The following is a 72,089-nucleotide window of genomic DNA, read 5'->3' as shown; positions in this document are numbered from 1 at the left end:
ATGGCATCATTGACTCAATGGACATAAGTTTGAGCAAACTCCGGGAGATGGTGAAAGACGTGGAGCCTGGCATGGTGCAGTCCATGGTGTTGCAAAGAGTCGGACATGACTGAGAGTCTGAACAACAACAATAATCACTAGGATACTAAGAACATATACACACATAATTATGTGTATGGATGGATTATCTGTGAATTTCATTTCAGGACAGTCAGGGAGTATTTGACATGAAGAGGAGGACACTGGATATATTAGGTTTATAAACCATTTCTCTTGCCCACCATAGCCTTTTGGAATCTTGATCCTGTTTTCAATGTAATTGCCAACTCATATAGTATCTGAAAGTAAGTGAAAGTGTTAGTTGCTCAGTCATGTCTAACTGTTTGTGACCCCATGGACTGTAACCCACCAGTCTCCTCTGTCCATGCAATTCTCCAAGCAAGAATACTGGAGTGGGTAGACATTTCCTTCGCCAGGGGATCTTCCTGACCCAGGGATCAAACCCAGGTTTCCTGCATTGCAGGCAGATTACTGTTTGAGCCACCAGGGATCTCTATATGGCATCTAGCTTTCTGCAAATTTAGTTAAGATGTCATTGCTATTTTCACCCAAACTATTGACAAAGATGCTTCCTACAGAACCAGTAACTAATATTAGATAATGGAATTCATTTTACTGCATTTTGCTATGGAATTTCCTGTCTACCTTTTAAATTACCTTTATATGACTAAGTACAAAAAATGGCGCTGGAAAATTATCACAAAATGGGGCAAATTACTCATCCCAAGGAAACCACCCTTTGCTGACCCATCTTCCCACTACTGGGAGGATATTTCCAGTAAAGTTTCTATAAAATGAAATGGCCATTTGAGTTATTCCTGATATCTCTTTCAGGAAAGAGAAAATAAACTTTCTAAAAAAAAAAAAAATCAGGTGGCAGATGTACAAGGAGCAAGCAAAACAAAGGAATATACAATTTTAAGGGGAACAGATACATCTATCTGGATAGCATGAGTGTTTGACAGATTTTTTCTTTCCAAAAAATCTCAATGACTCTATGCTGAACAAAACATTATTAAATATTCTATATCATCAAGAAGCTCAAAACCATTCCTAGAAACCTGAATCCTTTGAGCATCTTGGATAAGGAGTGTTTAAGAATTAAATATATTCAAATAGAAATACACCCATACTATTAAAGATTTTAAAATATAATTTCAAATGGTAAGTGTACTTCCTTTATTACACAAATTATTTTATATAAAACCAAGTCACCAATAAGACTATTTAATTCATACTGTTTTCCCAAAACTTCTTAAGTATTTAAGGCAAAGTTTAAATTCTTAGTGGTAGGAATACAATTTCTATTGTAGGATACTTTAACAAAAACCCTCTAGTTAGGTTACAAAGTATGTGTGTATGTACCTTAGCTTGGGGTAGAAGTGAGAGAACTACTTAAATTCTACTTTAAAAAATCTAAAATAATTTCAACCTAAAGATAGTCTATACATAAATATAATGCTGCTGTTTTATTTTTTTGTATTTTAACTTTTTAAAATTTATTTTTAATTGGACAAAATTGTTTTACAATGTTGTGTTGGTTTCTGTAGTACAACAACATGAATCAGACATATACCATCTCTTGAATGTTATTTGTAAGTGATTTCACAATATTTTGCTATTTACATTGCATACTTTATTTAAAGATTTATTTCTTTGTTGCTCATCTCTAGAAATACAGTCTGTTTTTACATAGTTTGTCTCATTTTTAAACATTAATTCTGATACTTTATATATTATTTAATAGTTTTAGCACATGTAAAGAAATATATCACTGTAACTAGTTTTTTCTCCTTTTACAATATTTTTGTTTGTTTGTTTGTTTGTTTGACTTTCTGTGAGGACTAGGAACTCCAAGACAATAGGTAATTCATATACAATTTATAATTTATATACAATTAACATTATATGCAGAGTACATCATGAGAAACGCTGGGCTGGAAGAAGCACAAGAAGGAATCAAGATTGCCGGGAGAAATATCAATAACCTCAGATACGCAGATGACACCACCCTTATGGCAGAAAGTGAAGAGGAATTAAAAAGCCTCTTGATGAAAGTGAAAGAAGAGAGTGAAAAAGCTGGCTTAAAGCTCAACATTCAGAAAATGAAGATCATGGCATCTGGTTCCATCACTTCATGGCAAATAGATGGGGAAACAGGGGAAACAGTGTCAGACTTTATTTTTTGGGGGGGCTCCAAAATCACTGCAGATGGTGACTTCAGCCATGAAATTAAAAGATGCTTACTCCTTGGAAGGAAAGTTATGACTGACCTAGATAGCATATTCCAAAGCAGAGACATTACTTTGCCAACAAAGATCCATCTAGTCAAGGCTATGGTTTTTCCAGTAGTCATGTATGGATGTGAGAGTTGGACTGTGAAGAAAGCCAAGCACTGAAGAATTGATGCTTTTGAACTGTGATGTTGGAGAAGACTCTTGAGAGTCCCTTGGACTGCAAGGAGATCCAACCAGTCCATTCTGAAGGAGATCAGCCCTGGGATTTCTTTGGAATGATGTTAAAGCTGAAACTCCAGTACTTTGGCCACCTCATGCGAAGAGTTGACTCATTGGAAAAGATTCTGATGCTGGGAGGGATTGGGGGCAAGAGGAGAAGGGGATGACAGAGGATGAGATGGCTGGATGGCATCACCGACTCAATGGACATGAGTTTGAGTGAACTCTGGGAGTTGGTGATGGACAGGGAGGCCTGGCGTGCTGCGATTCATGGGGTCACAAAGAGTCAGACACGATTGACCGACTGAACTGAACTGAACTGAAGGCTTTCCAGGTGGAACTAATGGTTAAGAACCTGCCTGCCAATGCAGAAGACATACGGCATATGAATTCCATTCCTGGGTCGGGAAAATCCTCTGCGGGAGGAAATGACAACCCATTCCAGTATTCTTACCTGGAGAATCCGATGGACAGAGGAGCCTGGTGGGTTACAGTCCACAGGGGCATGAGGAGTTGCCCTCAATTGAAATGACAGGATGCACAACATATATACATTATTTGGGTATTTACATAATAAGCAGAGACTTGGATTACTGTGATGTTGAATGGTTTGCCTTGGAAACAAATGGAAATTATTTGAGTCCCTTGGACTGCAAGGAGATCCAACCAGTCCATCCTAAAGGAGATCAGTCCTGGGTGTTCATTGGAAGGACTGATGTTGAAGCTGAAACTCTAATACTTTGGCCACCTAATAAGAAGAGCTGAATCATTGGAAAAGACTCTGAAGCTGGGAAAGATTGAGGGCAGGAGGAGAAGGGGCTGACAGAGGATGAGACGGTTGGATGGCATCACCAACTCAATGGACATGGGTTTGGGTGGACTCCAGGAGTTGGTGATGGACAGGGAGGCTTGGCGTGCTGCAATTCATGGGGTTGCAAAGAGTCGGGCATGAGTGAGCAACTGAACTGAACTGTTTTTTTTGAGACTGCACCCAAGTACTGCATTTTGGATTCTTTTGTTGACCATGAGGGCTACTCCATTTCTTCTAAGGGATTCTTGCCCACACTAGTAGATATAATAGTCATCTGAATTAAATTTGCCCATTTCTGTCCATTTTAGTTCACTGATTTCCTAAATTGTCAATGTTCGCTCTTGCTATCTCTTTTTTGACCAGTTACAATTTACCTTTATTCATGGACCTAACATTCCAGGTTCCTATGCAATATTTTTCTTTATAGCATTGGACTTACTTTCACCACTAGACACATTCACAACTGGATGTCTTTTCCACTTTGGCTCAGCCTCTTCATTCCTTCTGGAGCTCTTTCTCCATTCTTTTCCAGTAGCATATTGGATACCTACTGACTTGGGGGGTTTCATCTTTCAGTGTCATATCTTTTTACCTTTTCATACTGTTCATGGGGTTCTCAAGATAAGAATGCTGGAGTGGTATGCTATTCCCTTCTCCAGTGAACCACATTTTGTCAGAACTCTCCACTATAACCCATCCATCTTGGGTGGCCCTACGCAGTATGGCTCATAGCTTCATTACATTACACAAAGCTGTGATCATTTTGGTTAGTTTTCTGTAATTGTGGTTTTCATTCTATCCACCCTGTGATGGATGAAGGTAAGAGACTTGTGCAAAATTTCTGATGGAGGGAATGGCTGTGGGGAAAACTGGACCTTGCTCTGGTTGGTAAGGCCATGCTCAGCACATATTTAATCCAATTTTCTGCTGATGCGTGGGGCTTTGTTCCCTCCCTGTAGTTTGACCCAAAGCCACATTGTGGGACTCCAAAAGGACTTATGCCAGCAGGCTGCACCTCCCAGGACTGCTGCTGTCAGTGACCCTGACACCGGGGCACGTCCTCATTAACCCATACCTCTGCCACACACTCCCAAACACTCACAGAGAAGTCTGGCTCAGCCTCTTGTGGAGTCACTTTCCTTTCTCCTGGCTCCTGGTGCATACAAGGTTTTGTTTGTCCCCTCCAAGAGTCTCTGCTTCCCCGGTCCTGTGGACATTCTGTAATCAAACAATGCTGAGTTTCAACGTCAGATTCCTGGGCGTTCTCAGTCCCTTTGATGTATCCCCAGCTTGGGAAGTCTGTTATGGGGCCTAAAACTTTGGCAACAGTATAAGAACTTCTCTGGTAGATATGTTCTCCAGTTTGCAGATCACCACCCAGTAGCACTATAGCAGGGCTAACGGCAGCCTCCTCCAAGAGGACGTATGGCACCCACCACGCCTCCCAGGACTGCTGCTGCCAGAGTCCCTGTCCCCGTTCTAAGCCACTTCTGACCCATATCTCCACAAGAGACCCTCAAACAGTCAAAGGCAGGTCTGTCTCATTCTCTTCTGGGGGTCACTGCTCCTTTTCCTGGTCCTGGGGCACACAAGGTTTTGTTTGTGCCCTCCCAGAGCCTCTGGCAGGTATGAGGTTTGATTTTAAACGCGATTGCTCCCTTCCTGCCATCTTGTTGTGGCTTCTCATTCACCCTTGGGCTTGGGGTATCTTTTTTGGTGAGTTCCAACATTCTTCTTTCGATGGTTGTTCAGCAGCTGGTTGTGATTTTGGTGTTCTCACAGAAGATGAGCGCATGTCCTTCTACTCTGCCATCTTGATAATAATTGTTAAAGTGCTATGCTCAATATGACAGCAAATTTGGAATACTCAGCAGTGGCTACAGGATTGGAAAAGGTCAGTTTTCATTCCAATCCCAAAGAAGGGAAATGCAAAATAATGGTCAAACTACAACACAACTGCACTCATTTCATATGTTAGCAAGGTAATGCTCAAAATCCTTCAAGCTAGGCTTCAACAGTGTGTGAACCTTGAACTTCCAGATAGACAAGCTGGATTTAGAAAAGGCAGAGGAACAAGAGATCAAATTCCAAACATCCATTGGATCATAGAAACAGAAAGGCAATTCCAGACAAACATCTACTTCTTTTTTTTTTTATTAAATTTATTTATTTTAATTAGAGGCTAATTACTTTACAACATTGTATTGGTTTTGCAATACATCAACATGAATCTGCCACATCTACTTCTGTTTCATTGACCATGTTAAAGCCTTTGACCATGTGGATCACAACAAACTGGAAAATTCTTAAAGAGATGGGAGTACCAGATCACCTTACCAACCTCCTGAGAAACGTGTATACAGATCAAGAAGCAACAGTTAGAACCAGATGTGGAACAAGAAACTGGTTCAAAATTGGGAAATGAATTTTTCAAGGCTGTATATTGTCACCCTGCTTATTTAACTTATATGCAGAGTACATCATAGGAAATGCCTGGTTAGATGAAGCTCAAGCTATAATTAAGATTCCCAGGAGAAATGTCAATAGCCTCAGAAATGCAGATGACACCATCCTTATGGCAGAAAGTGAAGAGGAACTAAAGAGTTTGTTGATGAAGGTGAAAAAAGACAGTGGAAAAGTTGGCTTAAAACTCAACATTCAATAAACTAAGATCATAACATCTTGTCCCATTACTTCTTGGGAAACAGATGGGGGAAAATGGAAAGAGTGACAGACAATTTCTTGGGCTCCAAAATCACTGCAGATGGTGACTGCAGCCATGAAATTAAAAGGCACTTGCTCCTTGGAAGAAAAGCTAAGACAAACCCAGATGGCATATTAAAATGGAGAGACATCCCTTTGTTGATGCAGTCTGTATAGTTAAAGCTGTGGTTTTTCCAGTAGTCATGTATGGATGTGAGAGTTGGACCATGATGAAGGCTGGGCATCGAAGAATCGATGCTTTTGAATTGTGGTGTTGGTGAATACTCTTGAGAGTCCCTTGGACAGCAGGAGATCAAGCCAGTCAATATTCACTGGAAGGACTGGTGCTGAAGCTAAAGCTTCAATACTTTGGCTGCCTGATGTGAAGTACATTGCAAAATATCCCAATGCTGGGAAAGATTTAGAGCAGCAGGAGAAGGGGGTGACAGAAGATGAGATGATTGGATGGCATCATTGACTCAAAGGACATTAGTTTGGGCAAACTCTGGGAGATAGTAAAGGACAGGGGAGCCTGGCATGCTGCAGTCTATTGGGTCACAAAGAGCCAGACATGACTGAGTGATTGAACCATGACATTCATAATAAGCATTCTTTTCTCATTCCTGATGTTAAATGTAATATTTCTAACATTTTACCATTATTTCATTAATTTCTATTGCTTTTGGTAGGCTCTCCTAATTGGGGTAATAATGTTACCTTTTATTCTTATTTTCTTAATCATTAATACGCATTGAATTTTATTGTTAGCTTTTACAGAACAATTACTGGTGGTGGCTCATTTAAATTTTCACGTTTAAGTTGTTAATGATATCATTACGAAATCAATCAAGATATGTTAGATTAAGCTGCAATAACAAATCACGTCCAAGACTCAGTACCTTAAAACAATGTAAACCTATTCTTTTTCATGCTAATTGCTCATCAGCAGATTGGCTGCACTCCTAGCACACACTGACTTCAATCCAAGATCTATGCTGGTTGAGCAGCTTTTGTCTTAAACATCATTGGTTTTATGAAGGAAAGAAAAATAATCACGAGGAACCCCAATGGTCATCTTGAAGTTTCTGCCTGTCAGTGAACTTATATTTCATTATATAGGGCAAACCATATGACTAAGGATGGAACAAGAAGGAATAATTATCTTCCAAGTTGAGGAGATGAATAGACAGGAAAAACAAAACTGTCTAGCACACTCTATTAAGATGTTCTGTATTGCTGATCCAACCTTTCAGCCTTGTAATAATTTCTTTAATTAACAGTATATTTTAATAAATTTTAAATTTTATTAATATATTTTTAATACATTTCTAGATACACTATATTAATATTTGCTTGACAATTTTTTACCTATATCCCTAAGCTAAACTGTACTGTATTTTTAATTTTTTGTTTTATCTTTCTCTTTTGAAGATCAAGGTAAAACTAACCTAATAAAATGGACGGAAAATTTTCTGGTATCTGGGAAGTTTTCTACGAAATTACAAAGATGGTTTACTTGAAAAGATGCCAGTGCTAACTTCTATAAAAATTTTAATTTATTGTTCACCTTTTGCATGATTAAATGATTTTTATGTATTATAGGTTTTTCTTGGAGTCATTTAAAAATTATATTTGCCTAGTTATTTGCATACATTTTAAAATTTATTGTGACAAAGTATTTTCTAGCATCCCCTTATTGCTTTTGTATTTTTTCATTATTTTATTGCCTTGTTGTTCAGTACTTAGTCAAGTCTGACTCTGTGACCCCATGAACTGCAGCACACCAGGCTTCCCTCTCCTTCACTATCTCCCACAATTTCATGAGGAATTCTCCCACAATTTCTCTCTCAAATTCATGTCCATTGAATCAGTAATGCTATCTGTCCATCTCATCCTCCACCACACACTTCTCCATTTGCCTTCAATTTCCCCAGGATCAGGGTCTTTTCCAATGAGTTGGCTCATCCCATCAGATGGCCAAATCATTGGAGCTTCAGCTTTAACATTAGTCCCTCCAATGAATATTCAGGGTTGATTTCCTTTAGGATTGACTGGTTTGATCTCCTGGTTGTCCAAGGGACTCTCAAGAGTCTTCTCCAGCACCATAGTTCAAAAGCATCAATTCTGTGGGGCTCAGCTTTCTTTATGGTCCAACTCTCACATCCATAGATGACTATTGGAAAAGCTACAGTTTTGAGTACACAGACCTTTGTTAGCAAAGTAATGTCTTTGTTTTTTACTATGTTGTCTAGGTGTGTCATGGGGTTTGCAAAGAATTGGGCACAACTGAGCGACTAACACTTACTTATTTACTAGGTTTGTCATAGCTTTCCTTCCAAGGAACAAGTGTCATTTAATTTCATGGCTGCAGTCACCATCCTCAGTGATTTTGGAGCCCAAGAAATTAAGTGTCCCTGTTTCCACTTTTTCCCCTTCTATTTTCATGAAGTGATGGGACAAGATGCCATGATTTTAGTTTTTTTAATTTAATGGTATTCCACTCTTAATCCACATTTTGTTCATATTGAGAAAGTCAGTTCCTAGGCAGGTTGATAAGAAGTCTGGGGGTCCCCAAGGAGAGAGGCGTCTGGAATTCTCAAGGAGGAGGAAAGGACAAAGGTGTTTCCCGCCCCCCCCCCCCTTTACATTCCTTAGGATTATATAACAATAATGTATCCTGCTTGAGGACAGTTTCTGGAAAAAACCTTCTGGCTAATCCTGTTATCTTAAAATGTAAATTATGGGAGTGGGTCTAGTAAGGTATTTACAACCTCCAGACATTCTTTTGATTCACTGTACTAAGTAATTAAAAAGTATATAACTCCATTGCTAATACTAGCCAGGGGGCACTCTTTCTGCCCTCTTCTGATGTCTATGGCAGAAGCTTTCTCTATCTCTTTTATACTTTAATAAAACTCTATTACACAAAAGCTCTGAGCAATCAAGCCTCGTCTCTGGCCCCAGATTGAATTCTTCTCCTCCAGAGCCCTAGAATCCCGGCATCTTTCATAGTTCAACAACAACCTTTCAGTATGTTCATTCTGCATCTTTGCTTGATTATTCTTGATAGAATTTTTAAAATTTACTAGAACTAAAAAAATCTTAATGGCTCTGGTTAATGATTTCTGCTTATTCTTTGTCTTCTATTTTTATTAGTGTCTACTATTATAATCATTTCTATATTCCAGTTTTCTTGGATTCATATTCAACTATGTGCTTGGCTTCGTTGAGTTTTAGCCTTTATTGTCTTCTGACATTTAAAGTTACATATTGTTTTCAACTGGTTCAAATTGGGAAAGGATTATATTCAAGTTGTATATTGTCACCCTGTTTATTTAACTTATACACAGAGTACATCATGCCAAACGTTGGTTGAATGAATCTCAAGCTGGAATCAAGATTGCCAGGAGAAACATGAACAACTTCAGATATGCAGATGATACCTCTAATGGCAGAAAACAAAGAGGAACTAAAGAGACTCTTGATGAAAGTGAAAGTGGAGAGTGAAAAAGCTGGCTTAAAACTCAACATTCAAAAAACTAAGATCTTGGCATCTGGTCCCATCACTTCATGGCAAACAGAAGGGGAGAAAGTGGTTACCTGTATCTGAAGAAAAGTAAAATCTACTTGCGGATGATATGATATTCATGACATCACTAGGAAAACTCTAAACAACCAATGATCTCTTCATAAAAAGAAACAATGAAAACTTAATAACAGAGCAAGATATAAAAGTAATGCACAGAAATAAATAGCCTTTGGATAATAACTGATTAGTAGATACAGAAAATAAAAGTTATAAAAGTAATACATTTATCTTTTCCTCAGCCTTTCCCCATGTTAATATGTAGCCTATGATACAATGATCAGAACTAGGAAATTCACATTGGTACATTATCATCAGCTGAAGATCTTATTCAAATCTCACCAGATTCTCCAGTGATGTCCTTCTATATTTCCAAGTTCTCATTCAGACAACTACATTGAGTTTGGTCTTTATTTCCCCTTGTCTCCTGCAGTTCCATACATTATGGTTCCGAAGTCTTTCTTGGCTTTCACAATTTTGATAACTTTGAAGAGTACTGATCAGCTATTTTGCTAAACATGCCTCAGTTTGGGTTTGTCTCATGCTTTCTCATCAATGGAAGTTACACATTTTTGACAAGAGTAGATAAAATTAGTATAGTGTTCTCACTGTATCGTATTTTCATGTTCACTATGTGCACGCTAAGTTGCTTCAGTTGAACTCTTTTTGATGCCATGGACTGTGGCCCACCAAGCTCCTCTGTCTGTGGGATTCTCCAAGCAAGAATACTGAAGTGAGTTGCTATGCCCTCCTCCAGGGGAACTTTCAGACCCAGGGATTGAACCTGCATGTATTATGTCTCCTTCATTAGTAGGTGAGTTCTCTATTACTAGAGCCACATGGGAAACCCCAAGTTCACTATATCAATGTCTTATTTTTGTTGATGTTGACCTGATTTATCTGGCTCTCCCCACTGCCAATTTTCTGCCAGCTGTAGGAAAAGTCTGTTTTTAACTGTAAAGTGTTTTTGATCACTTCCATTGAACTTAGTGGATATGTTGGAGGAGATTCTGGTTCTTTTCAAATGTTTTCTCACTGGTTCTAGCCTTGTAAATGGTGTTAGGAAACTCTATAACCATGCAGAATTGAGAAAAATACTAAAAATCCTTTGAAAAATTGCACCAATTATGAATGAACAATTCATATAAAAGTATTAAGTTGTCCCAACTTCAAGCAAAATAAGAGAAATGCAAATTAAACCTTCTCTGACATATTGTTTATTGGCCTCCTATTGACAACAAAATTAAAAGCTTAATAATTCACTCTGTTGATGAGGCCTGGGGAAATAGTGACTTTCAATCACTGATGGTGAAAAATTTAAAGTGTTACCACACTTGAGTCACAGTACATCACAGAATAGAATACTTCACAGCCATAAAATAGATTGAGGCAATTATTTGCAGAAATCGTAAGTATAAAGATAAGGATAATTAAATGCAAAAGGTATATAGTAGGCTACATATCATGTGAAGAAAAAGAAGAAATAAAAACAAGCTTAAATGTATCTATCTGTATCTAAGCTTCCCTGGTGACTCAGCTGATAAAAAATCTGCCTGCTACACAGGAGGCCTGGGTTCAGTCCCTGGGTTGGGAAGATCCCCTAGAGAAGGGAAAGGCTACCCACTCTGGTATTCTGGCCTGGAGAATTTCATGGACTGTATAATCCATGGGGTTGCAAAGAGTCGTACATGACTGAGCGATTTTCACTTTCACTTTCAATATGGTAGTATTAGAAGGTGGACCTCAGGGAGATAATTAGATTTCATGCTCTTACAGGAAAAGAGGAAGGAGTTTGTTCTCTGTCTGCTTTGTGTGGTTGTATCTGTGCTGCTGCTGCTGCTGTTGCTCCTAAGTCGCTTCAGTCGTTTCCAACTTTGTGCGACCCCATAGACGGCAGCCCACCAGGCTCCCCCTTCCCTGGGATTCTCCAGGCAAGAACATTGGAGTGGGTTGCCATTTTCTTCTCCAATGCATGGAAGTGAAAAGTGAAAGTGAAGTCGCTCAGTCATGTCTGAATCTTCACAACCCCGTGGCCTGCAGCCTACCAGGCTCCTCCGTCCATGGGATTTTCCAGGCAAGAGTACTGGAGTGGGTTGCCATTGCTTTCTCCGATATCTGTGCTAGAGAAATTAAATTGGAGGATGTCTTATTCAGGTTTCAGAAACAGGAGAGAAGACCTCTAATTTTTGACCTTCCTGGACTATGTGCCTGCCTGCAAGCACACCAATTGTTACCAGCAAGTCAAGACACACTTCAGATAAGAAAGGGAGTGGGTCTTGGAATCTCTTAAGCCCCTGAAGGCCTGGCCAGATCCCCTGCCCCAGAGATCTAAGAAGACTTATAAAAGGTGAAACAAACATCATTGTAAAAGTTAAACCAGAGCTGCATTTTTGCCTGCAAACTGATGATGATAGCAGTATGCAACCTGGGTTTATAAGCAGGAACCCCCAAAGCTGCAATTTTAAGTCTCACCTGTGGGATTGATGCACTGTCCGGGATCCTTTCCCAATTCTTGTCAGGACTCCGAATTCTTGTGAGGACTTCCAAGAGCTGTTCAAGTCTGGATGTAAGTTTTCAGCCCAATTTGCTGATGTGTATGCTGTTGCTTTTCTCTGTTGTTTCTTTTCTTTTAACGACTGTATATTGAATTAAGTCAAATAATCCTCTACTAAATATTGAAATTTTTATTGTGTGTGTAATGAGTGGTTTCTATTCTTAACAAATCCTTCAAACCTAAAATTAAAATAAAACTTTGGGCAAAACAATCTGCAAGCCAAGTAGAGAACAATCAACAAACTCAACCGTACTAGCATCTGGACCTCAACTTCCCAGCCTGCAGAACAGTAAGAAAATTCTGTTGTGTAAGCCTCCTGTGTGTGTGGGTGTGTGTGTGAGAGACAGAGAGAGAGAGAGAGCACTAAGTCATGTCCAACTCTGTGTGACCTCATAGACTCTAGCACAACAGGCTCCCCTGTTCATGGAATTTTTCAGGCAAGAACCCATTAGAGTGGGTTGCCATTTCCTACTACAAGGTATCTTCCTAACCCAAGGATCCTAGTCTATTGTATTTTTTGTAGCAGCCTGAGCTAACTAACACACCTACTAAAGAATTCATATATAGTTTCCTGTACCTGCACTTTTCATAAACTTGAAATAATGTCTTAAACATATCAATTACTTATAATTTATAAAATTGTGTCTGAATAGCTTTTTTGAAACAATAAGCCATATAAAAATAACTATAATTTTAAACCAATAATTTCTTTTTAAATAATACTTATTTTGTGTTCCCAAAGGCAGAATTGAATGTTAAATCAAATATTAAATTGAATATTGAATTAAATAAAATTTCTTCCATTATATAAGTAAAAAATAATGAGACCTCTTGACAGTTTAATGGCACTCAGGAAATTTTACAATCTATTCAGTCAAAAGATTTTGTATGTAAATGAAATTGATTCTTTGAAATCTTGATGTCTATTGGAGCCTACACTTATAAAATGCTGATATATTCCTTTCTCCACAAAAGGAACTTTATTAATATTCCAGATACCAACCATATGCTACTGGTCTGGATCTCCTGTGGCTTTTGAGACATGAATTTTTGCCCAGTGTTTTAGCACTCTGCCTTTTCAGCACTGTGTCAAATCACTCTTTGAGAAATATTGTGATAACTGTGACAGTCACCATATAACCTTCCAGTGTAGAAACTGCAATGCTATTTTATTATCACAAACCTTATAATACTGAAGTGTAAAGTATTTTTTAACTTCTACTGAAGATTCCAACTACATTTAATATTGAGGCCAGAGTTTTGGGGTTTTTTAGTAGAATTAAAGAGGAGTGTATGTGTGTGTTTCTTAGAGTAGATGCATTACATTTACAAGAAACAGTAATTTCAAAACCTTAAGAGTAACATTAATAATATAATTGTTAAATATATATTAAAACATCAATATTAATTGTTAATATCTTGACAATATCAATATTAGCTATTAAATACATATAAATATGGGCTTTGCAGGTGGTATAATAGTAAAGAATCTCCCTGCCAATGCAGGAGATGAAGATTTAATCCCTAGGTCAGGATGATCCCCTGGAGGAGGAAATGGCAACCCACTCCAGTAGCCTTGCTTGGAAAATTTCATGGACAAAGGAACCTGGTAGGCTATAGTCCATGGGGTTGCAAAGAGTTGGACAAAACTTAGTGACTGAGCACACACACACATATAGAATAATAGCATAAATTCTGTATTTTTTTAAGGATAAAAACTTGCCAGATGAAAGAAATGGAGCAAGCAAACATTTATTTCATCATATCCAACAGCAGTGGGCTAAAAATATTTGTGAATATGTGTGATTGCTATTATATTGTGAAGGAACTTCATTCTATTAAATAGGAATGTCTCTTAAAGTATTTGTCTTTGACCATGCAGTGATTTATAGAATTTCTCTGACATCTAATAATCTATTTTTCACTTTGAAGTTTAGAGAGAAGTTCCCTGTTTCACCATATACGTATGGCCAGGTGAATGATGTAGTCATGCAGGAGAAAAAAGCCCTATCCTCTGGAAAGTAAGCATCATAAGACAGAAGGAAGCATGAGGCTGAAAAAGGGTAATAAGAGAAAAACCAGACTCTAATGCACAGGATCACAAGGTGCTTCCCTGCCTTGATGGCTGAAGCTAGGTAAAATCTTGGACACTTTTTCAGGCATGGCCTGTATTCAATAGCTAACTAGTATTCAATACCACTCTATTTAATAGCTAACTTAGCGGTACAAAGCCTAGACTGCTTATGCCAGAGGAAGATGAATCTGAAGGACACCTTAGCCTCAGTTTAGATTATGAATTACTAGCTCAGGGGACTCTCTGAAAGATAGAGGGTTCATATAGATAGTTTTTAAAATATTCTTCTCTACTGCAGACACAGGGCAATGTGAGCTGAAAATTAGTTCCAGAATCTCTTATCCTATGTCCTTTTTTTTACAAAGAAAATGTTAATCCAATGTCATGAAAGAAAGAAAGGGAAGTCTCTCAGTCATGTCTGACTCTTTGTGACCCCAAGGACTGTAGCTTACCAGGCTCCTCTATCCATGGAATTTTCCAGGCAAGAGTACTGGAGTGGGTTGCCATTTCCTTCTCCAAGGGATCTTCCTGACACGGGGATCGAACCTGGGTTTCCTGCATTGCAGGCAGACACTTTACCATCAGAGCCACCAGGGAAGCCCAATGTCATAAGGATATCTTTTTGTATTTATTTTCTCTGGAAGTCTTATTGTTTCACCTATCACATTTAGATCTCTGACTCATTTAACACTAATGAGGGAAGAGTAAGTGCATGCTTCATTTTTATTTATATGGATTTCCTCTTTGACTTGTGCCATTTATTGTTGACTTTGCCAACAAAGGTCCACCTAATCAAAGCTATGGTTTTTCCAGTAGTCATATATGGATGTGAGAGTTGGACTGTAAAGAAAGCTGAGAGCCAAAAAATAGATGCTTTTGAACTGTGGTGTTGGAGAAGACTCTTGAGAGTCCCTTGAACTGCAAGGAGATCCAACCAATCAATTCTAAAGGAAATCAGTCCTGAATATTCACTGGGAGGACTGATGCTGAAGCTGAAACTCCAATACTTTGGCCACCTGATTCGAAGAACTGACTTACTAGAAAAGACCCTGATGCTGGGAAAGATTGAAGGTGGGAGAAGAAAGGGATGACAGAGGATGAGATGATTGGATGGCATCATTGACTCGATGGACATGACTTTGAGTAAACTCCAGGAGTTGGTGATGGACAGGGAAGACTGGCATGCTGCAGTCCATGGGGTCGCAAAGAGTCAGACACAACTAAGCGACTGAACTGATTTATTGAAGAAATCATTACATCTCCAGTGCACTGTACTGTCGTATTTATGCTTATTAGTACTATTACTAATACTATTATTTATGGTATTATCACTTTTTTCTAAGTGAGCAATGGGCAGGAAAGTGAAGAACACAACCAGTGAGGAAAAGTAAAACCACCGCAAGTTCTTGCCACAATGAAATCGATATTTGCCTACCTTGACTGATTTCTGGGATATTTTATTATCTCAAAAGCAGAAATGTGTTTGTTAAACAAATAAGTGTCAATGAGTGTACCATAGATACTAGGAACTTTGTGAATAAAATAAAGAGAAATAGTGTGACAACTTGTTTCTGCCACAGAATGGGAGCGTGTCTTAAAATGGTGTACGTCAGAAGTGTGTGTGTGTGTGCTCACATGTTTCAGATAACACTGGGAATAAGCATTTCAAGATAGCCTAGGGAGGTTCTTTTGTGACTAAAGTGTTATTTCATAGTAAATGTTTTCTCGAAGTGGGAGCATTGCCCTAGATGACAAGAAAGTATGGGAATGTATATCTTATGGTGAATTGTCCTTAGTGGGTAAGGAAAAGTTAATAGTCTTTCAGTCTCAGCACAAACATGCCGAAAAGTAAAATCTAGTTAATACATCATTCTGTAACATAACCATGCTGTAGAAAAACTAGATGGAATCTTTAATACAGAACTTCATGGAGATTATAAAACTATGTGTTAAAAATGCTTAAACATATATTGAGAACCAAAATTCACTGTACATATTTTATTCACCAATAAAGTTTTAATAACGGCAAGATTTTTCACAAAGCCTTATCATTTCAATTCTTTGTGTTCTCATGCCAGCTGTATATTGATGAGACTCTATTCCCAGAGCAGCTAAGGAAACATCTACTCTGGATTCCTCAGGAGTTGCTAATCTTCATCCCTGGATCCCATTGTTCTTGTTTCACACACTATAGCAAACTTCTTCTGGCATCTCTTAGCGCTTGGAAACTTTTCATGTTATGCACTGAAATAATTTTTCAAAATTCACAACCAAACCAAGTCTTTAATCTTTTGCTTTTTCTATTTTTTATCCTCTATACTCTTCACCGAATGTGGCTTCCTGGTTGATGTGTTAACCCCAAGAACCACATTAGCTCTTTGTGTGACCACTGTAGCATCTTTCTCTCTGAGAATCTGACACTACATGCAGGATCTTTGGCTGTACAGGCATCATTCTCTACTGCAATCATCAGAGGTCATTTTTACTTTCTTTCAGAAACAGTTTCCTCTTCTTCGATTCTAAACTGAAAGTGTATTCCCTGTCATACAACTCAACAGTACTTTCTGTGTAATACTTCATTTGTTATGAGACTCGGATATATATTTGATGTTAATTAATGTTTATTTTCCAGTAGAAAGATTTCTAAATGTACAAGTTGCACACATCATTTGTTTTTGCAGTTCCAAGTCCAGCATCTCAATAATACTAATAGCAGCAACAATAATTAAAAAAAAAATTGTGTTCTTAGTAATATCGCCAAGTCCAATGAGATATAGTATTTCTGAAGTCTTATGTTATTAAACCAATGCCCAGGGACAGTGATGATTATGTTATAAGCTCACTTCAATGCTCTATTTTTTTATTGTCATCTTCTCTGAAGAACCCTAAGCACTAAAGTAGAAATGATCAGATAGCTGAGGGTGTGCTGAAGAAAAGTAGCTCAGGCTGTTGGCATTGTATCTGCTCAGCGGGCTTGTAAAGCACACACTCAGGTAATAATGTTAGCAGTAAAGGAAATGAAAGTGACAGAAAGAATATGAAGGCAAGAGGATGTCAACTGATGTGTAATACTAATGGGAACAATTAAAGGAGAAAAGATCAGTTCAAATGAGAATAAACCTAAGTATTTCAAATAAAAATCCAATTAAAGAAGTGCTTACTAGAGAGAAAATGCATTCAGGAGAAAGATAACCATACTTCCTGTTCGTTCTGGAAAAAGGATGCTAATTGCTAATGCTTACAGCTTGGAGCCAGTGACTAAACAGACTCCCTGAATAACCACACAGAGAGAAAAATAAAATGCTACATTATATTAAGAAAGTTACCAAAGCAAGATTTACCTTTCAAAGTACCTGCAACCATGGTTTGCCTCCTAATAATTCCAGACAATAGTTGAAATTAACACAGACGTAAGGGAAGAACATAAAGTCATTCTTTGCATATTGGGACACTCAAAATTAGGTCCAAAGGCCAGATAGCTCTTCTTTCTTTCTTTCTTTCTTTCTTTCTTTCTTCCTGCCTGCCTCTCTGCCTGTCTGCCTTTCTTCCTTCATTCCTTTCTGTCATTCTCTTTCTTTCTTTTTCAGATAAAATATACTTGATGTCTATCTGTAATTGCAACTTGAAAATTCAGATTTGACTTCAGTTCAAATTGTCTAAAAACACGTATCTAGATCTTTCTATATCTATACATCTTTTGGGCCAAAATTAAAGATAACTTGAATGGAAATGAGGGAGATGAAAGAGAAAGGAAAGTTGTTTAGATTGAGATCACCTGAGAAACTGTGATGAAGTATCTCTATTGATGTGTAGAAATTTCTCTTCCTAGGAAGGGAAAAGAGCCAGGAGAAAGGAATTTTCTAGGCAATAATGTGGTTCAAAAATAACAAATAACCTAGAAGAATGTTTTCTGGGAATAAAAAGCCTGCCAATGAAAGTGTATTTGTTATTTGGTGAGACAGAAACAGGCATCATCTTAGAGGCGATCACAGTTGCCAGAAACCAGGCTTTCACGTATTTGCTTCCAGAAGTAGACATTTTCTTCTTGTGTCACTTTGTACAGCCCCCATCCCATCTGAAAGTAGAGCATTTCTAGGAAACCTTTTTATAAACCAAAATGGTATAAAGCAAAGCAAAGCAGAGATTACCTTAGGAGAAGGGTTGGTCCATGTCCATGGGGTCACAAAGAGTTGGGCATGACTGAGCGACTGAACTGAACTGAACTGTTGGTAACAGAGCAACAAAATAAATGGAGAGAAAGCTCAGGTGCTCACACACACAGAGTTTGAGGCTAAGGTGGCTAGATGTTGAGATGCTGAATGTAGTCCTTAGGAAAGGTACTTGGGATTGCGACTGTCACAGCCGGGAATGTGCTGCCTCTGTAACAGCTCAGCTGGCCACAAAACAAATGCTGTAGTTTTGCTTTCCACCATTTTTTTTTTTTTTTTTTAATCAAAAATCCTCTTTGGAACTCTTTCAGTTAGAAAAACAGGAACTAACACAGGATTTTCATAAAAGTGCAATGGTGTGAAGAAACTTTTGAAAAGTGGAAGGTAACCGTATTTAGAATATCAGGTGGCTTGCTATTAGAGGTCATATCAAATGACAAGGTGGAGAGGAAGGAACAGGGAGAAATCCAACAATCCTGTTTTGAAACGGAGCAAGATCCTATGGGGCCTTCCCAGTACAGATACTTTCATGTCTTCCACATGCCTCTTCCCCATAGAAAAGCATTAGTCAAAGGATGAGTTTAATCAGAGAACTGAGAAAATGCAGGAACAAAGGGAAATAGTCAAGCAAAACAAAATAATAATAGTTTAATCACTAAACAAAGTTGGAGATCTTTAGTTCCTCCTCAAGATAATATTATGAGCTCATATCCTGTGAGCTGTCTTGACAATACTGAAATCCCCACCATATGGAAGAAGCTAACTACATGATAATCAGACTGTAGCTCTGACATTTGTTGTGGTTCATTTGCTAAATCATGTCCAACTCATTCCGACCTCATGAACTGCAGCACACCAGGCTTCTCTGTCCTTCACTATCTCCTGCAGTTTGCTCAAATTCAGGTCCATTGAGTTAGTAATGCCATCCAACCATCTCATCCTCTGTCTTCCTCTTCTCCTCCTGCCTTCAGTCTTTCCCAGCATCAGGATATTTTCCAATGAGTCAGCTTTTCACATCAGGTGGCCAAAGTATAGGAGCTTCAGCTTCAGCACCAGTACTTCCAATGAATATTCAGGGTTGATTTCCTTTAGGATTGACAGGTTTGATTTCTTTGCTCTCCAAGGGACTCTCAAGAGTCTTCTCCAACACCACGATTAGAAAACATCAATTCTTTGTCACTCAGCCTTCTTTATGGTCCAGCTCTTACATCTCTACCCGACTACCTGAAAAACCGTAGCTTTGACTATATTGTCCTTTGTCAGTAAAATGATGTCTCTGCTTTTTAATACACTGCCTAGGTTTGTCATAGCCTTTCTTCCAATGAGCAAGCATCTTTTAATTTCATTGCTTCTAATTTTAAATTCTGAGAACTGGCTCTAGGAGAGTGACTACACCATCATGTTTATACAAATCATTAAGACCTTTTTTCTATTTAAGACCGTGACATGAGCCACCACAGTTCTGAGAACTGGCTCCAAAACCGATGCTGGAACTGAAGATTAACTGTACTTAAGACAAACAAGATGGTGTTGATCAGCCCCACAATGACCAGTTTCAAGGTGACTGTCTTAACTGACTTTGCTGTTTCTGCATGGAGTCCCTTGCCTCTGCTTGCAGACTCCTGAAACTCCTCTTTAAAGCTCTTTCTTCTTGATCAGCACTGTGGAAACTGGCCTTTGAACATGAATCCACTCTCTATCTCAGTTGCTGGCCTCTGGAATAAAGCAATTTTCCCCTCTACCAAGAGTTGCCTCTTGAGTATTGGTTTTCAAGCAGTGAATAGCCGTACTTGAGTTTCCAGTAATGCATGTACTCTGCTAGCTCAGTTACCAGCTCCATGAGGTCTGGATAGAATACTTACACCTGGCCAAACTGGGGTTCATATAGCTATACACCCAAAACTATTTTAAAATTCTGAGAAAGAAAATACATAAGGAGAAAGGCAATACAACGAATGAGTGAAATCTACTGTTCACTCTCCCACTGTACTTGTAAAACGGATGACTTAAGGATGAAGCTACCCCTGCATTTGTAGTGTAACTTGCTCTCCTCCCAAGACACCTACAAGACTCTTATTTTGTGCAAGCAGGTTGGTCTCAGGATTGTTATTCCAGAAAGTCACTGAAATCTATTAAGGACATTATATGCTAATCCTTCTTTGTTACAAATGAGGACATTTGAGTTTCATATAGTATACTTCATCCATAGGAAGCTACACAGCTTGTTAATGGCCAAATGTATACTAGAATATTGAATTTTTGCAAATATGTTGCCTTTTGCATCAGATACCTTAGCTTTTAAAATGTATATAAATGATTTTCAACTCCTTGTTGTTATTGTTTATCCATTTTAGCAACACTTATTTATTTATTCATGATATGCCCTTTCACGGTGGAAAAATAAAACCAGGTCTCTCATTAATCAGATTTTCTCTTTACTTATTGAAAAATATAAACTTTAATTGTACATAGTTGTTCTACTAAAGAAACTGTTCAGTGGGTTCTTTACCAGCAGTGCCAGCTGGAAAGCCCCATATATAAAGCCACTGTTTGAAATTGAAACAGGAAGGTTTGTAAAGGTAAAATGCTGTTTGTAAAGCACTTTTAATTTCTTTATGCATATTTTCATATATTTGCATATTTATGTTAATTGGTTCTTGAGAGCTTTTATTTATGTAAGGAATCATAACCTGGATATATAGAATAACAAGCTATCTATATTGAATTGTGAAATGTGGTTCCAGTTCAGTCGCTCAGTCGTGTCTGACTCTTTGCCTCTCCATGGACTGCAGCATGCCAGACTTCCCTGTCCATCACCAATTCCCAGAGCTTGCTCAAACTCAAGTCCATTGAGTTGGTACTGCCATCCAACCATCTCTCCCTTTGTGATTTAGAGATTTAATGTATCTAAGATCTTGGATGTGTTGATTTTACCTCTTAGATTTTATGTTTGAAAGGTGGGAAAATGGTACCTCCCTTAGATTTTGTAAGTATTAAGAATCTGACTCATGTTGATGTATGGCAAAACCAATACAATATTGTAAAGTAATTAACCTCCAATTAAAATAAATAAATTTATATTTTAAAAAAATCTTGATTTATATATATAAAGCACTTAGAATAGAACAGGTACAGTAAGCTCTGAAAAGATGTTTGCTATTGATATTAGTATTACCGTTAATAAGTTGTTAACATTCATCAGTGATATTCCAGATCTATTTCAAGTTGTAGGTTCCATTCTTACATTTATTTGTTTCTCTCTCACTATTAACTTTTTTTATTTTGCTATATAATATTCATTTTAGAAGTAATCTTATACCCCAGTGTAATAGATAGTACACATAAAAATAAAATAAATTTCTTAAGAATAAAAATACAGAAAATAATGGGTTAGAGATTAACACAACAGTACACACAAAAGTGACAAAAATCAGTGGGTGAGATGGGCTGTGGTCTAAAACATATCAAGGCATAGCATGTAAAATCTACAATAACAGTATTATCTAAAATAGTGTAAGAAAGCATTGAAGCACAGGAATCTTTTTTTGCAAATCTGAATTCTTCTCTGGAAATTCAGTAATTTATATTGAGAACCTAACATTCCATATCCCAGTGCAATATTGTTCTTCACAGCATTGGACTTTCACCACCAGACATATCCACAACTAACTCATTTCTGCTTCAACCCAGCCTTCATTCTTGCTGGGGCTATTTGTAATTGACCTTCAATACTCTCCAGTAGCATACTGGACACCCTCCAACTGGAGAGCTTATATTTAGGTGTCATCTTTTTGCTTTTTCATATTGCTCATGGGGTTTTACAGGCAATAATATTGGAGTAGATTGTCATTTCCTCCTCCAGTGGATCACACTTTGCCAGAACTCTTCACTATGACCTGTCCATCTTGAGTCATCTTCACATGAGTTATGCAAGCCCCTTTGCCAAGACAAGGCTGTGATTCAGGAAAAGTCTTAATGACCCAGATAACCACAATGGTGTGGTCACTCATCTAGAGCCAGACATCCCAGAGTGTGTAGTCAAGTGGGCCCTAGAAAGCATTCATATGAATAAAGCAAGTGGAAGTGATGAAATTTCAGCTGAGTTACTTAAAATCCTAAGTGATGATCCTGATAAAGTGCTACACTCAATATACCAGCAAATTTGTAAAAATCATCAGTGACCACAGAACTGGAAAAGATCAGGTTCATTCTAATGCCAAAGAAAGACAATGTCAAAGAATGTTCAAAGTACCACACAACTGTACTCATTTCACATGCTAACAAGGTAAGGCTCAAAATCCTTCAAGGTAGGCTTCAGGAGTACTTGAATCAAGAACTTCTGGATGTAGAAGGTGGGTTTAGAAAAGGCAGAGGAACAAGAGATCAAATTGCCAACATCTGTTGGATCATAGAGAAAGCAAGAAAATTCCAGAAAAGCATCTACTTCTTCTTCCTTGACTATGCTAAAGCTTTTGACTATGTGGATCACAACAAACTGGAAAATTCTTAAATAAATGGGAATACCAGATCACTTCATGAGAAACCTGTTTGCAGGACAAGAAGTAACAGTTAGAACCTTACATGGAACAACTGACTGGTTCCAAAATTGGGAAAGGAGTATGACCAGGTTGTATATTGTCACTCTGCTTATTTAACTTATATGCAGAAAACATCATGCGAAAAGCTGGGCTGGATGAATCACAAGCTGGAATCAAGACTGTTTTGAGAAATATCCACAATCTCAGATATGCAGATAACACCACCTTTGTGGCAGAAAGCAAAGAGGAACTAAAGAGCCTCCTGATGAGGATGAAACAAGAGAGTGAAAAAAGCTGGCTTAAAACTCAGCATTCAAAAACTAAAATCATAGCATCTTGTCCAAGCACTTCACAGCCAATAGAAGGGGAAAAAATGAAAACAGTAGCAGACTTTATTTTCTTGGACTCCAAAACCACTGTGGATGGTGACCAAAGCCATGAAATTGAAAGATACTTACTCTTCAGAAGGATAGCTATGACAAACCTAGACAGTGTATTAAAAAGCACACGTCACTTTGCTGACAAAGGTCCATATAGTCAAAGCTATGGTTTTTCCAGTAGTCATGTACTGATATGAGAGTTGGACCATAAAGCAAGCTGAGTGTGGAAGAATAGGTGCTTTCGAATGTGGTGTTGGAGAAGACTTGGGGGCTTCCCAGGTGGCTCAGTAATAAAGAATTTGTCTGCCAATGCAGAAGACGCAGGAGACGTGGGTTCAATCTCTGGGTTGGGAAGACCCTCTGGGAGAGGAAATGGCAACCCACTCCAGTATTCATGTTTGGAAAAATCCAATGGAGAGAGGAGCCTGACAGACTCAAGTCCATAGGATTCAAGAAGAATCGGACACGACTGAGTGACTGAGCATAACTAGAAGACTCTTGAGATTTCTGAGGAGATCAAAACAGTTAATCCTAAAGGAAAGCAACCCTGAACATTCATTGGAAGGACTGATGTTGAAGTTAAAGCTCCAATACTTTGGCCACATGATGCAAAGAGCAGATTCATTGAAAAAGACCTTGATGCTAGGAAAGTTTGAAAGCAAAAGTACAAGGGAGTGGCAGAGGATGAGACAGCTAGATAACACTACCAACTCAATATACACGAAATTGAGCAAACTCAGGGAGATAGTGGAGGACAGAGGAGCCTGTCCATGGGGTCACAAAGAGTTGGACATAATGGTGATTGAGCAGCAACAACAGCAACATATTAAGGAGAAACAAAATGTCTTATATCTTTGCATATAAATATCCATATTGAAATGAGAAATTTGTTTCGGGCTGAGGGATGAAAGTGAAATTCTTAAATTTTACCATTGTCTCAATTTTATTATATATTTTAGTTTACTTCATTGGCTTTAGTATATACTTAGATCAGATCAGATCAGTCGCTCAGTGGTGTCCAACTCTTTGCGACCCCGTGGATTGCAGCACGCCAGGCTTCTCTGTCCATCACCAACTCCCAGAGTTCACTGAGACTCACGTCCATTGAGTCAGTGATGCCATCCAGCCATCTCATTCTCTGTTGTCCCATTCTCCTCTTGCCCCCAATCCCTCCCAGCATCAGAATCTTTTCCAATGAGTCAACACTTCGCATGAGGTGGCCAAAGTACTGGAGTTTCAGCTTTAGCATCATTCCTTCCAAAGAAATCCCAGGGCTGATCTCCTTCAGAATGAACGGGTTGGATCTCCTTGCAGTCCAAGGGACTCTCAAGAGTCTTCTCCAACACCACAGGTCAAAAGCATCAATTCTTTGGCAATCAGCCTTCTTCACAGTCCAACTCTCACATCCATACATGACCACAGGAAAAACCATAGCCTTGACTAGACGAACCTTTGTTGGCAAAGTAATGTCTCTGCTTTGGAATATGTTATCTAGGTTGGTCATAACTTTCCTTCCAAGGAGTAAGCGTCTTTTAATTTCATGGCTGCAGTCACCATCTGCAGTGATTTTGGAGCCCAGAAAAATAAAGTCTGACACTGTTTCCACTGTTTGCCCATCTATTTCCCATGAAGTGATGGGGCCAGATGCCATGATCTTTGTTTTCTGAATGTTGAGCTCTAAGCCAACTTTTCCACTCTCCACTTTCACTTTCATCAAGAGGCGTTTTAGTTCCTCTTCACTTTCTGCCATAAGGGTGGTGTCATCTGCATATCTGAGGTTATTGATATTTCTCCCGGCAATCTTGATTCCAGCTTGTGTTTCTTCCAGTCCAGCATTTCTCATGATGTACTCTGCATAGAAGTTAAATAAACAGGGTGACAATATACAGCCTTGACGTACTCCTTTTCCTATTTGGAACCAGTCTGTTGTTCCATGTCCAGTTCTAACTGTTGCTTCCTGACCTGCATACAAATTTCTCAAGAGGCAGATCAGGTGTTCTGGTATTCCCATCTCTTGAAGAATTTTCCACAGTTTCTTGTGATCCACACAGTCAAAGGCTTTGGCATAGTCAATAAAGAAGAAATAGATGCTTTTCTGGAACTCTATTGCTTTTTCCATGATCCAGCGGATGTTGGCAATTTGATCTCTGGTTCCTCTGCCTTTTCTAAAAACAGCTTGTACATCAGGAAGTTCACGGTTCACGTATTGCTGAAGCCCGGCTTGGAGAATTTTGAACATTACTTTACTAGCATGTGAGATAAGTGCAATTGTGCGGTAGTTTGAGCATTTTTTGGCATTGCCTTTCTTTGGGATTGGAATGAAAACTGACCTTTTCCAGTCCTGTGGCCACTGCTGAGTCTTCTAAATTTGCTGGCATATTGAGTGCAGCACTTTCACAGCATCATCTTTCAGGATTTGGAATAGCTCAACTGAAATTCTATCACCTCCACTAGCTTTGTTCGTAGTGATACTTTCTAAGGCCCACTTGACTTCACATTCCAGGATGTCTGGCTCTAGGTCAGTGATCATACCATCGTGATTATCTGGGTCATGAAGATCTTTTTTGTACATTTCTTCTGTGTATTCTTGCCATCTCTTCTTAATATCTTCTGCTTCTGTTAGGTCCATACCATTTCTGTCCTTTATCGAGCCCATCTTTGCATGAAATGTTCCTTTGGTATCTCTGATTTTCTTGAAGAGATCTCTAGTCTTTCCCATTCTGCTGTTTTCCTCTATTTCTTTGCATTGATCACTGAAGAAGGCTTTCTTACCTCTTCTTGCTATTCTTTGGAACTCTGCATTCAGATGCTTATATCTTTCCTTTTCTCCTTTGCTCTTCGCTTCTCTTCTTTTCATAGCTATTTGTAAGGCCTCCCCAGGCAGCCATTTTGCTTTTTTGCATTTCTTTTCCATGAGGATGGTCTTGATCCCTGTCTCCTGTACAATGTCACGAACCTCATTCCATAGTTCATCAGGCACTCTGTCTATCAGATCTAGGCCCTTAAATCTATTTCTCACTTCCACTATATAATCATAAGAGATTTGATTTAGGTCATACCTGAATGTTCTAGTGGTTTCCCCTACTTTCTTCAATTTAAGTCTGAATTTGGCAATAAGGAGTTCATGGTCTGAGCCACAGTCTGCTCCTGGTCTTGTTTTTGCTGACTGTATAGAGCTTTTCCATCTTTGGCTGCAAAGAACATAATTAATCTGATTTCAGTGTTGACCATATGGTGATGATACTTAAATATAGTATAAAATAATTAGCTTGATTTCCATGTACCTTAAAAATAAATTTAAATATGTGAACTAAGAAGTGGTATAAATAAAAGGATAAATCAGCACATTTTCTATTATGTATGTTGATGTAAAGTAAAACCAATACAATATTGTAAAGTAAAAAAAATTATTATAATAAAATTTTTTTTAAAAAAAAAGAAGATTCCAAGACAATTACTTTAGTAAGTCCAGCATACAAAAAATAAAAGATTAAAATTTAAATACAATTTAATAAACCTAATAAGCTTGACTCACTAGACATAAGTATATAAATATTTTTCATGTAATATATTTTTTCCAACACACATAAAATATTTGTTCAAGGTTACATGAAATAAAATATAGAGAAAATTCTAAGTAATTAGTACAAGAGAACAATGAACTTAGATTACAAAAAATAATTCCATATAAATAACAATAACAGTAACAAACTTAAGCTTTCAATGTCTTTAAAAAACGTAATAATGTATGATTCAAATAAACAGTAATATGAAAGTTAAAAATATTTATAACTACCAATAATAAGGAATATACAACATATCTAATATTTTGTGTTTCAGATAAATTAACAATTGAGGGAAATTTGTATCCTCAGATTTCATGGAAAAAAATCTTTCATAATTAGTTATTAATGAAAATTGGTATAACCTAAACATCCTTCAACAGATGAATGGATAAGGACTCAGCCATAAAAAGAACAAAATTTTGCAATTTGCCACAACATGGATGGATTTGGAGCGCCTTATGCTAAGTAAAATAAGTCAGAAAGAAAAAGATAAATACTTTATGATATCACTTATATGTGGAATCTAAAAAATACAACAAATTAGTGAATAAAACAAAATAGAAGCAGACTCACAGAAATAGAAAGCAAACTACTGGTTACCAGTAGGGAGGTGGGGGAGAGGCAATTTGGAGTTGGGCAGCAGGAGGTACAAGCTATTGGATGTTATATAATCTCAAGGATGTATTGCATGGGGAATATGGCCAATACTTTGTAATAACTATAAATGAAAAGTAACATTTAAAATTGTATAAAAAACAAAGATTGCTGTGCATGCATGTGTGCTAAGTCACTTCAGTCATGTCTGATTCTGTGTGACCCCATGGACTGTAGCCCACCAGGCTCCTCTGTCCATGGGATTCTCCAGGGAAGTATACCAGAGTGGGTTGCCATGCCCTCCTCTATCTTCTTGATCATACCCTTGTCTCTTATGTCTACCTGCATTGGCAGGTGGATATTTACTGCCAGCGCCACCTGGGAAACCCAGGGATCGATCCCAGGTTTCCCACATTGCAGTCAGATCCTTTTTATGTTTTTTTACTTTACAATATTGTATTGGTTTTGCCATACATCAACATGCATCCACCACGGGTGTACACGTGTTCCCCATCCTGAACCCCCCTCCCACCTCCCTCCCCATACCATGCCTCTGGGTCATCCCAGTGCACCAGCCCCAAGCTTCCTGTATTCTGCATCAAACCTGGACTGGCAATTCGTTTCTTATATGATATTATACATGTTTTAATGCCATTCTCCCAAATCATCACCCCCTCCCTCTCCCACAGAGTCCAAAAGACTATTCTATACATCTGTGTCTCAGTCAGATTCTTTATCAGCCACAAGGGAAGCCCAAGAATACTGGAGTGTATAGCCTATCCCTTCTCCAGTGGATCTTCCCGACCCAGGAATAGAACCAGGGTCTCCTGCATTGCAGGCAGATTCTTTACCAACTGAGCTATCAGGGAAGCCTTGCAGCTGATACCACCAATTAAAGCAATACCTTAATTAAAAAAAAAATTGCAAAGAAAACAAAACTAGTAGTTTCATTAGACTTTCATCCCTTTTCTGAATCATAATCCAAAGTAGATTGTATGTTTATATAATATTGCAGATATATGCTGCATATGTATGTCTGTATATAAGTATGTATATACACACCAACACACATGTGTGGCTATGACAGGGCAAAGAACCTGGAGGTGAGTCTGTTCCTCAGCAACCATACCTTTCTCCATATAAATTGTTGAATTCTTACACATCTCTCCCAACTCCCCATGATTTCTAACTATAACATGCAGGTATGCTAAGTTGCTTCAGTAGTGTCCAATTCTGTGCAACCCTATGGACTGTAGCCCACCAGGCTCCTCTGTCCATGGGATTCTCCAGGCAAGAATACTGGAATGGGTTGCCATGCCCTCCTCCAGGGGATATTCCTGACCCAGTGATTGAACCCATGTCTCTTACTTCTCCTGCATTGGCAGGTGGGTTTTTTTTTACTACTAGAGTCACTTGGGAAGCCCTACTAATTGTATAAAATTATATAATTTTGGACTTGGTTGCTCATAGAAAATAAATTCTGTGATTTTTAACATATCTAAAAAATGTATTTATGGCACCCTTTCTCAAAACAGAAATGTACATTGAAATCCCTTATGTAAGAGGAAAATATTCTTCTCTGCAGTGGTTGAGAAGAAGCAGGAAGCCCAGAAGACCTAAAGGTGACACTTCACATGTAGCTGATATAATGTTTCATGTGCTCCTGACCACACTGACCTCTCATTGCCCTGTGTACAGCAGTCACCTACATGGCAGCCCATAGGGCCAAATATAAGTTATTGCAGGGTGAACTGTAGGAAGACTCCACACAGTACAGCTCTTTAATGTGGAAATTCACTCCAGGGGACATTCCTCCCCCTTCCTCAGCCCTGTCATTGTCAGCCAACCGTACCATCTCCTGCTGCTTGGTGCTCTTCGGTTGGGTCCAGCCAGGTTTCTCACGCTCAGCTGCTGTTCATGACCACTGAACCCATGGGGAACCATCAGTTGTCACCAGACCAGGCGTTGGGCAGGCAGAATGCCTCATACTGCCAGTGGATCTCTCTGCCCTGCTCTCTCCCGTTCTGTTTTCTTTTTGTTCCATAAACAAAAAGAAAACAGATCTTATTGCATGGAATAAGCGAATAGCCAAAGGAAAATGTGGGGCCAAGCAGGGAGAACAGGCAGTTCATACTCAAAAGACCTGAACTCCTGGATAGCTTTCAGAGAGGGGGTTTTAAAGATGGTATGAGGGACAGCTTCATCTCATGCACATTCTCTGATTGGTTGGTACTGAGATAGATGGCTGGTATTTCAGAAGTGAGCATTCTCACCCTTCTGGTTCTAACCAGTCTGGGATCTAAGTGCATGCAGTTAGCTTCTTCCATATGGTGGGGGTTTTAGTATCTGCAAAACAACTCAAGGATATGGCTCAGGATGTTATCTATAGCTCTTAAGACGGAACTAAACATCCTTGACTTTGTGTTATGGTTAAACCCTTATTATGTCTGGCTTGACTGTTTTCCTGTTTCTGCATTTCCCCACTTCTCTGGTTAAGTTTGCCTTTTTGAACTTGGAAAGGCCTAGGAGACTAAAGCTTTTCTATAAAAAAGAAGTGGAGACACAGACACAGGAGCCATGAGAGGGATATTCGTCCTTCGGAAGATCCAGCAGAGACCTGTTCGGTTTCAGTGTCTACTCCCTGAAATTGGTTACATGACAACTTTTACTCCTCTTATTTTAGTACTTGACATTTTAATCTGAATATTCAGGAAAACGCTTCTGGGAATGTATGTTTCCACATTTCTAAATAAGACTTTTTTCTAATAGCCAATGTTTATAAAAAATGTCTGTGCTATATTATTTTTGATTGTGCCAATGAGGACTTACAGAGAATAAATGGCTTTTTCCTTAAAATGAATTCTATATCACTTGATCTGGTGTGTGTGTTGTTTGTTTTAAGAATTCTATGTATTTAGCATGAGACTAATATTTATTTTGAAGATCATCCTTAAAATTTACTCCATGTTTACAAGGAGATAAAACATAATAAAATGCAATGATTGATAATTTTAACAATGCGTTAGATTTTATAGATATTTTGCATTGTTTTATGTTTTAACTGCCTCCTACAGAAGTACAAAAGTATATCTTACATTTTAATTAAATGCATGTATCCTCTTATGCATGAAACAGCTATATATTTTCCGCCATGATTTTTTAAATCACTGTACAGTCTTTTCAGACAATTATTCTCAGTTAACTGAGAATACAGGCTTACTCTATGCAATCACTCAGGATCAATATGGCTGGCTTTTTAAAGTATATCAGATAAGTCATAAAGGGAAATATTTTATTTTTGATCATTTAATCTGTTAGACATCTTGTACATCTGTATACTGTATCAGCCCAGTCTTCCTAGAGCACTGTGAAATATAACAAGTGGTAAAACAAAGGATGTTTTATTGAGGAATTTATGCTGCATAAAATGGAGTTTGTCACCTAAGAGAATGAAGAATATCAGGAAAAAAGACAAGCCAACATCTGTTTAAATAACTCTAGTGGCCCCAAACAAGGGAAATAATGCAAACTAGAGAAAGGCTGGTAGCCAACATGAAGTATAATTTAAGCAAAGCAGATAAACATAATATTTACAGGGATTAATGCATAGAAGGATTTTAAATATGTCATATTTTTGACATTTGTTAAAATGAATGTCAGAATACATTAAAACTGTGTTCTAGAAAATTTATGGAAAAAAGAGAAGTCTCACTGACATTTCAAAAAGAGAACTTTTCCACAAACAGGATGTACAGTACCTAACTAGCAATTTCCTATCCCCCGCTTTCTATTTCTGCCAATGTCTCTATAGAAATAAAGGCTGCCTCCCCCACAAACCTCCTTCCCTTTCACACTCAGCCAGAATCGGAGCATAATAGGGTAGCCACCTCACTGGTAAATTACAAAACTGAAAATGTTCAATTAAAGTGTCATTGTCAAACTGTAGGAAAATTTAAAGAACATGTTGCTTATTCATTACATAGTTTATTCACTTATTAATTTTGTAATATTATTTCCTTTGGTTTATGGGTTTGATTATGTGGAACAACTAGAATTTTGTTCCATTACTGAAATTTTAGTGAGCTTAGCTTCATTATTTTCTTGGTAGTCAAAGAAACAGACTTTTTTTTTACTCCTAACATCTATTATGCTTGAAACTATTTGGACCTCAAATATTTCATTTTATCAATGAGGAGCAGATGATGATTGTTGATAGAGCTTCAGCTTATACATTTGAGTCACAATGACTACATTCCCCTGTGGTAGCAAAGTGTGTCTTATTAGGAAATGGGCCATTTGGACCATCCTCACATCATAGAAAAGGCATAAAGGGAATTTTTTAAAATGTCAGATTTTACAATACTTTATTCAGTGGTGTTACATTTGATCAGTCAACCAATTTGTAAGACTTAGTGGACCAAATATGAATGAGGAGAACTTGGCTTAATCTCCCAAAGTGTTGCCACTTTAGCTCATTTAAATATTCTAGAATTCAGGTATTTGTCTTATATAATATGTATGTTGTATATAATAATGTTATATGTGCTATAATAACACTATGCACAGTATATTAATACTATATTCATCTGTATATTATACATATAGTTTGCATGTATGCATGCATGCCAAGTCTCTTCAGCTAAGTCGGTCTCTGTCCAACCTATGGACTGTAGCCTGACAGACTCCTCTGTCTATGGGATTTTTCAGGCAAGAATACTGGACTGGGTTGGCATATCCTCCTCCAGGGGATCTACCTAACCCAGGGATAGAACCAGCACCTCTTAAGTCTCTTGCACTGGCAAGCAGATTCTTTACCTGGAAAGCCCAGAACAATATCATATAACTTGAAAACTTTAATAATTTAAATAATTTAAAACTGTTAAAATCTTATACAAACATTACATGAAGTGCTGCTAAGTCACCGGTTTTGTCCAACTCTGTGCGACCCCATAGACGGCAGCCCACCAGCCTCCCCTAAGTACACGAAAATACCAATGGATTTTACTTGAGACTGGTACTGTGCTGTACTTTCAGCTAATTATTGTGTTCATATGATTTTCCTTGATAAGATATTAGGATATTTATAAATGACAGACATGGATCCCAATATATTATGGAGAGGGTTCTGGTACATTTGCAATGATTGGTGTACATTTTCTCCACTAATTTTCATCTTTGGCAGTCTTGAATATTTCTGATTAGTGAAGTTATTCTACATATTTGCTTTTTAGATTTTATGTTTTTTTTTTTTTTTTAATTGCATCAGAATATGTTCTCAGGACAAGCTATAATAGCTTCCCTTTTATTGGCTTCTTTAACCAGAAGAGTCCACCTATGAACCTCAGTACAAGGGTTATAGTACTCATAAGTCAAATTTTAATAGTAATTAAATGAAGAAGAAAACCTATCTGATCAGAAAAGTTTTAATCACCTTTGAGAAGTCTCTTGAGAAACAAATAAGATTGTGACAAAGTTTAGAGGAGGTTTTAGAAGGAAAGAAATATCTTAGATGTATCGCAGTTTGTAAGAGTTTTATGAAAGCAGCAAGCGTACTAAAACAATATCCAAAGTATATGTAGGAGAAAATGGAGAGCAGCTATTTGGCTTTGAAGACCAAGTTTGTACATAGAGATTAGGAAATCATTAAGATGTTCTGAGCAGATGGCTATTAAGAAGAAAATCTGGCCGCATCATTAGAGTCGTTTGTAAAGAGTAAGCTGGAAATGAGGATGTTAAAAAGCAGTGATTTATTTCAGCACTTGAAAGGGTTAGGCATGCTGATCATTACCAGATGTCAGAAAACTAAAACTGAGTTCATGGCCTTTCTGAAGACTTAAGCAGCTATAAAATCCTCAAACTTGGGTGGCTGGCACAAGTCAAGGCTGGGCCAGCACCATGTAGAGGGTTTTGTCCTCCGTTCCTATAGCCAGAGAAAGCCACTGAGAAATCTAAGAAGTAGGCCTATTAGCCAGAGTTAAGCAGGAAAATACAAAACAGACTATGTATTTCAAGCAGAAGAGATTTCATAGAGGGGAATGGACACCGATAAACCTGTTAGAAAATCTGAAAGGGTAAAATTCTCAAACCACTAGTTTTCAGTTGTTCTTCTCCAGCTGTTCTACAAAGATAAAATTGCACCATAATGTAGAGGTCAGTAAAGTTTAGAAAGCTGGCGTGAATGTCACATCTGCCCTCTGACCCTGAGACAGGAAAAGAAAGTCTAGCCGATCACCACGAAAGCTCCTGCAAGCAGAAACCAACAGATTTATCTATTGCCTCTGCCATAAAATGTGTGTCCACTCTTCCTTTGCTTCACTCATCCCTGAAAAACTGCATCATACTGATAGAACCTGAACAATATCTGGAACCTTGCTGGCAAGGGCATCCGAGCATTTCCAGTCTCAGAATAAGTGTGAAAAACGGTGAAGACCAACAGACAATAGCCAGAAGGGCTGGCATGATCATATTTACATTTTATCTTATTTTTGAGTTTTTTAAAATTACTTATTTATTTTAATAGGAGGCTAATTACTTTACAATATTGTGGTGGTTTTTGCCATACCTTGACATGAATCAGCCATGGGTGTACATATGTCCCCCCTCCCAACACCCTCCCCATCCCGTCCCTCTGGGTTGTCCCAGTGCACGACTTTGAGTGCCCTGTTTCATGCATTGAACTTGGACTAGTGACCTATTTCATTTATAGTAATATACATGTTTCAGTGTTATTCTTTCAAATCATCCCACCTTTGCCTTCTCCCACAGAGTCCAGAAGTCTGTTCTTTATATCTGTGTCTCTTTTGCTGTCTCACATATAGGGTCATCATTACCATCTTTCTAAATTCCATATATATGTGTTAATATACTGCATTGGTGTTTTTTTTCTGACTTACTTCATTCTGTATAATAGGCTCCAGTTTCAATCACTTCATTAGAACTGATTCAAATGTGTTCTTTTTAATAGCTGAGTAATATTCCATTGTGTGTATGTACCACAATTTCCTTATCCACTCGTATTCCCAATGAACATCTAGGTTGCTTTGATGTCCTAGCTATTGTAAACAGTCCTACGATGAACATTGGGGTACACATGTCTCTTTCAATTCTGGTTTCCTCAGTGTGTATGCCCAGCAGTGAGATTGCTGGGTCATATGGCAGATTTATTTTCAGTTTTTTCAAGGAATCTCCATACTGTTCTCCATAGTGGCTGTACTACTTTACATTTCCACCAACAATATAAGAGGGTTCCCTTTTCTCCACAACCTCTCTAGCATTTATTGTTTGTAGACCTTTTGATAGCTGCTATTCTGACCCGCATGAGATGGTGCCTCAGTGTGGTTTTGATTTGCATTTCTCTGATAATGAGTGATGTTGAGCATTTTTTCATGTGTTTGTTAGTCATCTGTATGTCTTTTTTGGAAAACAGTCTGTTTAGTTCTTTGGCCCATTTTTTGATTGGGTCATTTATTTTTCTGGTATTGAGCTGCATGAAATATTTGTATATTTTTGAGATTAATTATTGGTCAGTTGCTTCATTTGCTATTAATTTCTCCCACTCTGAAAACTGTCTTTTCACCTTGCTTATAATTTCTTTTGTTATACAAAAGATTTTAAAGTTAATTAGATCCCATTTGTTTATTATTGCTTTTATTTCCATTACTCTGGGAGGTGGATCATAGAGGATCTTGCTGTGATTTATGTCAGAGAGTGTTTTGCCTGTTTTCCTCTAGGAGTTTTATAGTTTCTGGTCTTACATTTAGATCTTTAACCCATTTTGAGTTTACCCACTCCAGTACTCTTGCCTGGAAAATCCCATGGACAGAGGAGCCTGGTAGGCTACAGTCCATGGAGTCACTAAGAGTCGGACCCGACTGAGTGACTTCACTTTCACTTTTCACTTTCATGCATTGGAGAAGGAAATGGCAACCCACTCCAGTGTTCTTGCCTGGAGAATCCCAGGGATGGGGGAGCCTGGTAGGCTACAGTCTATGAGGTCACACAGAGTCGGACACGACTGAAGTGACTTAGTGTAGCGTAGCGTATAGTGTGAGAAGGTGTTCTAGTTTCATTCTTTTAAACGTGGTTGACCAGTTTTCCCAGCACCACTTGTTAAAGAGATTGTCTTTTCTTCACTGTATATTTTTGCCTCTTTTGTCAAAGATAAGGTGTCCATAAGTATGTGGATTTATCTCTGGGCTTTCTATTTTGTTCCATTGATCTTTGTGCCAGTACCATAATGTCTTAATGACTATAGCTTTGTAGTATAATCTGAAGTCAGGCAGGCTGATTCCTCCAGTTTCATTCTTTTTTCTCAAGATTGCTTTGTCTATTTGAGGATTTTTGTATTTCTAGAAAGACCTACAAGGCCTTTTAGAACTAACACCCAAAAAAGATGTCCTTTTCATTATAGGGGACTGGAATTCAAAAGTAGGAAGTCAAGAAACACCTGGAGTAACAGGCAAATTTGACCTTGGAATACAGAATGAAGCAGGGCAAAGGCTAATAGAGTTTTGCCAAGAAAATACACTGGTAATAGCAAACACCCTCTTCCAACAACTCAAGAGAAGACTCTATACATGGACATCACCAGATGGTCAACAGCAAAACCAGATTGATTATATTCTTTGCAGCCAAAGATGGAGAAGCTCTATACAGTCAACAAAAACAAGACTGGGAGTTGACTGTGGCTCAGATCATGAACTCCTTTTGCCAAACTCAATCTTAAATTGAAGAAAGTAGGGAAAACCACTAGACCATTGAGATATGACCTAAATCAAATCCCTTATGATTATACAGTGGAAGTGAGAAACAGATTTAAGGGACTAGATCTGATAGAGTGCCTGATGAACTATGGATGGAGGTCCGTAACATTGTACAAGAGACAGGGATCAAGACCATCCCCATGGAAAAGAAATGCAAAAAAGCAAAATGGCTGTTTGGGAAGGCCTTACAAATAGCTATGAAAAGAAGAGAAGCCAAAAGCAAAGGAGAAAAGGAAAGATATAAGCATCTGAATGAAGAGTTCCAAAGAATAGCAAGAAGAGATAAGAAAGTCTTCTTTGGTGATCAATGCAAAGAAATAGAGGAAAACAACAGAATGGGAAAGATTAGAGATCTCTTCAAGAAACTTAGAGATACCAAGGGAACATTTCATGCAAAGATGGGCTTGATAAAGGACAGAAATGTTAGGGACCTAACAGAAACAGAAGATATTAAGAAGAGATGGCAAGAATACAAAGAAGAATTGTACAAAACAGATCTTCATGACTCAGAAAATCACGATGGTGTGATCACTCACCTAGAGCCAGACATCCTGGAATGTGAAGTCAAGCGGGCCTTAGAAAGCATCACTATGAACAAAGCTAATGGAGGTGATGGAATTCCAGCTGAGCTATTTCAAATTCTGAAAGATGATGCTGTGGAAGTGCTTCACTCAATATGCCAGCAAATTTGGAAAACTCAACAGTGGCCACAGGACTGGAAAAGATCAGTTTTCATTCCAATCCCAAAGAAAGGCAATGCCAAAGAATGCTCAAACTGCCACACAGTGCACTCATCTTACATGCTAGCAAAGTAATGCTCAAAATTCTCCAAGCCAGGCTTCAGCAATATGTGAACCGTGAACTTCCTGATGTTCAAGCTGGTTTTAGAAAAGGCAGAGGAACCAGAGATCAAATTGCCAACATCCACTGGATCATGGAAAAAGCAAGAGAATTCCAGAAAAACATCTATTTCTGCTTTATTGACTATGACAAAACCTCTGACTGTGTGGATCACAATAAACTATTGAAAATTCTAAAAGAGATGGAAATACCAGACCACCTGACTTGTCTCTTGAGAAACCTATATGCAGGTCAGGAAGCAACAGTTAGAACTGGACATGGAACAACAGACTGGTTCCAAATAGGAAAAGGAGTACATCAAGGCTGTATATTGTCAACCTGCTTATTTAACTTATATGCAGAATACATCATGAGAAACGCTGGGCTGGAAGAAGCACAAACTGGAGTCAAGATTGCAGGGAGAAATATCAACCACCTCAGATATGCAGAGGACACCACCCTTAAGGCAGAAAGTGAAGAGGAACTAAAAAACCTCTTGATGAAAGTGAAAGAGGAGAGTGAAAAAGTTGGCTTATAGCTCAACATTCAGAAAACTAAGATCATGGCATCTGGTCCCATCACTTCATGGGAAATAGATGGAGAAACAGTGGAAACAGTGTCAGATTTTATTTTGGGGGGCTCCAAAATCACTGCAGATAGTGACTTCAGCCATGAAATTAAAAGACGCCTACTCCTTGGAAAGAAAGTTATGACCAACCTAGAGAGCATATTCAAAAGCAGAGACATTTCTTTGCTGCAAAGGTCCTTCTAGTCAAGGCTATGGTTTTTCCAGTGGTCATGTATGGATGTGAGAGTTGGACTGTGAAGAAAGCTGAGCACTGAAGAATTGATGCTTTTGAACTGTGATGTTGGAGAAGATTCTTGAGAGTCCTTTGGACTGCAGGAGATCCAACCAGTCCATTTTAAAGGAGATCAGTCCTGGGTGTTCATTCTAACGACTGATGCTAAAGCTGAAACTCCAATACTTTGGCCACCTCATGGGAAGAGTTGACTCATTGGAAAAAACTCTGATGCTGCGAGGGATTGGGAACAGGAGGAGAAGGGGACGACAGAGAATGAAACAGCTGGTAAGCATCACAGACTCGATGGACATGAGTTTGAGTAAACTCCAGGGGTTGGTGATGGACAGGGAGGCCTGGCATGCTGCGACTCATGGGGTTGCAAAGAGTCAGACACGACTGAGTGACTGAACTGAAACTGGACTGTATTTCCATACAAATTATGAAATTATTTGTTCTAGTTCTCTGAAAAATGCTGTTGGGAGTTTGATAGGGATTGCATTGAATCTATAGATTGCTTTGGGTAGTATACTCATTTTCACTGTATTGATTCTTCTGATACATGAACATGGTATATTTCTCCATCTATTTGCGTCATCTTTGATGTCTTTTATCAGTGTTTTATAGTTTTCTATATATAGGTCTTTTGTTTCTTTAGGTAGATTTATTCCTATTTTCTTCTTTTCACTGCAATGATGAATGGGATTGTTTCCTTAATTTCTCTTTCTGTTTTCTCATTGTTAGTGTATAGGAATGCAAGGGATTTCTGTGTGTTAATTTTATATTCTTCAAATTTACTATATTGACTGATTAGCTCTAGTAATTTTCTCGTGGTGTCTTTAAGGTTTTCTATGTAGAGGATCATGTCATCTGCAAACAGTGAGAGTTTTAATTCTTATTTTCCAATCTGGATTCCATTTGTTTCTTTTTCCTCTCTGTTTGCTGTGGCTAAAATTTCCAAAACTATGTTGAATAGTAAGGGTGAGAGTGGGCACCCTTGTCTTGTCCCTGACTTAGGGGAAATGCTTTCAATTTTTCACCTTTGAGGATAATGTTTGCTGTGGGTTTATCATATATGGCTTTTATTATATTGAGGTACGTTCCTTCTATTCCTGCTTTCTGGAGGGTTTTTTTTTTTTTTTTAATCATAAATGAATGTTGGATTTTGTCAAAGGCTTTTTTTGCTCTATTGAGATAATCATATGGCTTTTATGCTTCAATTTGTTAATGTGGTGTAACACATTGATTGATTTGTGAATACTGAAGAATCCTTACATCCCTGGGATAAAGCCCACTTGGTCATGGGGTATGATCTTTTTAATATGTTGTTGGATTCTGTTTGCTAGAATTTGGTTGAGGATTTTTGCATCTATGTTTATCAGTCATATTGGCCTATAGTTTTCTTTTTTTGTGGCATCTTTGTCAGATTTTGGTATTAGGGTTATGGTGGTCTCATAGAATGAGTTTAGCAGTTTACCTATCTCTGCAATTTTCTGGAAGAGTTTGAGTAGGATAGGTGTTAGCTCTTCTCTAAATTTTTGGTAGAATTCACCTGTGACACCTTCTAGTCCTGTGCTTTTTTTGTTGTTGGGAGATTTTTATTACAGTTTCTATTTCGTTGCCTGTGATGTGTCTATTAAGACTTTCTATTTCTTTCTGATTCAGTTTTGGAAAGTTGTACTTTTGTAAGAATTCATCCATTTCTCCCAAGTTGTCCATTTTATTGGCATATAGTTGCTGATAATAGTCTCTTATGATCCTTTGCATTTCTGTGTTGTCTGTTGTGATTTCTCAATTTTCATTTCTAATTTTGTTGGTTTGATTCTTTGCCTTTTTTTTCTTGATGAGTATGGCTAATGCTTTGTCTACTTTATTTATCTTCTCAAAGAAACCAGCTTTTAGTTTTGTTGATTTTTGCTATAGTCTCCTTTGTTTCTTTTTCATTATTTCTGCCCAAATTTTTATGATTTCTTTCCTTTTATTAACCTTGGGGTTTTTCATTTCTTCTTTTTCTAGTTGCTTTTGGTGTAAAGTTAGGCTATTTATTTGATTTTTTTCTTGTTACTTGAGGTAAGCTTGTAATGCTATGACCCTTTCCTGTAGCACTGCTTTTACTGAATCCCATAGGTTTTAGGTTGTCATGTTTTCATTTTCATTCATTTCTCTGCATGATTTGATTTTCCTTTTGATTTATTTCAAGATTTGTTGGTTGTTCATAAATGTGTTTGTAGCCTCCATATGTTTGTATTTTTAACAGTTTTTTTCCCCCTGTAGTTGACATGTAATCTTACCACACCATAATCAGAAAAGATGCTTGAAATGATTTCAATTTTTTTGAATTTACTAAGGCTAGATTTATGGCCCAGAACGTGGTCTATCCTGGAGAATATTCCATGTGCACATGAGAAAAAGGTGAAATTCATTGTTTTGGGGTGAAATGTTCTATAGATATCAATTAGGTCTAATAGGTCCATTTTATCATTTAAAGTTTGTGTTTCCTTGTTAATTTTCTGTTTGGTTGATCTATTCATAGTTGTGAGTGGGGTATTAAAGTCTCCCACTATTATTATGCTACTATTAATTTTGCCTTTCATACTTATTAGCATTTGCCTTACATATTGATGTGCTCCTATGTTGGGTGCATATATATTTATAATTGTCATATCTTCTTCTTGGATTGAGCCTTTAATCATTATGTAGTGTCCTTCTTTATCTCTTTTCACAGCCTTTATTTCAAAGTCTATTTTATATGAGTATTGCTACTTCTGCTTTATTTTGGTTTCAATTTGCATGAAATATCATTTTCCAGCCCTTCACTTTCAGTCTGTATGTGTCCTTGGTTTGAGGTGGTTCTCTTGTAGACAGCATATATAGGGGTCTTTTTTTATATTCATTCAGCCAGTCTTTGTCTTTTGATTGGGGCATTCAACCCATTTACATTTAAGGTAATTATTGATAAGTATGATCCCATTGCCATTGACTTTGTTGCTTTGGGTTCAAGTTTATAAACCTTTACTGTGTTTCCTTTCTAGAGAAGATCCTTTAGCATTTGTTGAAAAGCTGGTTTGGTGGTGCTGAATTCTCTTAGCTTTTGTTTGTCTGTAAAGCTTCTGATTTCTCCTTCATATTTGAATGAGATCCTTGCTGGGTATAGTAATCTAGGTTGTAGGTTTTTCTCTTTCATCACTTTAAGTGTGTCCTGTCCTTCCCTTCTGGCTTGAAGAGTTTCTATTGAAAGATCAGCTGTTATCCTTATGGGGAACCCTTGTGTGTTATTTGTTGTTTTTCCCTTGCTGCTTTTAACATTTGCATTGTGCTTGATCTTTGTTATTTGATTAATATGTGTCAACTGGCATAAGATACCCTATGTCCAAGGTCAGGGGTAGAAGCCATGAGAAGATACCCCACGTACAAGGTCAGGAGCAGAGGCTGTGAAGAGATACCCCACGTACAAAGTAAGGAAGAGCAGCTGCCCTTTGCTGGAGCAGCCATGAAGAGATACCACACATGAAGGTAAGAGAAACCCCAGTAAGACAGTAGGCGCTGAGAGAGGGCATCAGAGGGTAGAATGGCTGAAACCACGATCACAGAAAAATAGCCAATCTGATCACATGGACCACAGCCTTGTCTAACTCAGTGAAACTAACCCATGCCATGTAGGGCCACCCAAGACAGCCAGGTCATGGTGGAGAGTTCTGACAAAATTTGGTCCACTGGAGAAAGGAATGGCAAACCACTTCAGCATTCTTGCCTTGAGAAATCCATGAACACTATGAAAAGGCAAAAAGATAGGACACTGAAAGATGAACTCCTCAGGTTGGTAGGTGCCCAATATGCTACTGGAGATCAATGAAGAAATAACTCTAGAAAGAATGAAGGGACAGAGCCAAAGAAAAAACAATACCCAGTTGTGGATGTGACTGGTGATATAAGCAACATCTGATGCTGTGAAGAGCAATATTGCATAGGAACCTGGAATATTAGGTCCATGAATCAAGGCAAACTGGAAGTGGTCAAACAGGAGATGGCAAGAGTGAATGTCAATATTCTAGGAATCAGTGAACAAAAATGGACTGGAATGGGTGAATTTAATTCAGATAACCATTATATCTACCACTGTGGGCAAGAAGTGATAGAAGAAATGGAGTACCCATTATAGTCAAAAAAAGAGTCCAAAATGCAGTACTTGGATGCAATCTCAAAAACGATAGAATGATCTCTCTTCATTTCCAAGGCAAACCATTCAATATCACAGTAACCCAAGTCTATGCCCCGATCAGTAATGTTGAAGAAGGTGAACTTGAACAGTCCTCTGAAGACCTACAAGACCTTTTAGAACTAACACCCAAAAAAGATGTCCTTTTCATTATAGGGGACTGAAATTCAAAAGTAGGAAGTCAAGAAACACCTGGAGTAACAGGCAAATTTGGCCTTGGAATATGGAATGAAGCAAGGTAAAGGCTAATAGAGTTTTGTCAAAAGAATGCACTGGTCATAGCAAACACCTTCTTCCAACAACTCAAGAGAAGACTCTACACATGGACATCACCAGATGGTCAACACCAAAACCAGATTGATTATATTCTTTGCAGCCAAAGATGGAAAAGCTGTATACAGTCAGCAAAAACAAGACTGGGAGCTGACTGTGGCTCAGATCATGAAACCCTTATTGCCAAATTCAGACATAAATTGAAGAAAGTGAGGAAAACCACTAAAGCATTCAGGTATGACCTAATTCACATCACTTATGATTATGCAGTAGAAGTGAGAAACAGATTTAAGGTAGTAGATCTGATAGACAGAGTGCCTGATGAACTATGGATGAAGGTTCATGATACTGTGTGGGAGACAGGGAGCAAGACCATCCCTAAGAAAAAGAAATGCAAAAAAACAAAATGGCTGTGTGAGGAGGCCTTACACATAACTGTGAAAACAAGAGAGGCCAAAAGCAAAGGAAAAAAGGAAAGATATACCCATTTAAATCCAGAGTTCAAAAGAATAACAAGGAGAGATAGGAAAGCCTTCCTCAGTGATCAATGCAAAGAAAATAATAGAATGGGAAAGACTAGAGTTCTCTTCAGGAAAATTAGAGATACAAGGGAATATTTCATGCAAAGATAGGCTCAATAAAGGACATAAATGGTATGGACCTAACAGAAGCAGAAGATAAGAAGAAGTGACAAGAATACACAGAAGAACTGTACAAAAAAAAAAAAAAAAAGATCTTCACGACCCAGATAATCACGATGGTGTGATTACTCACCTAGAGATTAGACATCCTGGAATGTGAAGTCAAGTGGGCCTTAGGAAGCATCACCCCAAACAAAGCTGGAGGTGGTGATGGAATTCCAGTTGAGCTATTTCAAACCCTAAAAGATGATGCTGTGAAAGTGCTGTACTCAATATGCCAGCAAATTTGGAAAACTCAACAGTGGCCACAGGACTGGAAAAGGTCAATTTTCATTCCAATCCCAAAGAATGGCAATGCCAAAGAATGCTCAAACTACTACACACCTGCACTCATCTCACACAGTAGTAAAGTAATACTCCAAATTCTCCAAGCCAGGCTTCAGCAATATGTGAACCGTGAACTTCCTGATGTTCAAGCTGGTTTTAGAAAAGGCAGAGGAACCAGAGATCAAATTGCCAACATCCACTGGATCGTGGAAAAAGCAAGAGAGTTCCAGAAAAACATCTGTTTCTGCTTTATTGACTATGCCAAAGCCTCTGACTGTGTGTATCACAATAAACTGGAAAATTCTTAAAGAGATGGGAATACCAGACCACCTGACCTGCCTCTTGAGAAATATGTATGCAGGTCAAAAAGTAACAGAACTGGACATGAAACAACAGATTGGTTCCTCATAGGAAGAGGAGTACGTCAAGGCTGTATATTGTCATCCTGCTTATTTAACTTCTATGCAGAGTACATCATGAGAAACACTGGCTGGATGAAGCACAAGTTAGAATCAAGACTGCAGGGATAAATATCAGTAACTTCAGATATGCAGATGATACCACCCTTATTGCAGAAAGTGAAGAAGGACTAAAGAGCCTCTTGATGAAAGTGAAAGAGGAGAGTGAAAATGGTGGCTTAAAGCTCACATTCAGAAAACTAAGATCATGGCATCCGGTCCCATCACTTCATGGCAAATAGATGGGGAAACAGTGGAAACAGTGGCTGACTTTATTTTTGGGGGCTCCAAAATCACTGCAGATGGTGACTGCAGCCATGAAATTAAGAGACGCTTACTCCTTAGAAGGGAAGTTATGACAAACCTAGACAGCATATTAAAAAGCAGAGACACTACTGTGTCTAAAAAGGTCCATATCAAGGCTATGGTTTTTCCAGTAGTCATGTATGGATGTGAGATTAGACTATAAAGAAAGCTGACTGCTGAAGAATTGATACTTTTGAACTATGGCATTGCAGAAGACTCATGAGAGTCCCTTGGACGCAAGGAGATCCAACTAGTCTATCCTAAAGGACATCACTTCATGGGAACTAGAGGGGGAAACAGTGTAAACAGTGTCAGACTTTATTTTTGGGGGCTCCAAAATCACTGCAGATGGTGACTGCGGCCATGAAATTAAAAGACGCTTACTCCTTGGAAGGAAAGTTATGACCAACCTAGATAGCATATTCAAAAGCAGAGACATTACTTTGCCAACAAAGGTCTGTCTAGTCAAGGCTATGTTTTTTCCAGTGGTCATGTATGGATGTGAGAGTTGGACTGTGAAGAAGGCTGAGCTCCGAAGAATCAATGCTTTTGAACTGTGGTGTTGGAGAAGACTCTTGAGAGTCCCTTGGACTGCAAGGAGATCCAACCAGTCCATTCTGAAGGAGATCAGCCCTGGGATTTCTTTGGAAGGAATGATGCTAAAGCTGAAACTCCAGTACTTTGGCCACCTCATGTGAAGAGTTGACTCATTGGAAAAGACTCTGATGCTGGGAGGGAGAGGGGGCAGGAGGAGAAGGGGATGACAGAGGATGAGATGGCTGGTGGCATCACTGACTCGATGGACATGAGTCTGAGTGAACTTCAGGAGTTAGTGATGGACAGGGAGGCCTGCCATGCTGAGATTCATGGGGTCACTAAGAGTCGGACATGACTGAGTGACTGAACTGAACTGACTGAAAGGAAATCAGTCCTGGGTGTTCATTGGAAGGACTCATGTTGAAGCTAAAACTCCAATACTTTGGCCACCTATGCGGAGAGCCGACTAATTTGAAAAGACCCTGATGCTGGGAAAGATTGAGGGCAGGAGGAGAAGGGGATGACAGAAGATGAGATGGTTGGATGGCATCACCGAAACAATGGACGGAGGTTTGGGTGGGCTCCAGGAGTTGGTAATGAATAGAGAGGTCTGGTGTGCTGTGATTCATGGGGTCACAAAGATTCAGACATGACTGAGCCACTGAACTGAAGTGAATTGAACTGGGGTGTTTTGCCTTAGGTTTACCCTGTTTGGGACTCTCTGGGTTTCTTGGACTTGGGTGGCTACTTCCTTGCCTGTTTTAGAGAAATTTTCAACTATTATTTCTTCAAGTATTTTCTTATGCCCTTTCTTTTTGTCTTCCGCTGGGACTTCTATGATTTGAATGTTGGGGCATTTAACATTGTCCCAGGGGATTCCCTCATAGCTCAGTTGGTAAAGAATCTGCCTGCACTGCAGGAGATCTAGGTTTGACCCCTGGGTCTAGAAAATAACTGGAGAAGAAAATGGCAACCCACTCCAGTATTCTTACCTGGAGAATCCCATTGACAGAGGAGTCTGGCAGGCTATAGTCCATGGGGTCACAAGAGTCAGACACAATTTAGTGACTAAACCAGCACCAAGGGTCTCTAAGCTTGTCCTCATTTCTTTTAATTCTTTTTTCTTTTTACCTCTCTGCTTCATTTATTTCCACCATTCTATCTCCACCTCACTTATCCTAACTTCTGCCTCGGTTATTATATGGTCAGTTCCCTCCAGAGTGCTTTTGATCTCAGTTATTGCATTATTCATTATTGATCGACTCTTCTTTATTTCTTCTAGGTCTTTGGTAAACATTTCTTGCATCTTCTCAATCCTTTTCTCTAATCTATTTATCTATAACTCCATTTTGTTTGTAAGATTTTGCATCATCTTGACTATCGTTATTTTGAATTCTTTCTCAGGTAGACTCCCTATCTCCTCCTCTTTTGTTTGGCTTGGTGGGCATTTATCATGTTCCTTTACCTGTTGAATATTTCTCTGCCTTTTCATTTTGTTTAGATGGCTGTGTTTGGGCTGCCTTTTCTGTAGGCTGGAAGTTTGTGGTTCCTGTTTATTGTGGAGCCTGCACCCTGTGGTTGGGATTGGACTAGTGGCTTATCAAGGTTTCCTGGTTAGGGGAGCTTGCATCTGTGTTCTGGTGGGTGGAGCTGGATCTCTTCTCTCTAGAGTGCAAAGAAGTGTCCAGTAGTGGGTTTTGGGGTGTCTATGGGTTTGGTATGGCTTTAAGCATCCTGTCTTTTAATGCTCAGGGCTGTGTTCCAGCTTTGCTGGGGAATTTGTGTGGTATATCTTGCTCTGAAACTTGTTGCCTCTTGGGTGGAGCTTGGTTTCCGTGTAGGTATGGAGGCTTTTGGATGAGCTCTTGTCTATTAATGTTCCCTGGAATCAGGAGTTCTCTGGTGTTCTCAGGTTTTGGAGTTAAGCCTCCTGCCTCTGGCTTTCAGTCTTATTCTACAGTAGTCTCAAGACTTCTCCATCCATAGAGCACAGACGATAAAACATCTAGGTTAGTGGTGAAACAATTGTCCACAGCAAGGGACACCCAAAAAGGTGCACAGAGTTACATGGAGAAGAGAATAGGGAGGAGGGAAATAGAAGGGACCAGGAGGAGAAGAGGGGGAGTCAAAAGTGGAGAGACCAATCTTGCCAGTAATCTGTTCCCTAAGTGTTCTCCACAGCCCAGAGCACCCAGAGAGATTCACAGAGTTAAATAGAGACAAGAAGCGGGAGGGAGGAGATAGAGGTGACCTGGGGGAGAAAAGGGAGAGTCAAAAGGGGTGAGAGCAATCAAGCCAGTAATCACATCCCTAAGTGAAAATGGATACAGAAGACTAGATTCTTAAAGGTACAAAATTGATAAATACTAAAAAGCAAGATTAAAAATCTAGGATAGACATTAGACTCTCAAAAATACAATATTAAAAATACTAAACAAAATCAATCACAAAAATTATAAAAAATATACATGTGAAATTTGCTTTAAAAATAGGGTCTTTTCTTTCAAGGTAAGAGTAGGTTATTCAACTGAAAATTAAAGGAGTAATAAAGAAAAATATATCTAGGAATTTCTCTGGAGCCGTTGTGGGCAGTGTGAGATCAATTCAGTTTTAGATAGTTCCTGGTTCCAGCTTGTATTTGTTCTCAAGGTCTATAGGTCCCTTCCAATGCTTAGTCAATGTTAACTACAGGCTTTTAATCTGTTGCACCTGTCACTTCCAGAGCGGTTCCCTCTTCTTTGTTTATTTTGGCTTCCTCTGTTTGCAAGTCTCTTCAGTGTCTAATTTCTGCCCTGTCACAAGGGGGCGAAGGTAGTCACTTATTTAGGCTCACTTGTTCAGTTGTGTTGTAGGGAGGGAGGAACACTGCAAACAAATATCTCTGGCGTGTTGTGGAGTGCTCACAGTGTATGGACCACACTGGGTTTGTCCCAGCTCACAGAGGTGTGTGTTGTCCGGGTCTGCACTGTTTCACTACACTGTAGACCCAGACAACACTGCTCAGGCTCCAGGGTGCTCTGCAGGGCACTGTCCAAAGCGGGCTCTGCATTGCATGCACTTCCCAGGTCTAAGCAGCTCAGGTTCAGGTTCTAAGGTACTCCATAAGGGCATAGACTCAGTTGGGCAAGCGTTTTGTGCCCTTCCTAGCTCCAAACAGTTCAGGTGACCAGGCGCTTGGTGAGTGAACTGTCCCAGGTGGGCTGTGTGTCTTAATCACCTCCTCAGTCCTGGCCACTGGGTTTCCCAGGTGCACCACAAAAGCTCTGTCCCAGGTGTGCTGTGCATCTCCTCTGGGGAGCTGATCTCAGGCTGTGACCCTCCTGGATACGTCAACCATCTAGAATCCCAGGAAAACGTGGTTAGCAACTGGGAGCCTGCTTACAGTTTGGTGGAAGATGCTGGTCTCTGGAGCTGATATTGGAGTAGCCCCTTGCGTTCCACCTCTGGCTGTCAAACAACTGCCTCTCTGCCTCTGGCTGGGGGAGGGACCTGTATGCAGCTGTCTAGCTCTCCTTTGGTATTCACTCAATCCTTTGTTCTGTGAGTGGGCCAGGCTGCGAGTTAGAGCCTTTTGCGGGAAAGTTCTCTCTCTCTCTGTTTTTTCCCCTCTCTGGTGATCCCACAGTTTGGGTTGCTATCTCATGTTAGCCCCCTCAGATTGTGCTCAGGGCATTCAGGCCCGACCCTTACTCTAAGGACCAATGATGCAGCCTAGGCCTCCCTGTACAGACCCCACTTGCTGGTGGCAGATGCTAGAGTCTGGGCTACTTCTCCACTGACAGTTGTGGTAGGCACCTAATCTGTGGATTTTTTTTTTTTTTCCTTTCCTCCTAATTGTTGCCCTCTGAGATTCCGAAACTCCCCACAGACCTACTTGTCAGAGGGTTTCCTACTGTTTGGAAATTCTCTTTCATGACTCCCTCCCCAGAACAGGTCTCTGTTCCTAACTCTTTAGTCTCTTTTTTTGTCTTTTATATTTTGTCCTAGCTACTTTTATATTTTGTCCTACATACTTTCAAAGAGAATGGGCTGCCTTTCTGGGTGTCTGGTGTCCTCCGCCAACTTTCAGAAGTTGTTTTGTGGAAGTTGCTCAGCATTCAAACGATCTTTTGATGAATTTGTGGGGGAGAAGGTGATCTCCCCGTCCTATTCCTCTGTCATCCTGGGGCTGCCCCCCATATTTACATTTTATGTTTACTCCAGTTGACTTGTGGAGATAAAAGAGGTAGAAAGAAGTTAGTATTAGTCATAAGGATAAATAAGATGAATACTTAGATAATTGAACTTAAATGGTGTTGCTGAAGATGGATGAAAAGTTAGGGTTGACAAATATTTAAAATATAGAAGAGGCATGTTTTAGGATCAATTAGCTTACTCTTGTTATAATTCTATGGACTATAAAATTCCATGAGTTTCAAGAGATTCTTCATTATTGCACTTTATTTCTCAATTAAGCTTCTCTCAAAGGAAACAGTTTGAGGGCAAGAAATATTCTACATATAAATTATCAGAGGAAAAAATTGTCTGTAACTTTATTACTTAGTGATATTTGAATACTGCAATATGACTAAAAACTAAATCACAAATATGCTATATAATTAAAGATTTTACTAGCCTCTTGAAATATTCATATATGTATCCCATGCCAGAGAACTAGGGGGAAAGTCCACTGAATAAAAATAGAGAATTATATTTTTATGTTTCCATTTTACACAGAAACTATAAAATAGTTTATAAAAGCTTGTCTTTACTGAGCAAAATGATCAAAGGAGAATAAGATTTGAATGGGAATTCTCTTATTAAAATTTGAAAGTATTTTTAGCAAGCCATTATCTCTGAAAAATGCATATAAGCAGTGGAGATTGAAGTGTCTATAAATGGTTTATCATATGTGAATATGTATGAAAAAGTAGACTTACTCTTTGAATCCAGCATTTTAATTTTATATACATATTTGATTTAAAGTGAAAGATTAAAAATGAAGTCATTCTCCTTAATTTTAGAGGACTGAAATCTTATTCTGTGGCATTTTAGAAACACAAGTCTGGTACATTCTCTCCATTAACTTGTATTTCACATTTTCCCTTACAGATCAGTACCAGGGAGAGCTGATGGTGAGAAATATTCACTGTGGTCAAGTATAGGACAGGATGAAATGTGTGATCTCCAAATGACCTCTTTATGCATTAATATCAGAATTTAAATAGACAGAGCTCTAATTCTTTATTAAAATGTTTCTTAGATGATTGCAGTGACAATACAACTTAAGTCATCATATTAAACATGAAGACTCTACTGAATGAAATGAATGGGTGTAGTTAATGAGGAATTTGGGCACTGAAAACCAATAAAGTCTACTTCACAATTTTATTTAATGTCATGGGGATATCGTGAGTGGAGCATGTCTTAACTCTTCAGGGGTGATTCTAGCAGGAAAGGTGGATGTGTCCATGTAGAACTGGCAGGTTGGTGGTTATGTGTGACAGGTAAATCCCCAAGGGTAGCATTATAAACAATGAGTGATGTGGGCAACAAACTCACGGTCTCACCATAAGGCTTATTTCTCACTCCCTCCTCAGGAACATCTCACGGAACTCATCATGGACAGTTCTGGTCAAGTTGATCTCCAGGCTTCTTCTCCACATGGTCCCAGCAATCCAGATTCTGTCCATACGGTGTCTTGGTCATCTCCTCACCTGATGGTACAATTATTGTGTTGGAGAGAGACAGACTAAGGAGAACTCTCAGGCACCCTACATCGGCCTCTGATGACACACTGGGCTGCCATTCATAATTTTCTGGTCATTCATAAGAATCATGCAATCTATAACCTCCACCAGAATCAAGATATAGAACAGTTCACTTACCCCTATAATGTTCCTTTGTCCCTTTATGATAAATCCAATATTCCCACCTCCAGCCCCTGGTATTCTGCCTTTTCCAGACTGTCAAATGCATGGAGTCGTACAGTGAATAGGTTCTGAGTCTGGAGTATTTCACTTAGTATGATGCATTTTATTTTTATTTTTTATTGGAGTAAAATTGCTTTTCAATGTTATGTTAGTTTCTACTGTACAGCAATGTGAATCAGCCATATGTGTACATTTATCCCCTCCCGCTTGATCCTCCTTCCCACTCTCCCACCACTATCCCACCCTTTTAGCTCATCACAGAGCACTGAGTTGAGCTCCCTGTGCTTTACAGCAGCTTCCCACTAGCTATTTTACACGTGGTGGTGTATATATGTAAATGTCACTCTCTCAGTTCTTCACACCCCCTCCTTCTCCTGCTTTGGCATATCCATTTTAGAGTCATCCACGTTATGGAATATATCAATTTTCATTTATTTTTAACACTCATGAGTATTCCATTTAATTGCTATTCTACAATCAGTATATCCACATCTAAGTTGATGAATCTTTGAGTTGTTTCCTGTTTTTGGCACTTATCACTGAACCCGCTATAAACACACGTATCAGGAAATGGGATTGTTTATTGATTTAGTGAATATAATTGATTTTTTAAAATATAGAGGCAACTTTGTTTTCTCAAGTTAAACTCCATTTAGTCATGATGAATATATACAGCTGGATTTAATAAAGAAGGGTTTTAGCAATTATGTTCACCATGGAAGTTGATGGATAGATTTCTTTTCTTGTAATGTCTTTGTCTTTGGTATCAGGGTAATTCTCACATCATAAAATAAATGGGGAAGTGTTTCTCCTTCTTCCATTTTCTGTAAGAGTATGTTACATGCTGGTAGTATTTCTTCCATAAATGTTTGATAGAATTTACCAGCCAAGCCATGTGCACTTAGAGTTTTCTTTGCAAGAAAGTTTTAAACTATAAATTCAGTTTTTAAATTAATGTAAGCCTATGCATTCATATATTTTCTTTTTTTCTGAGATTTTGCTAGATTCAATTCAATAAGTTGTTCTATTTCATCAAATTGTCAAAATTATTAACGTTTTTCTCTTATTTTTAAGATTTGCAGTTATCTTCTTATTTAGTAATATATTAGTTAATATTAGATATGTCTTTCCATCTAATGAGGTAGGAAAATAATTATTAGTTTTAATTTTCTTATCAGAGTCATCTGTGTTTCATTTCTTTCTCCCTTTTGTTTCTGTTTTTAACTTTATTGATTTATATTATTATTATTTTTTCTTCTGCTCAATTTATCCTTAATTTGTCTTGCTTTTCTTATTATTGAATGAAAAAATTAGATCATTGGTTTGAGTCCTTCAATATTTCTTAATATAAGCACCTGATGCTCAAATTTTCCTGTAAGCATATCCTTTTTTTTTGCTAAGTCACTTCAGTCATGTCCGACTCTGAGTGACCCCATAGATGGCAGCCCACCAAGCTACCCCGTCCCTGGGACTCTCCAGGCAAGAACACTGGAGTGGGTTGTCATTTCCTTCTCCAATGCATGAAAGTGAAAAGTGAAACTGAAGTCGCTCAGTCGTGTCCGACTCTTAGCGACCCCATGGACTGCAGCCTACCAGGCTCCTCCATCCATGGGATTTTCCAGGCAAGAGTACTGGAGTGGAGTGCCATTGCCTTCTCCAAGCATATCCTTAGTTTATCTCATAAATTTTTATATTTTGTGTTTTCAATTTTATTTAACTCAAAACATTTTCTACTTCCTTCTCCTCTTTGATCAATGAGTTAGACACCATGATTTACAAAGAATTATGTTGCTTAGTTGACAAACATTTGAGGATGAATTTTTGTTGTAGATTTCTTTTGTAATCCTATTGTGATCAGAAAGTATCTCTTGCAAGATTCAACTGTTTTAACTTGCTGAAGTGTTTTAATAACCTAGATTATGGTCTATCCTGATTAATATTCCAGTGTAAATGGGAAGAATGTATATTCATTCTATCATGTGAGTAGCCTATATGTATCCATTATGTTGTGTTTTCATACTGATTTTCTGCCTACTTCTATCAATTATAAGAACTGACTTTTAAAGTCTCTAAATCAGATTTTGAATTTATCTATTTTTCATCCCAGTTCTGTCAGTTTTTGCTTTGTGAATTTTGAAGCTCTGGTGTTACGTATATACACATAAAGGATTGTTTTGTCCTCTTGGTAAATTTAAATCTTTGTCATTATGTCCTAATTTTCTTCTGAAATCTAATTTGTCTGGAGAAGAGCAGCTACCCTGGCTCTGAGTGGGTCTCCACTGTCATGGTAGTCTACACTGGGCATTAAGCAAGACATCCAGTTGTAGCTGATTTACTGCTAGTCATGTGATGGTGACTGGCATCTCTGGCTTCCGTTCTTAACCACAGGTAAGCTGATGTGACACAACAGCCCTCCTGGAGGTTTTTTCTGGGATATCAAAGTTTTTGGCTGCTCCACAACCTCTGGTTTATGATGGTCTCTAAGAAAGTTATGATTTCATAGTTTTTGTGTTCTTTCCTCTTTGTTGTGATTTTTTCACTTAATATTTTCTAGAGGCTGACTTGTAGTTAGATTTAAGGGGTTCGCTGAAATAGTTTGTACCATACCTACTCCTATCCCCTGATAAAAGTAGTCCCCTACCTCAAAGACAAATGTAAACTGCCAAATTGAAGAAGAAATTTGCACAGTTTTGTTTGTCTTTTAATCTTAACTTCAAAGATAAATGCTTTGCATTTCCTGTAAAGTTTAAAATTTAAATAATTTATTTTGATCTACTGTTTATAAGAAAAACCACTTTTGGAAAGTTTTCTGACTACAGTGAAAATAATGAGTTCTATGGAGTCTATTTTTCTCCAAAATTGCATTGTGTTTGACACTTGGGAGTTTCAAGCTGTTCCTGTAATCACCTTTTTGGTTTTCCCACATTGACACTTCTAATAATCATCACTCCAGTTCTCACACCTTGCATCACAAATTATAGCTAAGAAAGTCCTGTCATGTTGAGAATTCCTGTACCAAGATGAACTTTAACACCAAAGCCTTAAAAGAGGCTTCAAAAATTTCTTATCAAGATTTGATTTAAAAAAATATTTCTTGGGAGACAAAGAAGTGGGACTGTTTTGAATTTTAGGTTTACAGCATTATATGTATTTTAACTTTAGACGGCAGTTAAATAAGAACTAATTTTAAAATAATTTTGCAATAATATTGCCTTATTAATATATCTCTACATATGAATATTTAAGGAAAACACTAAAATGTATGATTTGTGTTTCAATTATGGAATATTTTAAGCATACAGAACAATTCAAACTCTGGTATACCTGACCTTTTGAACTTGAAAGGGTAATTTAAAAGGTGTTACTATTTCTCAGTGTTTGTTTCACTTACACATTAAGAATGTAAAATTATAACAGTACACTGCCAGTATAATCTTTCTACCAATTTCTGTATAAATACAGAGATGGTGTCCAAATAAATCTCATATATTTTTATATGCTTAGTGCTTATATAGGTACTCACAGAAAAGTATGTACAATTATTTTCTATAATTAAATTTTATATTAATTGCAAATTATAGTTTTTATCCTTTGACAAATTATTTTTATGACTCAGTATTATGTTTTTAAGATTCATTAATTTTGATACAAATAATTTTTAAAATTCATCTTAACTACAGTATAGTATTGCAAGTAAGAAAAAACACAGCTTATCTATTTATCTACTAAGGGATAGTTGCGTTTATTCTATTTTTTCCACTGTTACATTCTGTGATAAAATTAAAAGCTTTATAAGTGTCTCATGTACAGGAATAAGTGTTTTTAAGGTAAAAACTTTAAAGTAAAATTGCAAGGATATGCACATATAGTCTATTAGATACATATATATATATTATATATATTATATATATTTTATATATATAATACATATTATATATATTATATATATATATATACACATATATATATATTTAATGCTTTCCAAAATATGTGTTACACTTTGCACTCTCACCGTGGCTCATTTTGTAAAGAATCTATCTGCTTTGTCGGGGAACTGGGTTCGATTCTTCGGTTAGGATGATCCCCTGGAGAAGGGAATGCCTATCCATTCCAGTATTCTTGCCTGGAAAATTCCATGGACAGAGGAGCATGGCAGGCTACAGTTCATGGGGTGGCAACATGACTGAGTGACTTATACTTTGCACTCTCACCAACTATGCACAAGAGTTTTTACTTTCTCACATACATACCAATGCTTGGGAAACCCAGATACAAATTGTTGGACATCTGAGGGTTGAGAGATGGTGTCTCATTGCTGTTTTTACTTGTTTGATAGTGAGACTGAGCTTGTATCTCAATCTCAACTGAGATTGAGCTGGCTTGAAACTCAGCTTAAGAAAAAAAAAAAAAAACTGAAAAAAAAAAAAAAACTGAGATCATGACATCTGGTCCCATCACTTCATGGCAAATAGAAGGGGGAAAGTGGAAGCACTGACAGATTTTATTTTCTTGGGCTCCAAAATCACTGTCAATGGTGACCGCAGCCATGAAATAAAATACTTGTTCCTTGGAAGGAAAGCTATGACAAACCTAGACAGCATATAAAAAAGCAGACCTTTGCCAGCAAAGGTCCATGTAGTCAATGTTACGGTTTTTCCACCTGCCATGATGTGAGAGTTAGACCATAAAGAAGGCTGAACACTGAAGAATTGTTGGTTTTGAACTCTGCTGCTAGAGAAGACTCTTGAGAGCCTTGGATTGCAAGGACATCAGAACAGTCAATCTTAAAGAAAATCAACCCTGGTTATTCATTGGAAGGACTGATGCTGAAGCTTAAGCTCCAACTCTTTGGCCATGTGATGCAAAGAGCTGACTTACTGGAAAACACCTTGTTGTTTGGAAAGACTGAAGATGTAAGGAGAAGGGGGAAGCAGAGGATGAGATGGTAGGACAGCATCACTAACTCAATGGACATGAATTTGAGCAACCTCCTGGAGATAGTAGAGGCCAGAGGAGTCTGGTGTGCTACAGTCCATGGGGTTGCAAAGTTGGACACGACTTAACAGCTAAACCACAAAGTGAGACTGAGCATGTTTTTATATGCTTATCATTCATCTGGTGAATTACCTGTTTACATATTTTTTCTATTTTTTAATGTGGGTGATTTATCTATTTATCAATCAGTTAAAGTTTTTATATTCTTGATACTAATCCTCAGTCAGTTATGGTAGTTCTCAAAATGATAGTATCAATATGTTATCATTAATATAAAATTTAATGATGGAAATTGATAGTATGTACACTTCTATGCACATGCAAACATATGATTACTACACAGAAACATGGGAGATTTATTTCTAAATTTCAGAATGGTAAATATTTAGGGTTGGGGAGGTGTTTTGATAGCTTCTGTTTTGTTATTTTTTTAATAAAAATAAAAGAGAGAGGTATTGAATATATTAAGTTCTATTAATCTCTGGCTTATAATTTGCTTTTCTGTTTGGAAGGAGAATTTGAAATTTTATTATAAACAAATTCATCAGTATTTCCATTTTACTTTGTATTGCTTTAACTTATGTATAAAATAGTATTTTTTCTGATATTTTAATCTACTTTTTTTCTTAAAGGTTTATAGCAATGCTTTTAGATATTTAATCTATGCAAAATTTTAAAGTTTTATCTGTACCTTCTTATCTGAGATAATTTAAAACTTACAGAAAAATTGTAATAACCCAGATTACCCAACCATTAGTATTTTGGCAATTTGCTGTATCACTTTCTCTATGTATCTCCCCATTGAGAGATACATTTTTCCCTTTAATACTTGAAGGTGTGTTTAGACTCTTTACAACCTCATGGACTGCAGCACGCCAGGCCTCCCTGTTCCTCACCAACTCCTGGAGCTTGCTCAAACTCATGTCCATCAAGTTGGTAATGCCATCCAACCATCTCTTCCTCTGTAGCGCCTTCTCCTCCTGCCGTCAGTCTTTCCCAGCATCAGGGTCTTTTCTAATGAGTCAGCTCTTTGCATCAGGTGGCCAAGGTATTGGAGCTTCATCATCATTAGTTCTTCCATACTATATATTTGTATATAGAACTGTGTATATGCATATATAGATTGTAGTGTGTATATATATATATATGTGTGTGTGTGTGTGTGTAGTAGTAGAGTATCATGACTTCCCTGGTGGTTCAGATGTTGAAGAATCTGCCTGCAATGCAGGAGACCTGGGTTCAAACCCTGGGTCTGAAAGCTCCCCTGGAGAAGGAAATGGCAACCACCCCAGTATTCTTCCCTGGAGAATTCCAAGGACAGAGGAGCCTGGCAGGCTACAGTTCATGGCATCACAAAGAGTCAAACATGACTGAGTGACTAACACTTTCACTTTCAGTGAGTGTGGGTGTGTGTGTGTGTGTGTGTGTGTGTGTGTGTGTGTATTTATTTATTTATTTATATAAATAGTGGACTGTAAACAATGCATACTTTAGATCCTGAGAACTTACCTCACATAGCTAAAACCAGGCATTTTTTGACCAACACTACATATTTCCCCTCATTCCAGCCCCTGAAAACCAATCTTCTATTTAGTCTGCTTCTGAGATTGACAGTTGGATTGACACTATTGCAAATCAGTGGCCAAGTTATGCAAACAACCTAAATATCCACCAAAGGATGCAGTGGAGATATATAATTCAGATTTAATATGGAAAGTAACACTGCCATTTGCAACTCAGTGAAACTGGAAGACATTATGTAAGTTAAATAAGAAAAACAAATATTACAATATCTTTAGTACTAGTACAATCTAAGAAAAAAATCAGTGGGATTTTAATTCAACTATTCTAACTAGTTACACTTGATATGTTTGAGTCATTTTTATTTTCTGTTTTCTGAATTATTTATTTGACTTTTTCCCCAGTTATACTGGGTTGTGATTTCTCCCCTTTGGTTGTGACATAAGTTGAAAATATTTTCTCCCACTATGCATTTATCTTTTGAATATTTGGTGTGTTTTATTTTTTTGTTTGTTTTTGCAATAAATTGCTTTTTTGTTCTTACAAAATCAATATATCCATCTTTTCTTCTATTTATTGTGGATTTTAAGTTAAAATTAGATCCAAAGTCACCATTTCTTTCTTTTGTACTTGTATAATTTAACTTATTTTATTTTAAAAATTTGATTTTTTAATTTTTAAATTAAAATTTAATTATATATTTTCCCATTCAGTAGATTGTTTCATTTTGTGAATGGTTTCCTTTGCTGTGCAAAAGTTTTTAAATTTAACTGGTTCCCACTTGCTTAGATTTGCTTTTAGTTCCTTTATTAAAGGAGACATCCAAAAAAAATATTGTTTTCATTTAAGTCATAGTCCTCTGTTTTTATATTCACTTTAATAAAAAATTAGTCAGCTCTGTAATAAGCTGATTGTTACGCACTGAAATTTATAAATGAGCTTTGTAAGAAATCTCATTTTATGTCTTCTGATCAGAGAACAAGTTTTTCCATTTGTTCATTCCAATATTTGTGTCTCTGGTAAGTGTTTTTAAACTTTCCTCACATTCCTTGAGAATTTTAAAATCCTTTCAATTTTCTTTTTTGCTATTGTAGGTAGGGTATTCCTTAATATTATAATCTCTAATTTCTTATATCTAAGTATGAAGTGAAAGTGTTAGTTGCCCAGTCGTGTCCGACTCTTTGCAACCCCACGGACTGTAGCCCACCAGGCTCCTCTGTCCATGGAATTCTTCAGGCAAGAATACAGGAATGGGTAGCCATTCCCTTCTCCAAGGGATCTCCCCAACCCAAATATTAAACCCAGATCTCCTCTACTGCAGGTAGATTCTTTACCACCTGAGCCACCAGGGAAGCCTATATCTGAGTATATGAGTTATTTATTTCTGAATATACATTTTATATCCTGACATTTGGGAAGTTATTTTGTTGCTTAAATGATTATTATTATTACCGCCATCATCATAATTATTGATTTTGTAGGGTTTTCTAAACACATTATAATCTCATCACCAAATAGGTTATTTTACATTTTATTACCAATTATTTTGTCTCATTAATTGATTTCTCTTATCAAATGACATTGGTTAATCATTTTAATGCATTGTGAAATATTGGAGAAAGTAGGCTTACTTGCCTTTTGCTTAATGTGAAAGAAAAGTTCCTAGAATTCTCCCATTAAGAAGGACTCTGATTTTAGTACTTTAAGATTTAGAATTTTATATATATACATATACACTTGCACTATATATATGCATATATATGTGTATATATATACATATATGTATATAAATGGGGCTTCCCTCATAGCTCAGTCAGTAAAGAACCTTCCTGCAATGCAGGAGACCTGGGTTCGATTCTTGGGTTGGGAAGATCCCCTGGAGCAGGAAATGGCAGCCCACTCCAGTATTCTTGCCTGGAGAATCCCATAGACAGAGGAGCCTGGCAGGCTACAGTCCATGAGGTCACAAGAGTTGGACATGACTTAGTGACTAAACCACCACATATGTATACAAATGTAAATGAAATATTAGTTACTTTTGGCTTCTTGAAAAGTTTTATCAGGATCAATGGCTGAATTCTATGGAAGCTTTTTTCAGTATTTGTGAGAATAATCATGTTATTTTCTTTTTTTTAATTTTTTTCTCAGAGAGTTGGACATGACTGAGCTTTTAGAGCTATTAATGTGTTCTGTATTTATGAAATTCCTTCTACGGAATCAATATAATCTTGTTTAGGAACATAAATCCTATGTGGTCAATGTTTATTATTTGTTTAAGATGGCTTTGCATTCTGTTGTATTTAGTGTTTTTGCACTGAAAGTCATAAATGATATGACTATCTTTTTAAAATGTTAATGTTTCTTTCCATTATCTTAATCTTTTTGGCAACAGTGAGTTTTTTTTTTTTTAATAAAAACATTAACATTTAATTTAAAAATATGAAATGTTTTCCCCCATGGCAATCATAGCATCTGACAGCTCTGGTGCATTTTATAGGGGAACTGACTGGTTTTCTTATTTTTTTATTTTTTCTTAACTATTTTTTATTGAAGTATAGTCGATTTACAAAGTTTGCTAGTTTCTGCTACACAGCAAAGATCAGTTAGGCTATCTTTTAAAGCATTTTCTGTACTGTTTTTATCCAGCTTAAACATAAAAATGATACTGGCTTCAAAAAAAGTTTGAAAATCTTTCTATGTTTTTTATGCCCTGGAATAATTTATGAAGCACTGGGTTATCTTGTCTTTGAAGGTTTCCTATAACTCGTCTGTGAACCCACTGAGTCTGATGCTTTTTTGATGTAGAGTTTCTTACTCCAAATTTTCTTCAGAAAACTTTTAGCCTAACTTTTTTCTCTCTTATGGGATCAGTTTTGGAAATTTTTATTTTATTATGAAATTATTCCTTTAATCTAGCTTTCCAAATTTATTTTCATTATTTACAATATCCTTTTTATCAGGTCTACAGTCATCTTCTGTTTTTTCCTTATTCTTGTGGTTGTCTGCCATGTGATTTATTATTTTGTATATTTTGACTTGACTATGTTAATGTTGTGTCTATTAGGATAGTTAATTTCATCTGTCAATTTGGTCAGAATATGGTGCCCAGTGTTTTTTTTTTTTTTTGGCTAACCACCAGTTTAGATGCTGCTATGAAGTTTTTTTCAGATACAATTAATTTAAATCAGTAGACTTTGAGTTAAGTGTATTACCATAATAACACAGTTGTGCTTCATCCCATCCAGCCAAGGCATTAAGAACAAAGATTGAGACACCGGAAGAAGAAATTCTGCCCGTGCCTTCAGCCGTTGGTTATAAGCTGACAACACTGACTCCTGCCTGTACTAAAATTTCAGACTCCCCAGCCCCTACAACTGCTTGATCCAACTCTTTATATTAAATTTCTTTCTGTACAGAGATCTATCATATATACTAAATATAAATTAACAAGCATATATATATATATATATAAATAAATATATATACACATCAGTTCAGTCACTCAGTCGTGTCCGACTCTTTGCGACCCCATGAATCACAGCCGCCAGGCCTCCTTGTCCATCACCAACTCCTGGAGTTCACTCAAACTCATATGCATCAAGTCGGTGATGCCATCCAGCCATCTCATCCTCTGTCGTCCCCTTTTCCTCCTGCCCCCAATCCCTCCCAGCATCAGGGTCTTTTCCAATGAGTCAACTCTTCGCATGAGATGGCCAAAGTATCGGAGTTTCAGCCTCAGCATCAGTCCTTCCAATGAACACCCAGGACTGATCTCCTTTAGAATGGACTGATTGGATCTCCTTGCAGTCCAAGGGACTCTCAAGAGTCTTCTCCAACACCACAGTTCAAAAGCATCAATTCTTCAGCACTCAGCCTTCTTCACAGTCCAACTCTCACATCCATACATGACCACTGGAAAAATCATAGCCTTGACTAGACAGACCTTTGGTGGCAAAGTAATGTCTCTGCTTTTCAATATACCATCTAGGTTGGTCATAACTTTCCTTCCAAGGAGTAAGCATCTTTTAATTTCATGGCTGAAATCACCATCTGGAGTGATTTTGGAGCCCCAAAAAATAAAATCTGACACTGTTTCTACTGTTTCGCCATCTATTTCTCATGAAGTGATGGGACCAGATGCCACGATCTTAGTTTTCTGAATGTTGAGCTTTAAGCGAACATTTTCACTCTCCTCTTTCACTTTTATCAAGAGGCTTTTTAGTTCCTCTTCACTTTCTGCCATAAGGGTGGTGTCATCTGCATATCTGAGGTTATTGGTATTTCTCCCGGCAATCTTGATTCCAGCTGGTGCTTCTTCCAGCCCAGCGTTTCTCATGATGTACTCTGCATAGAAGTTAAATAAGCAGGGTGACAATATACAGCCTTGATGTACTCCTTTTCCTATTTGGAACCAGTCTGTTGTTCCATGTCCAGTTCTAACTGTTGCTTCCTGACCTGCATATAGGTTTCTCAAGAGGCAGGTCAAGTGGTCTGGTATTCCCATTTCTTTCAGAACTTTCCACAGTTTATTGTGATCCACACAGTCAAAGGCTTTGGCATAGTCAATAAACAGAAATAGATGTTTTTCTAGAACTCTCTTGCTTTTTCGATGATCCACTGGATGTTGGCAATTTGACATGCATAAATATAAATAAACATATATGTACATAAATATAAATAAAAATATGTCTATATATATATCCTTGTTTTGGTTTCTCTGGAAACCATAATTAATACTTATGTTTTGTTACTTTTTCAAATAAATGGATTTTAATGTAATAACTAGATATACACTTAAATATCTACCTCATGAGTGTCTATTTCTTTTCTTAGATTTTTTATTGTATAACTTTATTTTTTCTGCTAGTATATTGAGTTGGACAATTAATTCATATATTTTCATTCATGTATGTTTATTGATATGTGTTTAGAGCTATAACGTTTCCTTTCATTTAGCCTGCGTGCTCAGTCCAGTCCAGTTCTTTGTGATTCCATGGAGTATGTAGCCCACCAGGCTCCTCTGTCTAAGGAATTTCCCAGGCAAGAATACTGGTTGCCATTTCCTGCTCCAGGGGATCGTCCAGACCCAGGGACTGAACCCACGCCTCCTGAGTCTCCTGCATTGGCAGGCAGATTCCTTACCACTGAGCCACCTGGGAAAGTGAAAGTGAAAATGAAAGTCTCAGTCGTGCCCAACTCTTTGGGACCCCATGGACTGTACAGTCATGGAATTCTCCAAATCAGAATACTGGAGTGGGTAGCCGTTCCCTTCTCCAGGGTATCTTCCCACCCCAGGGATTGAATTCACATCTCCTGCATTGCAGGTGGATTCTTTATCAGCTGAGCTACAAGAGAAGCCCCAGAGCCACCTGTGAATCCCCTTAAAGTAGCCTACAGATTCTGATATGTGCATTTTCATTCACTAGTTTTCAGAGATTCTATAATTTCATTTTGTATTTCCCCTTTCGCTCAAGATCTGTTTAATAGACTGTTTTGTAATGTTTAGGATTGATGCTTTTGAACTGTGGTGTTGGAGAAGACTCTTGAGAGTCCCTCAGACTCCAGGGAGATGCAACCAGTCCATTCTAAAGGAGATCAGCCCTGGATGTTCTTTGGAAGGAATGATGCTAAAGCTGAAACTCCAGTACTTTGGCCACCTCATGCGAAGAGTTGACTCATTGGAAAAGACTCTGATGCTGGGAGGGATTGGGGGCAGGAGGAGAAGGGGACGACAGGATGAGATGGCTGGATGGCATCACCGACTTGATGGACGTGAGTTTGAGTGAACTCCGGGAGTTGGTGATGGACAGGGAGGCCTGGTGTGCTGCAATTCATGGGGTCGCAAACAGTCGGACACGACTGAGCAACTGAACTGAACTGAATGTTTAGGATGAAGGCCTTTTAAAAAATTATTTACAATATCTACTTAGACTGTATTGTGGTCAGAGTACTGTTTGTAGTATTTCTATACCTAATACCTAATCAGTATTGTGGATATTCCCTGTGGATGGGAGAAAAAGTTGTATTCTCTATTATTAGAGTGCTAAGATTTTTTATCCATATTTATCTTACTGACTTGGATTCTATAGGTCTTTTATATCCATATTTGGTTTCTGTCTGTTAGGTTTGCCTTTTACTGACAGTGGCATGTTAAAGCCTCCTATTCTAGTATTTCTATCCATTTCTTTTAGCATCTCTAATCCCAAGCACAGTTTTAGTAAATATTCATGGATACTTATACATTTTGTGAAGAAATTTAAGTTCAGTAGATATGGTATATTAAATACACTTCTCATATATTTTATTGTATATTTTGTTATTCTTTGCCTTGACATTATTAGCTGCAAGCAAGTCAAAACTATTATATGCTTCTGGTGAGCTTTCTCCTCTGTATACTCATCTTTTTTATTCTGAATAACCCTGTTTGCCACAAAGTCAGTTTTGATTGGCTAATACTAAAATATCAATGTTTTATTAACTTGTTTCTCATGTATTTTCTTTTACATTATTTTTACTGTTTCTGAAATCTACACTTTTGATATATTTTGAAGGCATGGTTACACAGTCTTTTTCTACACATAGCTTATAGAGATTTTATTTGTTATGTCTTTCATTAATATTAGTATTTTAATTTTTACATGTAGCCATTTATGCAAAGTTGATCTCAGTAAGTTTTCATACTATAGTGTAGTTCTTCTTTTCACATTTATTAATCTGTCTTAACCCTGATGTTGCTACCCTTCTTTACAATTTATCTAATACCCTTACATGGAGGGGTCTTCTGCATTCACACAAGTATGTGGGTCTGATATGGGGCACTTCATTTATGTACCTGTTTTATTCTTCTCTGTCCTACACCACTGCCATTTCTCTGGTTTTATAACTCATCTTAATTTTTGTAAGGTACATCTCTCATTGTTTTACTTTTTAAAGCATAGACTTATTTTTAAGTTATGGTTTTATTTTATTCAGCTGTGTTTGCATATGAAGACTGCAAATTCTTTTACCTTATTTCTTAATCCCAACCAAGCATCTTCAGTTCAGTTCAGTTGCCTAGTCTTGTCCACCCCCTGGACTGCAGCACGCCAGGCATCCCTGTCCCTCACCATCTCCTGAAGCTTGCCCAAGTTCATGTCCATTACGTTGGTGATGACATCCAGCCATCTTTTCCTCTGATGCCCTCTTCTCTGTCTGCCCTCAATCTTCCCCAGCTTCAGGGACTTTTCCAGTGAGTCGACTATTTGCATCAGATGACCAAAATGACCAAAATACAGGAGCTTCAGCTTCAGCTGAAGGAGGGAAATCAGTCCCTCCAATGAGTATTCAGGGTTGATTTCCTTTAAGATTGATTGATTTAATATCCTTGCTGTCCAAGGGACTTTCAGGAGTCTTCTCCAGCACCACAGTTTGAAGGAATCAGTACTTTGATTATCTGTCTTCTTTACCGTCAAGCTGTCACAACCATTCTTGACCACTGGAAAGACCACAGCCTTGACTATATGTACCTTTGTTGGGAGAGTAATGTCTCTGCTTTTCAGTATACTGTCTAGGGTTGTCATAGCTTTCCTGCTAAGAAGCAATTGTCTTCTGATTTCATGGCTGCAGTCACCATCATCAGTGATTTTAGAGCCCAAGAATAGGAAATCTGTCACTACTTCCATCATTCCCCCTTCTATTTGTCAAATTTGCTATTTATAGTTTCATATAATTATCTTAGAATTTCCTGGGCTAAAGTGAAAAAAGATTACTTTTAAAAACTTAATAGCTACCAGAGAAAACCAATGTTCCAAGGAATATATCTTTGGAGCAGCACTATATATCAACTTTAGTTGTAGATACATAAATCCTAAATAAAATATTAGTAAATGGAATCCATCTGTGTTATTAAAAACGAATATACCATGATCAAACTGGATTAAGTTTAACATGCAAGAGTGATTCCATATTAAGAAATCCATTTATGCAATTCACTACAGTAATTAAAGAGCAAAAATATATGATCACTTTAGTGGAATACAAAATGTCTTCAGATAAAATTCAACATCCACAAATGATGAAGAGAAAATTTACTGCTCAAAAATAAATATAATGCAACCCTCAATAATGTATAATAGAAAAGTTTTTCTCTTTATAAAACAGACAACACATCTACTGTTAAAATTATAGAAAAATTTTCATTAATATCAAGGGAAAATACTTGATCTTAAATGTTTATGCTATCAAACATATTGTGAATCATTTTAACACAATGAAAGGTGGAATTGGATAGTTACCATATTTTTAGTTGCAAATAACATGTTTATCTACACAGTAAATCCAAGAAATCAAACAACAATAAAAACAACACAGAAACATAAGTGACAGAATTCAGTAATACAGACTAATGCAATATTAATATAATTAATATTATTATACAGATACACAAATGATACTAAAGAAGGAGTTTGAAGGATAGATAGAACGAAGAATGATACATGAAGAGTCAGGAAACAGATTTTAATAGTGACCAAGAAAGTAATTAATCAAAAATTCCGTTGCACTAGTATGCTAATTTTTTCAAAAAAGCTAGATCCTTATTCCACAAAATACACACAAAAAAAGCTGCGGAAAATATTTACCATTTTCAAAGTCAATGGTTTCTTGAATCCATTGATATTGCTAGAATTTTAACAAAGAAATAAAGATTACCAAATTTTATAATGGGGATCTCTCCTTCCTGATGGTGATGTTTTCCTCAACTCTTTAGTAATTCTCAGCTTACCAAAATTTGTGAAAAGATTGTAAGTGAAAGTGAAAGTCATTCAGTTGTGTCTGACTCTTTGTGACCCTGTGACTGTAGCCTCCCAGGCTCCTCTGTCCATGGAATTCTCCAGGCCAGAATACTGGAGTGGGTACCATATCCCTTCTCCAGTGGATCTTCCCAACCCATAAATCGAACCAGAGTCTCCTGCATTGCAGGCAGATTCTTTACCAGCAGAACTACTAAGGAAGCCTGAAAAGAATGAATATTTCAATTCAAATGAGAATCCCTGTCCTCTTGAACATAAAAGAAGATCCTGTCTTTAAAATCCTATTCCTCACGTTGTGAGTATGTGAGAGTGTTTGCAGGGGAAAGTTGCTATAGAAATGTGGCTGGGGAGGGTGTGCAGATAATGTCTTCTGGATATTGAGATTCAATCTACCTGGTGAATGGGCAATCTTAAATTCACCTTTACTTTCAAAGCCACAGTACTGTCTCCTGGGTTGGAATCCCCACTTCAGGAGCTGGACTTGCAGAAGATTAGATTTGGGGCCAATTATTAGAAACTACTTCTCCTGATACTCACTTACTTTACTTCTGTAAAGATTTCTAATCATCCCCAGCTCTGCTGGCATCTCTTGCAGGTAACAACCTCGTGGCTAGCTTTCTACCCGAGCAGAATGCTTCAGTTAGAAAGCTTTTCTAAGGTCTATAGCCTTAAGGATACTGTTCTCCTTGGTATAGCTCTGATAATATTTACCAAAAAAAAAAGCTCCATTGGACTCAGCTATTCAGAATATAGTCTTTAAGTAAGTTACTCTGATAAGTGTCCCAGTGATTCTACCCTCCTCCTGATTTTTTTTCTTTGTATCTGGCATTCCCCTGAGACTCTGTAGTGGTGAAGTTGTTACTTCAGCATTGTATTTACATTTCAAGGATCCTTGACAGAAGTTTTCTGCTCTGATTTCTTTTTCAATCTTATTCCACTTTTCCTTTTTGGAAATTCTTCAAAATTTCTTGATATACCAATGGAAAATTATCTCATTACATTATTGTTCATGGTATTGTTCTGTATTTTTTCCTCTATTTATTTCCTTGAGAATTTTGTCTTGAATTTAAATACAGTTTGAGGCTAAAGAGAAAATGACACTTTTCTCAGCCAAATGTATCAATTGGCCAGCAATAATTTATTAATTGCATTAAGCAGCAACAAAATGTCCATCCTTACAGAGGGTGAGGAGAAACTTTTGCTCTTTTCTCTGTCCTCTGGATAGATTTTTGCAGTGGGATAATGACCACTTTCTCTCCATTTCTGATCACAGCATTATAGACATGTCACAATCATGCCTACTCTAGAATATTGCAAAAGTGTCTAATTTATACATCTGCTTGCTGTAGGCCCCCTAATATCTATTTCTCCCCAGGTAGCCAGAATGGTAATTTTTTAGTATATAAATAATATGAGTCAACCTACCAATAAAAATTCCCCCACATGTTTCCTCACGTATATAAAAAAATCCAAATTCCTTATCCTGGTCAATTAAACCTTGCATGCCAAGCACCAAAATTCATCTGTCAGTCACTTTATAAATACTGCTGTTTCCATGCTAGGATTTTTGAACTAGCTTTTTCATAACTATGAAACTCTCTTTCTCCTGATCTCTGCATGGTGGATTCCAAGGTGTCCTTGAGACTTTAGCTAAAATGTCACATCTGCAAGAAAGTCTGCTATGACCTCCTAGGCTAGCTCATCTCTCCAATCAGGCTAACTCACTAATGTAATTTACTTTTTACAGCTCTCTTCTGTCCATCCTTCTGATGACTTCTACATTTCTGTATTTATGGTGCACACTACACTGTACAGTGTACGAGCACAGGGACCTAGTCTGTCTTGTGCACCGCTGTATGCCAGGTGCGTACCACAGAGCCAGACACCTGGAAGAGACATGATGTGTTTTGTTGCCAAAATGTACAGCGGAGTGAATGGGAGACCAGGACAAAAGCACGGGCGTGTGTGTAGCTCATGCTGGTTCCTAGGATTGTTTTCTCTCTGCTGCTTGCTATACTCTGATAAGAACCAGAGCTTTTCTTGCCTCCTGGTCCTGAGGGGACAAGCAGACCAGGTGGTATACCCCTTAAACTACATCCTGAGGTTCCCATTAGTGGCACCAACCTTTGAATGTTCAAGTTCAATTCAGGGAAGGATATAGAAAGCTCCTCACTAGGTTCAACCTGCATTTCCAAATCTATTTTTCTTGTTAATAGAGATGACATTGTGATGTCTATTTGGCCTTGTGTGTAAGTAATATAAGAATTTAAAATAGCAAAAATATCCCTGAACACAATACACTCGGTAAGAGGAAATTTCATTGCAAATTTGAGTCATTTTAGGAGATTTTATAGATGTGAAAAAAAAAATCAGAAGGATACATAAAGAAAAAGGGAACCCATCATATTGTTGAGTTAAGGTATAAGAAAATTTCACAAAACAATGGACAAGTTAAAGACAATGAAGTCTCCATTTTGACCAAAATAGAAAAATTTCCATCAATTTATTACTCTGGGCTATTTACTAAAATGCTTAATTATTCTACTTCATGCATATTAAGCATTACACTATAAATTATTGCATATCACTAAGTCTCCATTTCACTCAAACTTAAAAGTTCTGCCCTACTTTATTATCATCAAAAATGAATTAATTTTTATATCATCCTGACATCACTACTAAACAATTTTATGTCACTCTTTTGTCACATAAAGGCAAAATTCAGAAATAATTTCTGTCTTTCTATAGTCCTGTCCATGCTCATTAAAGCTGAAAAGACAATTGGATTGAAAGTGACCTCAACAAAATGGCTTGATCAATTACAATCAATCTATCAAGCTGACATATCACTCATTTAGTCTAAAGACCAAAAGCTCTGCTGAGAATTAGCTTGATTTTTGTAGCTTGGATTAAAAAACCTGTAAAAACAACAACAAAAAAACCCCCAAAACTCCTAAACATCAAAACATCTATACCAGAAATTTTGGCAAAAGAAAAAAAGGGGCTTCTTGACCAAATGAGGATGATTATGCTCACTAAAATAAAGTAAAACATTTCTATGATTTGGACACTAATTTGATGTGGAGAAGAAACTCTGACAGTGAAGCTTCTGAAAGTGCAATCCCTTAACCTAACTCTCACTTGCCATGGGTTTTCCTCTTTACCTTGACTTTCATTTGCTTTTTACCTTAACACCAGCACAATGGCCACTGAAACATGCATTCTCTTTCTTCTCACTGAAAGAGTATAAGCAATACAATGCTTCTAATTATAAACAAAGCAATTAAAAAAAATTCACTCAACAAAATTGGTACTGCATATAAAACAGATAGCTAATGAGAACCTACTCTATGGCACAGGGAACTCTAGTCAGTGCTCTGTCGTGACTTAAATGGGAAGGAAATCCAAAAAAAGAGGAGATATATGGGTACATATAGTTGATTCACTTCATTGTGCAGTAGAAACTTAGAGCATTACAAAGCAACTAAGAAAAAGAAAACCACAAATGAAGGTAACTACCTCAGCCCAGAGAGAGAGTAGTTCAAGTTATTAAATCATAGAATCACTAGCAGAGAAAAACAATGTAAATTTAAGCTTCAGAGGTCTGGGGTTGGTTTGTTTCACAGCAATAGTTAACTGATGCACTAACTCATAGAGTTTGTAAATATTAAAAGATCAGATATTCCTACAATGCTTGTAACAGTAGCTTGCACTGCATGTGTGTGTGTGTGTGTGTGTGTGTGAGTGCGCGCGCACGCGGGCGTGTTCATCTGTGTCGGCTTCTTTGCAATCTCATAGACTGTAGCCCGGAGAAGGAAATGGCAACCCATTCCAGTATTCTTGCCTAGAGAATCCCGTGGACAGAGGAGTCTGGTGGGCTGCTGTCCATGGGGTTGCACAGAGTCGGACACGACTGAAGCGACTTAGCATGCATGCACGCATTGGAGAAGGAACTGGCAACCCACTGCAGTATTCTTGCCTGGAAAATCCCAGGGACGGAGGAGCCTGGTTGGCTGCCGTCTATGGGGTCGCACAGAGTTGGACACAACTGAAGCGACTTACTACAGCAGCAGCAGCAGCAGACTGTAGCCCATCAGGCTCCTTTGTCCTTGAGATTTTCCAGGCAAGAATACTGCACTGGACTGCCACCCCCTTCTCCAAGCACTGGAAAAGGCAATGGCAAGGCACTCCAGTACTCTTGCCTGGAAAGTCCCATGGACGCAGGAGTCTGGTAGGCTGCAGCAGTCCATGGGGTCGCTGCGAGTCGGAGGCGACTGAGCGACTTCACTTTCACTCTTCACTTTCACACAATGGAGAAGGAAATGGCAACCCACTCCAGTGTTCTTGCCTGGAGAATCCCAGGGATGGCAGAGCCTGGTGGGCTGCTGTCTATGGGGTCACACAGAGTCGGACATGACTGAAGTGACTTAGCATCTCCAAGCGTTGCATAAGCACTTAATAATATTAGCTCTAAATATTGCCATAACTTTTTACTCTTATGTATCTTAAGGATGATAAGTATGAATCTAATAGTACATCCTTTGTCCATGATTTGGGGGAATCACATAATGGTTGATGCAAATATATGGAATAGAGACTATATATGTAAAACTAGCTTTGCATTAATTTGCACAATGACCTTGAAGAAATCAGTACTGAGTTCTGGTTTCTAATTTCCTCTTCTGTACAGAGAGTAGTATTAGGTATCCATGCTTGCATATGCATGAGTCTATGTTGTTCCAATAATCTGTTTTCTTTATAAGTCACTAGCACTTTAAAATACTTGTGGCAGTTTTATTAAAATACATTATGTTTCCTTATTTTCTTAAACACTAGATGATCAGCATTATGCTCAAAACAGAAAGTAGATAAGCTCCAATCTAAGGCCTGAAAGTTTCTTTCTTAAAAACAAACAAGTAGACTCAGTGTAATATGTGTGTATGTGTGTGTGTGTGTGCTTGGTGGCTCAGTGTGTCCAACTCTTGCAACCCCATGGACTGTAGCCTGCCAAGCTCCTTTGAAGTTTCCTAAGTGCATTTATCACCCTCTGCTTTTAAACAGATGTGAGAGCAGAGGATTGTAAAATAATCACTAGCTTTTAAGTTTGGGAAGGTTGGAGATCATTTTTAAAGAAGCAGCCCTAATGTAGAAAAATACATTTATAATCCCACATCTTCCTTTAGAGTTTAAATGAATCCATGGAAAGGAACATATCTATGGGAAACTATACTACTACTCAAATCCTGTGTTAATGTTGCATGCTTTTGTTTTTTATTTCCTTTCAGTATTATCAGAATCTTAAAGGTTTACAATTTTTCTTTGGATATTTACACTTTTAGATAGTCTGTACCTGTCAGCAGCACTGTGGGATGAGACTTATAAATGTTTTGTTTAATATTTCATTGTCATCTTGTCAGCATTTATCTCTCTTCTAAATCTACTTGCACAGCAACCCATGTAAAAAACTGTACATGTGTTAAAACTTGTAAATAAAAATTTACATGCATACACACATATAACACATGTGCTTGTACATATATGCATATCCACAGGCATTTATACACATGCTTAGGGAATATCATTTCCTTTACTACCTCAGTTTTATTCCTATACATCCTTCTCCACATACATACATACAAACAAGCATACATATACAATGTGTTTGTATGGTTTTATCTGTTTTTGAATCATAAATATATGGAATTATATAGATCTTATTACATGATTTGCTTCTTTCTAATCAATATTGCTTGTGAAATTCATTCAGTGATTACATACAGTTGTTGCTATTATTCATTACACTGTGATATTCTATTTATGCCTACATGTCAATTTTGTTTGCTCTACTATTAATAAATATCTGGGTGGTTTCAATTTGGGGTTTTAACCCACAATGTTGCTATATGTATCATATACAATTCTCTTAGTCAACTACCAAAAGTACCACAGGCTAATTGTCTTTAAACAACAGAAATTTGTGTCCCACAGTTCCAGACGCTGAAAGTTTGATCCAGGTATCAGCATGATCAGGCTCTGATGAGAGCCCTATGCTGGTTTACAGTAAAGCATCTTCTCCCTGATTCATATGATCTCCTCATCTACAGGGACACTGATCCCATTCACCATGGCTCCACCCTCATGACTTAGTTATCCTCCAAAGGCCTGACCTCCGAAAATCATTATATTGCAGGTTTAGAGATTCAACATATTAATTTGGAGGG

At 37.8% G+C, this 72,089-nt stretch overlaps 1 long non-coding RNA gene across 1 annotated transcript; it reads left to right on the top strand.

Moving 5' to 3' along the window:
* Nucleotides 1–11,814: 11,814 nt before the first annotated feature.
* On the top strand, nucleotides 11,815–60,539 carry LOC147355232 (uncharacterized). The gene is made up of 3 exons (XR_015143959.1): nucleotides 11,815–12,182; nucleotides 50,231–50,353; nucleotides 60,325–60,539. It is a non-coding gene; the product is annotated as an uncharacterized LOC147355232 (long non-coding RNA).
* Nucleotides 60,540–72,089: the final 11,550 nt, after the last annotated feature.

This window comes from Bos grunniens, chromosome 17 (assembly GCF_055505025.1).
Source record: "Bos grunniens cultivar Pamir isolate PY7600 chromosome 17, Bosgru_T2T1.0, whole genome shotgun sequence".
In the NCBI taxonomy this organism is placed as follows: domain Eukaryota; kingdom Metazoa; phylum Chordata; class Mammalia; order Artiodactyla; family Bovidae; genus Bos; species Bos grunniens.
Note: the sequence above shows the minus strand (reverse complement) of the source record. Positions and strands in the feature narration are given on the sequence as shown.